Source organism: Halichoerus grypus, chromosome 3 (assembly GCF_964656455.1).
Source record: "Halichoerus grypus chromosome 3, mHalGry1.hap1.1, whole genome shotgun sequence".
NCBI classification, from domain to species: Eukaryota; Metazoa; Chordata; class Mammalia; order Carnivora; family Phocidae; genus Halichoerus; species Halichoerus grypus.
Genome location: NC_135714.1, coordinates 3220904 through 3289753, shown reverse-complemented (window position 1 = coordinate 3289753; position 68850 = coordinate 3220904). Strand labels below are relative to the sequence as shown.

General features: G+C 61.5%; 1 protein-coding gene across 5 annotated transcripts; it reads left to right on the top strand.

The window, feature by feature from the left end:
- The first annotated feature begins 11240 nt into the window (after positions 1-11240).
- Positions 11241-43158, top strand: SH3TC1 (SH3 domain and tetratricopeptide repeats 1). 5 transcript variants are annotated; one of them, XM_078068336.1, is made up of 18 exons: positions 11250-11444; positions 16163-16376; positions 17893-17967; positions 19820-19947; positions 21084-21189; positions 21983-22129; positions 22653-22923; positions 23829-23905; positions 24590-24785; positions 27190-27323; positions 29832-29873; positions 31506-33161; positions 35198-35378; positions 36383-36533; positions 37630-37752; positions 38453-38603; positions 39459-39655; positions 42029-43158. In XM_078068336.1, exons 2-18 carry the CDS (start codon positions 16211-16213, stop codon positions 42284-42286), a joined length of 4059 nt encoding a protein of 1352 aa, XP_077924462.1. In that variant the 5' UTR covers positions 11250-11444; positions 16163-16210; the 3' UTR covers positions 42287-43158. The 5 variants fall into 5 exon arrangements, with proteins under 5 accessions (XP_077924465.1, XP_077924462.1, XP_077924463.1 ...); XM_036102445.2 differs by having other exon boundaries at positions 11252-11444; positions 22713-22923; XM_078068337.1 differs by lacking the exon at positions 17893-17967.
- The last annotated feature ends 25692 nt before the right edge of the window (positions 43159-68850 follow it).

Genomic DNA, 68850 nt, shown 5'->3' with positions numbered 1-68850 from the left:
GAGGTTGGCTCATGCGTGGGTAACACGGTCCCCGTTGGGTCACACTGCTTCCATCCTGGTGTCCCCTGACCTCCTCCTGGGCACACTGTCGCATTCCTTGACAAACGCGTGACGTCATGCAGCCGCCGCCACGGCTCTCGTGACCGGTTCCCCACCCTGCAAGATGCCCATGCTGCACCTACTCAGCCCCCTGCTCGTTTACGGCCCTTCGTGAAGGCCAGCCAGTGTGGGCCCCCGGGTGCTGGCTGGAGCCTCAGGAGCTTGACAGCTGGGCTCCTTCCAAGGAGCTGCTGTTAGGAGGAGCTCCGACACCCTTGTGGCGCGGGCGGTCGTGTGCTCTGGAGGCGGGGCCGCGGGTCAAGGATGTGGTTTTCTAGGTGCTGGTGGCTCAGCTGCCCTCAGGTTGGCCCCTGCACCTGCCCTCCGCGGTCCACCACGAGTGTGCTGACCGATGCTGGGTGCTGCTGACCCGGGAGGTGACAGAGGCCCTGGGGATCATTCTGCACTTCTCGCTGGGGGGAGACTGAGCATGATTTCACCTCTTTTAAGACATCAGGCAGGTAGGAGCTACCTGCTCTGGGTCCTCACTCCTTCTCGGTAGAGTGCTGGGTCCTCTCTGGCACGGAGTAGGGCCAGCATTGACTGGGGCCAGCTTCTCAGGGGCCGTTCCACTAAAAACAGCCATGGGGAGGGGGCCGAGGCCCAGCGCAGCTCCGAGCCAAAACCAGCAATACATTTTGTTTGTTGAAAATTTGAAGGAAAAGGGGCTGGGGAAACACCAGACAAATCCCGACTGAAGAACGTTCTCCAAACACGGACCTGCCCGTCCTCCTCAAAAGTATGGTCCCCAAAACCAAGGACATTCAAATGAGGTGGTGCCCTCTGTGGCTCCGGGGACAGACAGGGCCTCAGGGAAACACGGACGCACTTGCAGGACGCGTGGACCTTGGTGAATAAGGACGGGTTGGTGTTGGCGCACGGTGACGCGTTCGTCTCCTCACCTGCCACCCCGGCCGCCCTCCCCGACCCGTTACACACTCGGTTTGTGTTTGTCTGATGCCTTTCTCGTGCGGACACCGGGTTTTAGTTTGGGGAGGAAGAGCACGGGGTGACGTGCTGCCCTCATCACATCCCGGCAGGGACAGGGCCTGTCCCTGCTGGCGTCCGCCTTGATCGCCGTGGTGTTTGTGGGGGCCCCATGGAGAGCAGTGCTTTCCTGCATTTCCACACGGCGCTCCGGGGGTGGGGGATTGTGTGCCCGGCCGGGGGACAGAGGGGCTACACGCATTAGCTGGAATTCTACCGCAGGGAATATCTGTGTCTTCTCCATTTCCTTAGGTATTCAATCACTTACTCACGTTAGTGTGGGCTTCTGGGTATTTCTTCTGTATTTCAGGTTACAACCTGATACTACTTTATTTTGGTGCTCCGAGGGTCTAGCTGTGGCCACTGGGAGCTCTTCACTGGCTCCTGTGTCCCGTCATTGTGGGGATCTATCCGTCTCTCTGTCCCTTGTCCATCCCTCTCTCCCTCCCCACCTCCTACAAGATGGCGCTACAAGGTGCTGGGCTTGGTGTTTATCCCAGAGGGGAGTGCATCTCACCTGCCGGGGCCTGGCTCGGAGCCTGGCTCGGAGCCCCTCCTCCAGGCAGCCTCCCCAGCTGTCTGCAGGCAGGATCCCCGCTGTCTGGTGGCCCCGGGCTCTCTGTGCGTCCTCTGTCACGCTGGCCCCAGCTGTGCCATCTGGTTTCCGTCCGTTTCCTGGGCTGTGCTTACTCCGGAGGGCAGGCCGTCTGACGCATCCGTGCCCCGGTGCCCCGGACTGGGCTGGGCGCAGGGCAGGGCTGGCAGGTTTGGGCTGGGCAATGCTGCCGGCCCCTGACCCCTGCCCGCATTGAACAGCAATGACAGTAGATGCTCTCCTTTGTGCAAGCCTCTCTGCACGCCAGGGGAGGCTAGAGCACCCGCATTTCGCTCTTCAGCACCCCTGCGCCATAGCACGTGGCCAGCATGGGAGCCCGCGGGACGGGCGTGCGGGGTGGCTGGGCCCCAGGGCTGCCCTCTGTGAACGCAGGAAGGCCCTGCCAGGGAGAGCGAGGTGGAGGCCGTGCCCATCGCGCAGCGAGTCAGGGGAGCACCTGGGCTGCTGCCAGAGCAGTGTCGCGGCCTGTGAGTCCTCGCTGCTGGCCTGGGAAGGGCGCGGGTGTGGCCGGTGAGGGGCAGCGGCTCGGGGGCATTGGGGGGCCGTGGGGAGGGGGCTGCGACCCTGACCCCACCTCTCTGACATGGGTCAGAGGGCAGGAGCGCTGCGTCCCGGCCCTGCCAGGCGCCTTCACACGCACATCGGGTCTCCGAGGCCGGGGAGCTCACTGGCACTCACGCCCAGCTCCAGGCCCGCGTGCTTCCCTCCGGCCCAGCGGCCTCCCGGGAGAGCCGGGAAGGAGGCCAGCCACTGGAGGGTGGGCGGCCGGCAAAGGTCAGCGTCTGTCCGACTTACCGCATCAGGTGGTAGGTGTTCCGTGTCCTGCGGGGCCTGGGCCCCCCCCGCCCCCTTTGCTGGTACTGTGTCTGTCATTTAATACACACACGCACGTAGGCCCTTCTGTGCCCGGAGGCGCTCCCGTCGTGGGTCCTTGTGTGCTAACCAAGTGACGGTGTATTCGGAGACCCCAGCTCCAGTGCTCACGGGCTCAGGGTGCTCCGGTGCTGGGGAAGGGCCGGCTTGTGCGGCGCGGTGGTGGGGGGTGGGGAGGCTGGAAGGAGGCAGTGCCTGAGGGAGACTGGGGAGTGGGGATCAGAGCCCGGCGGAGCAGGTGACCAGGAAGAGGGACGTGCAAGTGTGGCCGAGGCTGGAGGGTCCGTTGTCAACAGGAAGAGGGGGCTGGTGCTGCCGGTGGCTCAGGGGAAAGGTGGGGGAGGAGTGGGCAGCGGGGGGCAGGTGTCCAGTCCCCCACCAAGGGGAATGCCCTGCGGCCCCAGCTCCGCCCCCAGGTCCGAGATAGATGGTATCCTGGGCTGATGCGTGCAGACAGAAGGTTCTAGAAGTCCTGACCTGCAGGAGCTCACAGGGCCGGTGTAGATGGAGAGTGCGGGCAGAGGGACACCAGGAGGAGGGAGGAGGTGTTCAGAAGGGGCCTGAGGTCAGCTGGGCGGAGGAAACAGGGAGGAGAGGGCCACTGGAGGCAACACGAGGGAGCTGGTGTGGACGAGGCCGGTTTTGAGGGGTGGTGGGTGGGTGAGGAGGCTGAGGAGGGAATGAGGAGGTGTTGCCGGGAAGGGACCCGAGACAGGGGAAGCAGCCAAACACATGCCCTGAACCCCCTCAGTGACCTGGGGGCTGACAGTGTCCCCCTCACCCGTCCCAGCACAGCCCGAGGGGGACTTCTGGGAGTCCTGCGGAAATTCCCACCTTAGCCCTCCGCCCACCCGCCTGCCCTGACCTGGGCCTGGTTTCCAGGGAGATGGTCTTGGCTGGGAGGACTTCCCCGCCCTGGGAGGCTGGGGTTTGGTTAATGTTTGCATAAGCCTGGTTCCAGATCCAGCCCCTGGTGACTGGGCTGCAGAGAATGTCCAGAATTCCAGCCCAGAATTCCAGCCGGGGGCCCACCCAGAGTCAGGAATGTTGGTGCTCTGGGGAGTGAGCTTCGGTGGGATCGGGGTGTCTCTGGGGTCTCCTCTGTAAGCTGGGGTGACCGAGACCTCTCTACCCCTGTCTCTTCTGTGCTAACCCCTCTGGGTCACCCCATGGCTCACAGCCAAATGGTCCAGGGGGTTGGACGTGCCTGTCCCACAAAGGGAGAAACCACGGTGCTCCTGAGACTGGGCCACTCCTGGCTGGATGTCCCCTGAGGACCCCATCTGTCCTTTAGTAGAGGAGGGGGCTACTCAGAGCTGGCAGGCCCTGCAGGGCCCCCCTGCGATGTGACAGGAGGACATGCCCACAGGGCCTTGCTCCCCGAGAGGGCCATGAAAACAGCCTTTATGCATTTCTGACCAGCTTCCTCTGAGGACCCAAGGTGCCTTATTTGGGATGCTGAGAAGGGGCACCCCTCTTCTGAAAGCTCTGTTTCTGGCCAGGTCAGATGAAGGAGCACAGTTTGGAGCCTGCCCGGCAGATACGCCCGGGCACCTGGCCAGCTCTCGGGCCGGCCCTGCCAGGCCAAGGAGGAGCTGCTAGACCGCCGAGTCAGCGGGTCCCTGGCTTGAGGGCGCCGCCTGCCCTGACAGGGCCGGATGACCATGACCCAGGCCGCGGCGGGGGTGTGAGCGTCTTCAGTCCCGGCCGAGCTTGGGAAATGCTGACAGCTTCCTGCAACTCTGTGACCTGGCCCGGGGTGGCCATCCATCATCATAAGCCTGTTTGGTCCCAATATCCTTGTTTTGCAAAGAGCAGTTCCTGAAATCTCGGGGACTAGAGCTTTGCTCATCTTTTGATTGGGGTGGTTTCAGCCGCTAAGGCCAAAAATAACAAACGCAGGCCGAGCCTTGCTGAGCACAGCCCTGTTCTAGGCCTTTATGTGTGTCCCGGGGCAGCTGGGTGCCAGGCTCCAGGCTGGTGGCATCTCAGACCCGGGCATGCTGAGGACGGGCATCTCCAGCCCCACCTTCCCGGTTCCTCGGACCCAGGCGGGGCTCAGGAAAGTTCACGTGTGCCTTGGAAGGTCTGCGGTGGTCCTTTGCCCATTTGCCTGTCTGGGAAATGGCACTAGGCCGGGTCACATCTGCATCTTATACCAGGACAGACGATGGGGTGTTGCTTAGCGTGGACCATGCGAACACTGGGGACCCTCTTTCCTGCGACCCTGGGGGAGGGTCCCTCCCTTCCCGCGTTTTGGTTCCCTGTCCGTAAGCCTGTTACCCAATCACCTGTCTTTATGTGGCGCTCATCTCCCGAGCTGTAAGCGCTGGGTCCTGCGAATCCGTGACAGGTTACCTGTGTGTGCAGTGACTGTTGTAATCAGGGGTTGGAGGGAGGCCGGACACACTCCATGGATTCGATCCTGTGCCAGCTTCAAGCCTGGTCCTGTCCCCGGCGCCAGGGCCGGCCTCCACCCTCCGCTTGAACCTTTGTATATCCCAATCCATTGCGACAGGGAACGCCTTTGGGCGGGCTCCTTCCTGCTTGGGTGGGGGAACCCTGAGATGCTTTTCCACGAATCTCCACCCCACCCATCCTCTAGAGCAGGACCCACTCAAGGGCCAAATCCAGTCCGTTTCGTAAATAAGGTTTTACCAGCACACCGAGCACCTACTTGTTGACCATTTGTGTGACCGCCGCCTACTTGGGATCATCTGTTCACCATCTCCCGGCCCGGACCCACCGACGGCCCTTTGCAGGAAGCGTTGCTACCCCAGCTCTAGAATTGCCTGTGTGGCCCTGGCTTGTTTCTACTGCCCAGGGCGCCCGGTGAGTGGGGAGTAGTCACATACCCTACCCCACCCACCCCAGGGGCCTGCACATTCCTAAGATTCAGCGTTATGGCCTGTTGTGGATTAACCCTCAGGGCAAGAGTGTGACCCAGCCTCTCGAGCTTCCATAAAGCTGCATGCCTAGGGTTTTCTAGGTGGAGGCTGGGTTTAAGTCCCCTTCTGTCTGGGCCTGGCCCTGGGAAGACCTCTACACCCCCTCTTTGCCTAGGCCCTCTTCCTCTGAGACTCGGCCCAAGGGCCTCCACCTCTAGGAAGCCTTCCTTGATTTCATCCTCCTCTCCTTTCCATCCTAGGCTTCCCTTTGCCACTGCAAGGATCATCCCAGTCCATTTCTAAGTCTGTCTCCCCAACTTGTCTGTGAGCCCTGCACGGGTGGGGACCTGGAAGGCAGAGCTGAGACAGTGGGACCAAGATCGTGGGTGGCAGGGGGAGCTCCAAACCCCAGGAAGCAGAGCTATCTCAAGGTGGAGTATGGGATCCACCAAGAGGCTGAGCCATGTGCTAGGGAGGCTGCCGGGTGATCCCAGCTGGGCATGGGGGAGGCCTGGGTCATCATAGTCCCAGACACTCGGGGATGCTTTAAGACCACACGACAAATTCAAAATCGCCTTTTGTCTTCATTTGACTCCAATGGTTGCTATCTGCCCCCTGGGCTAAACAATAAAAAATAAGCAGAGGGTGGAGGGCAACCTTCAGCCCCTGCCTCCCGCCTCTGGATCGCAGCCTGGGGCTCCGTCCCCACTGAGCCAGGGTCAGGGTCCGAGCCAGGGTTCGGTCCAAGCCGGGGTCCAGGGTCCAGGTCTGAGCCGGGGTCCAGGTCTGAGCTGGGGTCCAGGTCCAAGCTGGGGTCTGGGTCTGAGCCCGGGTCCAGGTCTGAGTCCGGGTCCAGGTCTGAGCTGGGGTTAGGGTCTGGGCCCAAGCTGGGTCCGGGTCCATGTCTGTGATCCTAGGGTCTGGCAGGAGCTGCCTCAGGGCTCCGAGGATGGGAATCTCTGCCTGTCAGGGACTGGATTTAGGGAGGAAGAGGGGGCCCCCTGAACCTTTTGAGAATGCCCTAGAAGTTACAGCGGAAGGCTTGGCTGGGGGCTTCAGGGCTGCAGCTGGGCCCCCTCCGGAGGTGCAGACTTTCCCAAGGGAAGGACGCAGAACCGGTTTGGGGACTTCCCAGTGCTACCTGGGGCCACATTCATCTTGAAGGAAGCCTTTGACAGTCTTCCACACAAAGGACGCTGGGGAGACAGGGAGCGGCAGTGCGTGTTTAAGGGTGTGTGGAGTGTCAGGGCCCCCCCTTGAGGAGGCCCTGCCAGGGGTCCTTGTCCCTGTCGCTCTCCAAACCTCCGTTTCCTTGCATGACTCCCTGAGGCCGCAGGGAAGACACTGGCCGGGTCAGCCTCTCCCCGAGTGTGGGCTCCAGTGCCCGGTACGCGGCGGTCAGCCCCTGGCCCTCTGCACACGCACATGCTTTCCCGGGTGACGGTAGCCGTGCCCACGGCATCCACACTGGCTAGAAAATGTGTCTCTTGCATTTGTCCTGAGAAGCCATCCGTCTTCCTCAAATGTGCCTGCCACCAGGGAAAGCGCCTCCGTCGGGTGGTTTGGTCGGCTTCCTATGCAGCGCCCTCGGGGGGGAGAGAAAGGCTGGCCGGAGAGGTGGGCGTGAGGGGAGAGCGCTGAGGACGCGGAGCCTGGCTGTGGACGGCGGGGCAGCACCCGCCGACCCTTACCGTTCAGTGAAACATCCGCCGGTCCCTGTGATGGGAAAAGGGACGGAGGTGAACTCTTGCTCTCTGAATTGCCACCTGAAAATAATTAAAATCAGGGTTTGGTGCTGGAAGACACAAGGATCTGATTCCTGAGAAAACCCCAGACTCGGACAGGACGCGCCCTCCAGAGCTCCTGGGAGTCGGGCTGTGGTTTCCCTGGCTGCTTGTCTCACGCCTTAGGGAGTCAGGGCGTCTGCTCTGGCGCCGGGGACACCTGAGACCCCAGCTGGGTGCAGGTGCCGCTTGTCTGCAGGTGCCATGGGAGGGCGGACCTGAGCCCCCAGCTGGTGGCGCTGCCCTTGGGCTGGGTGACCCTGGACAGGTGCCACCTCCACGCCCATCTGCCTCTCGGTCCAGCAGATGGCCGTAATATTCATGCCAGGAGGGCTGTATCCCCTGGATCTAGCATCTTCTTGGCAAGTGGCGATTGGAATTTATTACAACAACCGTGTCAGGCGCCAGGGCTATTGCAGGTGTGTGGGGGGCACTTAGAGTCCCCCAAATCCGACTGCCGTCTGCACGGGGCAGAGCGAGGCCCAGGGAGTGACAGGCTCTCCCACAGGGCCTCAGGACTGGGCTGTGTGGGCCTGCCCCCTGCCCACCCTGTAGGAGGGACCCTTGTTTGGAAAGTCCCCTGACCTAGAAAGCTCATGTTCTTCCTCTGGAAGGCTCTTGGGGGTGCACTTGCAGAATTGGGGTACACTCTAGAGTTGGGGTGCACTGTGCAGAATTGGGCACTTGCGATAGAGGTGTGTTCTGTGGGGTCGGTGCAATGAGCAGAGTTGGGGTGCTCTGTGCAGTCGAGGCCCTGGATTGGGGTGTGCTGTGTGGACTTGGGGTACGTTCTGTGGGGTCAGTGTGTGATGTGCAGAGTCAGAGTGCTGGGCACAGTTGGGGAAGCCCTTGGAAACCGCCCCGGCCTCGGGCCAAGAGCACAGCTGCGGATACAAACAGGATACAGGGTCCGGGCCCCAGCGGGGGACAATGGCCAGGAGAGGAAATGTGTCCAGGCCCTTTTATGGATGTGGAGCCCATCTGGGGCCTCTTTCAGTACAATTTCCAGAAAAACAAAGCCACGCATCTCATGTTCTGCACATCGTGGGTTCTGGAACACGGGCTGAAGAGTTCGGGGTCCCAGCTCACAGACACAAGACGGAGGCCGAGAGGAGCAGGGGCCTGCAGTAGGTTGGAGAGGGTGGGCTCAGTGCCCGTGCCTGGCTTCCGCCTGCGGACACCCCCCCCCCCCACCGCCCCGAGCTGTGGCACAGCCAGCCCCGGGCTGCAGGGTGGGCGGCAGGGCCGGGGAGGGCGCTGGTGGAGGTGCTGACCTTCGGACGCGTCCCTCTTTCTCCGTTTGCCTGGTAGATGCGTCCCCTGCTGTCGTGGGCCTCGGCCACGGGAGAGGCCCAGACACTCAGCATTTGTAAAATGAACAAACATTCAGGTGTAGCTGTGGTAACGGGCTGCACGTGGCCTGCTAGAGACTTCTGCATCTAGTTTAATGCTCGTGAGGACCCAGAGCAAAACCACGGAAGAGCATCTGAGCCCCCCCGGGGCTTCTCTGAGAAACCAAAACACCCAGGTCGCGTGGCCAGCACGGCAGAGCTGACCTGCAAGGTGTGCTGTCCTTGGACGCAGGTGCCCACCTCCCACCCCGGGGGGCAGCCTGAGCTCTGCTCTCCGGTGAGCAGGCCGGAGGAGGCTGTGGGCCCATCTGTGGGCGTCCACAGGTCCCCGGTGCCAGTGCAAAGGGGGGGCTGGGGCGCTTGTGTCTGGATGGGGGAGGCAGGCTCGCCCAGGAGAGTGGCCACGGCAGGGGAGCACCCAGCCTACAGAGAAGGTGCAAGGAATCCAACTTCTGAGGTTCAGCGGGTCCTTGCGAGGGGTAGGGCATCACCATTTCCAGGGCTGTGAAGACAGGCACAGGGAGCTGGGCAAGGTTGGAGGCAGAACTGGGGCGGACAGAGGAGGGTGGAGAGATGGAGGGGCAAGTGTCTGCGAGGAAGGGGTGCTGAGGACTCGCACCCGGGAGGAGCTTCAGGACAGGGCACCTGGACCTCGTTTAGGGGCCCCCCTTGCCCCAGAGGTGGGCAGGAGGACAGGGCCTCGAAGGTCTGCAGGTCGCTGAGGCTGAGGGGAGCCACGGCGGGGAGCCACGGCGGGCAGGCAGGTGGGCACCCGCGTTCACTAACTGCCCTGTCCTCAGCCTGCTTCCCACTCCCCCGGGTGTCTAAGAGTATGGGGCGGGATGGTAGCCCCACAGGTGTATCTAGGGGAACCTCCAGACACGATCTTGTTTGGGAAAAGGGTCTCTGTAGGTATAATTAAGGTAAGGGTCTCGAGATGAGGTAGGCCCCAAATACAATACGAAAGGGAAGAGCCACACAGGGTGGCCAGGTGGTGACGGGTGACAGGAGCTGTGTGGCCAGGAGCCCGGGAGCTGGAAGAGATGGGAAGGACCCCCTGGAGGCTCCAGAGGGAGCGTGGCCCTGCCCACACCTTGATTTAGACTTCTGGCCTCCAGACGGGGAGGGAATAGGCCTCGGTCACTCTAAGGCACCCAGTCCACGGAGCTTTGTCCCCAAAGCCCCAGGACATTGGCACAGTGACCATCACAGCTGTCCTTCCAGAGAGACAGCTACTCCTACCCCACGGAGGGGACAGCCAGGCTTGGAGCGGCCACACCTCCCAGTGGGAAGCCAGAGCTGCTGTGGAAGCTGCCTCCCCTCTTGCTCTGCGGCCCCCCGGTCCCCTGGGACCCACCGAGTAGCTTCCAGTTGTCCCCGTTAATCGGCCTGCAGTCATGGGGACGGTGAAAACGTCCTCCCTGACCCGTGGCTCCGTCTGTGCGGTCTCCGTGCAGTGGGACCTGGCCGGGCCGGGCGTGGTGGGGGCCCGAGTGTCAGGCCTGGCTCTGCTGGTGACCTGCTGGGCCCCCCCACCTTCCGAGGTTGGAGGCAGCTCAGCCTGGAGCAGCAGTTCGGCCCGACGTCGCCGCCGGGTGACTCATGTCCGGAGAGGTGTTGGGTGGTCACGGCTGGGGGTACTGGCATCTAGCGGGCCGAGGCCAGGGGTGCGGCTGGAATCCCGAGCGTGCACAGCAGCCCTCCCCCGTGACAAAGAGCCGTCGCCCACGTGTCCGTGGTGGTGCCCTTAGTGCCCTGGCCTGGGGGCCTCAGTGTCTGTCAGACCCAGTTCTGGGCTCTTCTAGTCCTCACTGGCCTCGGGCATGTCCCACGACCTCTCTGACCTCAGTTTCACTGTCTGCAAAACAGTCCCATGACCGCCGAATTAGAGATTTTTCGTGGTGGTAATCCAGGCCTGCCCCACACAGGACGGAGGAGAGGGTCGCTGTCCTCCTGATCCCTGGGGCTGGGCCCCTGCCTCGGGGGGCGTGAGAGCACACGGAGGGCGGGGCTGCAACCCCAGCTCATTTCCTGCTTGTCCCTGCTCCCGGGGAGCCGAGTCCCAGGTGGGTCCCAGAGCCTGTGGAAGTCAGCGGTGGGGGGACCCGTGGCCCGAGCCCCATCTGTCCCTGGTGGGCCGGTGGGCGGGGGCAGCACTCGGCAAAGGGAAGGGGTGCACACATGTCTGTACGTGTGTGCGCACGCGTGCGTGTTGTGTGTGTGAGTGCATGTATGTGTGTATCTGTGTGCAAGATGTGTGTGTATCCTGTGTGTGCAAGTGTGATGTGGGCATCGTGTGTGATGTATCATGCGAGTGTGTGCGCGTACATGTATGTGTCACGTATGAATGTGCGTGTGCACATGTGTGCACGTGTGTGTCGTGTGAGTGTTGTGTGTGGCGTGTGTGTGTGCGTGCACCAAGCGGAAGAGGAGCAGAGCGGAGCAGAGGGTGGTGGGGCCGTGGGGCCGGCAGCTGGGGCACTTCCCCAATCCGGGGGGACTGGGCGGGAGCCTGGGTGTCTCCATCTTGGGCGGGCGCGTCCGGGCCTGGAGCCGGTCCAGGGAGGAGCTAATGACCAGCGTGAGGCGCACTGGGCCTGCCTCTCGCCACCGGGCCGGCCTGCGGCGCAGGGAGGAAGTGTGGCAGGAAGCAGGGGGTGGTGGCGGCCGCCGTGCAGTCAGCCGGACCGTGGGCGGCTGCCGCCTGTCCTGGCCAGCTGAGACGGCCCGCAGGGCCAGCCAGCGAGGAGCCGGGAGCGGCCACCTGGGGCCTGTCGTCCTGCTGCCCCCCACGCCGCCCCCCCATCCTCTGGGCTGGGAGTTGCCTCTGAGGAGCGGGACGCAGGTATGGGGTGCGGGGGGCGGGGGGAGCGCTGGGGCGGGCGGGACAAGGACTGGCCCAGCGGGCATGGTCCACGGAGCCGGGGCCTGCCGCCCACGGTGGGGTCTAAGACTAGTCTGTCAACTTTGACTTTCTTGAAGACTCCTCTGGCATCTTGGGATAGTGGGGAGCAGAGCTGAAGTCGGGGGAGTCCGGAGGGCTGTGGGGGCCCGTGAGGACACCACAGCAGCCGATGAAGCCCCTTGCTTCTGTGATCTTGGTTGACCCCCCTTCCCGTGGGCACTCAGCGAGCGCATGCCAGGGTCTGGATGGGGCGCGGAGCTGAGTCCGAGTCCGGGTGTCAGGGTCTCGAGTGGGCCCCCACACTGGGGGGGGAAGCCACATCGGACAGACACCACAAGGGACACCACAGGACAGCCCAGGGTGGCTCTGCAGCTCTGACCTGGCCACTCTGAGGTCACCATCTCTGGGCCTCTTTCCTATCCACTGGCTGGGGATGAGCGCCGTGACTAGGGGCACCAACCACACAGTTGTAGGGCAGGACGCGGACCCAGGACGTGTATTGCCAGGTCCGGCGCTGGGTCCGTGCTCCCAGCACACCACTGAGACCCTCTCCCGGCTTCCAGTGACCCCTCCGGGAGCCCCAGCTCCCCCCAGCTCTGTCTGTGGCAAAGCAACGTTGGTGGCAGTTAGTGGAGCTGGTGGTGCTGGGAGCCGTGGCCAGACTCCTGGTGGGAGGCGGGGTGCGTGCCGTTACGGGCAGGGGCTCCAGTGCTGGGCTCGGCCCCTGTGGGTTCGAATCCCATCTGTGCCCCCCGGCCGGGCCGAGTCCCCGCAGCAGCTCGCCCAGCCTGTGAAATGGGCACAGCGGCGCCCCCTCCCCCCGTCATCAGGAAGATTAGACGGGCGTGCTTGGTTAGCGCCTCAGGGTGGTGGCTGTTGGGTGGGGTGGTCAACAGCGCTGTTGGTGACAATGACACATCCTGTATGGGGCGCTGTGCACTGACTCACAGAGTGCCGTGATGGAGGTGAGGGGGACCCCGCCTCCCGGCAGAGAAGGAGAAGGTAGGGGGTTACAGATGGACAGGGTCCCGGGGCTCACAACGACGGGAACTGGCTGCAAGGGAGGCTCCTTCCCGCCTCTTCCAGCTCCCGGGGCTCCAGGCGCTCCCGGGCTCCTGGCCGCATCCCTTCCTCTGGCCTCTGTGGTCTCGTGGCCCCCGCCCCATGTCTGTCTGTGTCCCTCCTCTTACAAGACACCGTCACTGGATTAGGGCCCCCCATGCAGTGTGACCTCATCCTAAGGAGTCAGATCTGCAAAGACCCCATTTCCAAATAAGGCCACCTTCTGCGCTGCCAGGATCTGGGGGGACACCATTCACCCCTGTCCAGGGGTGACCAGGCAACTCCCCAGAGGTGCTTCTTGGTGAAGGGGACAAGGTCTCCATGGGCCCACAAGGTATTGGTTCTGTACGAGCCCCGTGAGTGCTCCGACCAAACCCCCCCAAACCTGTCCGGGGTTGGGAAGGTACCGCCTCTCCCTCTGTGGAACCCACATTTATTAAGCGCCAACTGTGATCGTGGAGCACCATCGGTTTGCTCCGTTGACCTCCTCGTGGGGCAGGGGTGTTTGCTCTCACCCTCCAGGAGGGCAGAGTGAGGCGTGGAGAGCTCTCCCAGCCCCCTGGGAGCTGCGTCTACAGCAGGACCCGGGGCCTGTGAGGCCAAGTGGGGCAGTTACAGGAACCCGCGGGGGGCGGGGAACTCTCCTGCACAGATTGGGCCCACTTCCTCATCTCCGCCTGGGACTAGGAAGCCCCGCGCTGAGATCGTCCCTGGCGGCCCCGCCTGCTCGGGCACATCCGTCACTGGGCAGGTGGGAGGGTCTTTGAGCCCAGGAAGCCTTCCCTTTCCTCAGGAAGCTGTCCCTGAGGCTGTGGGGAGCAGGCCGCGGGGGGCCCTGGACGCAGACAGGGATGGGCCAGTCCCGACCCGGGGGCGGAGGCCGGCAGGACGACAGGCTGCCACCAGACCCGGCAGGGTCCTGCGAGATGCCCAGCTGCAGGGGCCCCTGCTGGGGAGGACGTGCCGGGCGGGGAGGGAGGCTAACACCCCTGCGTGTCAGAGGGGAAGAGGAGAGAGATGGCAGGCTGGCCTGGCAGCCCTTGTGCATCCGGGTCCTGACACCCAGCTGCGGCTACCAGTGGTGCGGGAGCTGCGAGGGCAGGGATCCCAGGGGTGAAGCCAGAAGGGAAAGCACCATAGGCTTGGGCTCGGTGGGGGGCCGGCCAGGGCGGCCCCACACGGAGCTGTGTCCGGAAAAATGGCGGGGGTCTTCATGCTTTACGAGGATGGAGACAGCACGGGGCCCGGGGAGCAGGGAGTGCGGGGCCCCCGGGCCTGAATGACATGAGAGCCATTCGACAAGGCTGCGTGGAGAAGGTTCTGGGCATCTTCAGTTTAGCCGTGGCTTCTTCCCTGGAACAGGGAGCAGCGCCCGCCTGCCCCCTCCCTGCCCTCCCTGGGCCAAGCAGCTCTGCCAGAGAGGAGAGGGGCTGCCTGGCCGAGCGGGGGTCCCCTGCGTGCTCCTTGCCTCCTTGCCCCCACCGCCCAGGCTGTGCCCCTGCCCCTCCGAGGTGTTCAGGATGGGACTCAGGTCCCAGTTGGGAGTGGGGGGGTAGGGACTCCCGGAGGCATCGCTTCTGCAAGTCTTGCGGGCCTTGGGCTGCTGAGGGCCTGTGGGTCCCTCTGGAGGGGCAGACAGCCCGTTTCACCCCTGTTTCTCTGCAGTGAGGGGCTGTTTGGCCCCAAGGCCACGGGAGGGGCACCAGAGGAATTCCTGTCAGAAACACGGGGTGCTCTGCTTCTGCGACTCCCAGGTCCACTCCTACCTCTCTCTCTTTTCTTTTTCATTTGGATTGTGGGAGCAGTCCTGGCTTCTAATGGGCTGAAAAGCCGGCCTTGCCAGTCCCCAGCAGTGATGACTCTGGACATTTAAGGGTCCGAGGGGCAGCGGGCCGGGCAAAGCCCCTGTGGGCCAAGGCTCCCCGGAGTCCCTGTCCAGGGAACCCAGGAGGTGAGCTGGCTGCCTGGGACGCCTGCTGGGGTCCGGTGCACAAAGGCTTTGGGGACAGGAGGACACAGGGTGTCCGGCTGTCTCGGGTTCTGCCTCCCCCGCCCCACGCCCCGTGCTGTTGGCAGTGTGCATGGCCACCTGTCAGCCGCTCTGCAGGTGGTTCCCACCACCCCCAGGGGCCTTGCTGACTGCCCAGCCCCCTTCCCCGTCCTCCTGTGCTGCCCGTCACAGAACCCGCCCCCAGACTAGCAGGGGCGCATGCAGGTTCTGGGGACCTGGGTCCATGTCCAGTCCCCTGGGGTTCTGGAGGGAGATGGGACCAGGGGCTGGTGGGGCCGTCCAGGCTCTGAGCTCCACATGGCTGCCCCTGAACTCTGTCCGCCGCGGGGGCCCTGCTCCCCAACATCCGCCAGGAAAGGGGGTGGGCCAGGAGGAAGCCTGACTTGCTTCTCGGTTGGCATTGTTGGCCCCGGAGAGCGGGTGAAGGGGGTGCCTGCCTGTCCCTGCGTGCTCCGTGCAGAGGGAATTCCCACCGCCTGTCCTGGGTTTGGTTTGAAATCTCAGAGCTCAGCATCAGGGCTCAGGGAGGCCCGAAATGAGGGGGTTCCCTTGTTTGTGCGACCTAGCGGTGCTCTTGGCAACCTTCCGGGTGAGTGAGCAGGGCCATTCCTTGTCTCCTCTGTCCCTGAGGCTGCTCCCGTCCCTGTGGCCGCAGCGGGGGGTCTGGCCCCGCCTTCCCCAGCCCTGGCCCCCCTCTCGGCCCACCCATCACCCCACGTTCCCATCTGAAAGGGGACTCTGTGTTCTTCTTTGTCCCGATTGGTGACAAAGCCCCAACCCCAGGAGCACGGTCCGTCCATTTGTAACGGCCTCTCGTCTCTGACCCCAGGAAGTCGTGAGGCATAATGACCGCTCTTAGGGGGAGGCCCGAGGGCACCCCGGGGTGGGCAGCCATCGCCTGTTCTGCCTCGTCTGCCTTGCCACTTCCTCCTTCCCTGCCGTCCGCCACCTTCCCTCCCTGGGCGGCCTGGACCCTGGCCCACTTCTTGACCTGTGGGGTGGGACGGCGTTCCGGGGGCCCTGCTGGAGCCCAGGCCTCTTCCGGTGGGAGCAACAGATCTCCTGGGAACCCAAGACGGGATCACAGTGGAACTGGTGCTTGTGGGAAACGGAACTAGATGGGTGTCTCTGGGGGGCTCTGTTGTGGCCCTAGCTGGACAGGACGTGCGGTGGGCTTGCTCACGTCCAAGGCGCCAGGGTGTCCCCCGAGGACTTCTGCTCTGTTCCCCATGTTTGTCCGGCGTTGGCAGGAACGTTCGAGCAGCCACAACGTGTCAGGCTCTGAGCAGCTTCCTGGGGGTCGTGAGCTGGAGCGGGGTGCCCCCCTGCCCGCACGGCTTCCAGCCCACTCCACCGGGCCCGCGCTGGCCCATGTCTCGGGAAGAGCCTGCGGCGGGGGCTCGTCGTAGTGGGAGAAGCAGCGACAGACTGACTCACAAGCAAAGCTCTGAAGGATGTGCAGAGGCCCGCCTGGCAAACGGGAGGCCGTCTCTCCTCCCACCCCAACCCCGCGGCAGCGTCCTCAGGGAGCCTGTGTTCCCGGGGAGGCCTCCCTGCTGACCCGCAGCCTGTCCTCTTCCCCCAGCGGCCCGCGGGTATGCGGAGCCCCCGGCGCTGAGGCCGCCGCCCGGGCATGGAGGGCCCCGCGGAGGAGCCGGCCCCGAAGGGGAGAGGGCCCGCGGCGGCACCCTCGGGAGGCGGCGGTGGCGGCGGCCACAAGGCCCAGAGAGTGGTCATGAGCCCATCGGTCGTCTGGGAGCGAGCAGGGCCCGAGGAGGCCGAGGCGCTTGTCGGAGGTGGTGAGTACAGCGCGTGCCGTCCACCCCACTGTCCGGCTGCCCACGGCTGTCCCCCGATGAATTTACCGCTCTGTTACAAACCCTCATGCGCCCACAGTCCTGCTATGTCCTCAGGACAGAAAGCCCTGGAATTGCTCAGAAGGGGGCATCCCTCGCTCCCCTGGGAGGGCACCAGTGGCCAGGCCGCTTCCTGGTGGGAGGAGGATGAGCCCAGAGCCGTGGGCACATGAGGCCGAGCCCGGAAGCAAGGCTGGGATTCCTGATCGTCACTGGCCAATGCTTGACTGGGGCCTCAGTTTCCCCACTTGGAAACCTGAGGGGTGGGCTGGGCGATCTCATGGACCTTGGGCCCTGGAGGCGAGGGAAGGAGGGGGAAGACCCTCCCTGAGCCCGGGACAGCCTGTGGCTCCGGCCTCCCCCCAGACTCCCCTGTCCTCACATGTGCACCCTCCTCCAGGCCACCTGCCTAGCTGCCCGTGGGGTCTGGGGCTTGGCACACAGGACAAGCTCAGTAGATGCTTGAATGATCAGTGAACGACGGATGCACTGGGAGGATGGAAACAAAGCCTCACGAGGTGCATAGTGCGAGCTAGAGGCATTTCGTACCTGTTGCCTCAGGCCTTCTGGGTGTGAGGGAGACAGGAAGGGCCAGGGTGGCCCCCGTGGGTGCCGACTCACGATGGGGTGTGGGCCTGCAGTCGGACGCCTGCCTGGCCAGCAGAGGCCTGAGCTGCCACCCAGTTCCAGAGCCTGTCCTCCGCTCCGGCCCCCGGGGGCGCCCCCTCAGCTGGCCCCCTGCACTCTGGAGTGCCTCGCTAATCCTGCCAGGCTGTGAGCCGCACCCGAGACACCTCCCAAGGCCGAGAGGGCCCGTGTCCCCCTCGGTGAGTGACGTGCAGAAGGACCAGGACGCAGCCCTGTCTGCCCCAGACCCAGGGTTCCTTCTGGGCCGCCCCCTTCCCTCTGTGGTCAGTAGGACAGTGGCCCCCAAGCAAGTCCACATCCTAGTCCCCAGACGTGTAGCAAAAGTGATTTTGTGGATGGGGTTAAGAATCCTAAAATGGGAAGATAAGCCCAGGGTCAGAATCGGAGACGTTGATGGTGCCTGGCTTCCGGCTTGGAAGATGGAGGAAGATCCACAGGCCGAGGGCACGGGTGGACGCCTCTGGGAGCTGGAGACAGACTCTTCCCGTGGAGCCTCCTGGGGGCAGCAACTCTGCTGACCCTTGGTTTTAGCCAGTGAGACCTTTCCAGACTCCAGCCCAGCAACACAAGACCCTGGTGGTGTTTTCAGACGCCTCTAAGCTTGGGGTAGTCTGTTGGAGCACAGGGAGAACCTCACACCCCCTCCATCCTCCTTGGGCTTTTGTGACCTGGGGGCAGGGAATTCGAGGGGTCAGTGGTTTGTGTGGGTGTGGACACACCTCTTTTGTTCCAGAAATATCAGGGGCTTTGTGCCCGCACGGCTGAGAGTTGCCTGTTCTGACCTTGATCCCACAACCCTGCTTTATTACAGATGCCAGTCCTCCCCCTGGGGGCTCCGGGCCGGCTGCTGGGGCCCCTCCTGGCCAGATGGGCACGTACCCCACAGGTAGATGTCCGTGGGTACCCCAATGTGCAGCAGGGTTCAGTCTGGGAAGGGCTGTGAATGTGGGGTCCCTGGGCGTGCCCCCTTCCCTCCAGCCTCGACTGTGCCCTGGACTGCGGGTTCAGGAATGCCTGGTCCCCAGACCTCCCTCCTGGGGATCGCTGAGGGGAGGCTGGTAAAGTGCAGATGGCCAGGTCCTACACCCAGACTCTGACTCGGCCCCGCTGGGGTGCAGGGCCCAGGACTCTGCCTTTCTGCTTGGGGCCTGAAGGCCGGAGTTGACTGCCCTGGAGGCTGGGCCACATGTGGGGGAAGTGAGACTCTTGGGGAGGGGTCACAGGTGGGATGTGGTAAAACCAGACCAACCAGCCCACTGTGTTGTGGGGCCGCAGAGGGACCGGCATCTGGGGAGGGGGCTCCGCAGATCAGCAGGATTTCTGCAGGGCGCAGATGAGGGGAGGCAGCCCTGGGTGGTGGAGGGGGACGGGGCGGTAAGAAGTCCCCGACCCCTGAGACCCCACTCCCGGCCCCCGTGGTGGCGGCACAGAAACCCCAGCGTTGTTGGTGGTTCACTTTGCCTTGACACCCGCCTGTCCTCCGACGTTCCTTCCAGGGGGCCGGCGCTGCCTGTGGTCATCACGATGACCAGGGGGTGTTGAGCAAGCAGCAGATTATTTTGGGTCTGAAAACGCCACCCGCCCTCTTACGGGAATAGGAGGTGTCACATCTCAGAACCAGTTGTGAAATGTTGGGCATGCTTCCTGCTGGGGGAGTGAGCCTGATTCCAGATCCCAGTGGTCTCCATACTGCCCTCCCCTGCCTTCCCCTACCCCACACTCCCCTCCCCCCTTCTCTTTCTCCCCTCCCACCCCTTCTCTCTCCCTTCCCCCCTCTCTCTCCTCCTGCTTCCTCCCCCCTTCTCCCATGCCCCCTCCACCCCTTCAGAGCAGCTCATGCTTTGGGGCTCTCAGCACAGTTGGGAGGCCTCTTCAGGGGGCAGGGGTGAGGGCAGGCGGGGGCATTTGAGCAGAGATGTGAATTTTAGGCAGCCTGTCAGGCCAGGATTTGGTCTGGGAGAGACTGCTCCAGGTGGAGGATGTAGTGAGTGCAAAGGCCCTGGGGCAGGATGTGTGGGGGTGCTTTGATCTCCTAGGGCAGCAGAGAGGCCCCAGGCTAGAGGGGAGGGAGAGAAGAGGTGATGGGCGAGCAGAGCCAGAGGCTCGAGGCTGTGCTGGTGGGAAGGTGGAAAGGGCTTGTGTCTCAGTCTCCCTGAGAAGGAAAAGCCTGCAGCCGTCCTATCCAGTATTGGAGCCACACGGTTTTTGTTTCCGTTTAACTGAATTAAAATGAAAAATCTGGTTGCCACAGTTACACTGGCCGTATTTCCAGAACTCAAAGGGTCCACACGGCTGGAGGCGGCCTGGGAGGGTTGAGAGCGGGGGCGTGCAGCTCACTGTAAGGAGACCTCTGGCTCTCTGAGGACCGGAGGACTGCGTGGAGTTGGGGGGTGGGGCCTGGACAACCGCCCAGGGCAGACCTATGGGACCCGGGCCACGGGGAAAGGGGCCACGGAGGGTTCGGCTTGGTTTTGCAGTTCACCGGTGGACCCAGATGCTGTGTGGTGCAGGGAGGTGTCCTTGGTCTAAGCTGGGTGGGGGCTGGGAACCCTTTTGGAAATGGGAACGAGGGGGAGGGGGAGGGGTCAGTTTAGGCGAGAGGATGGTAAGTCCTGGGACACCTGTGGGTGATTTGCTGGAGCTTGAATGCCCCTGTCTGGAGCGGTGGGAGAGGTCGGGGCCGGAGGTCACAGTGACTGGTGACTTCGCTGAGTGCTGGCTCCCGCTGCCCCTCCCAGACCTGACCTTGCAGCTGCGGGCCGTGCGGAGGAAGACGGGGCTGCCGGACCCCAGCCTGCAGCAGACCGTGAGGAGCCGGCTCCGCCTGCTGGAAAATGACAGCCGGGAGGTGGCCCGTGCGCTGGGGGTGAGCCTGGCCTCTCCCGGGGGCCCGGGAGGCACAGGGGCTCCAAGCCTGAGAACGGACAGGGGACGGGGTAGACCTAGCAGGAGGGCCTTTGACGCCCAGGCCTCTGTCCCTGAGGGGCCAAGGCCACAGGTGGTGGCACCATGACTTGTCCCGGCTGTTCTCCTGGATGTCTGGGTCAGGGGGCCACCGATCACACCTGCAGTTCTAGCCACACGTGGCCCACGGTGCTCCCAGGTCCCCTCCCACTCTCTGTGCCCCCCACCCTGCTGATATTCTTAAAGTCCCTGTCATGGGGAGCAAGAAGGACTGGTGTGTGCTGATCTTACTCTGATGATGGAGCCAGGCCCCTGTTGGCCTCTGCACGGTGGCCGAGGAGTGGGCTGGGCAGGACGACCTCTCCATGACAGAGGTCCTGGGGCTTGGGGCTAGGCAGCCACCAGGTGACCTTGCAGCCAGCCCGCCTGACCTTGGCCTCTGTGAACCCAGCTCCCTCAGCCACCTGTCAGGGATGCTTACTTGTTACCCCACAGAGCCGAGGTGCGGATCCTGCAAACGGCACGGAAATACCAGCCCTGCCTGGTGTCGGGCAAGGGGCTGAACCCGGCCGTGCCATGTGCTGAGGGTCAGACCTTGGACAAGAAACGCGGCCTGTTTTCAGTCTGTCAAGCGGAGTGCAGAGCAGCACCCCCTTCCCCAGCGCACGCCCTGTGCCTTATAAGTGCTGGGGTGACGCTCCTGCCCGGTCACCACCTGGGGTGTTCATGGGATGGGAGTCAGAGGAGAGGGGGTGCCGGAGTGAGGACGCATCCCCCCGTCGGTGCTGCGGGAAGGGCTGGGAGGCAAGGCTGGGTTGCACAGGGCTGAGAGCCCAGCCTGCGGGGAGAACCTGCTGTCGCGGAGGGCAGGGGCTGGAGCACGGAGCCCGCAGGGGCTCTGGGAAGGAGCAGGCTTGGCAGAGATACTGGGGAGCCACGGCTGGCTTGAGAGCCCCAGCCTCGGGCCGTAGAGGAACCGGCTCTGTGCTTCCCCGCCTGCCTGGGTCACTTGAGCAAAACGCTTCTGTTGTGCGGCTCTGTCCTCCTGGCGGTCAGATGCCTGAAAGCCCCCCGCCCGGGACTGTTTCTTCCCCATAGGAGCTGTCGGCCAGGCTGCTGTCTATCCACAGTGACCAGGATCGGATCGTGGTGACCTTTAAGACTTTCGAGGAAATCTGGAAGTTCTCCACCTACCACGCTCTTGGTAAAGTGGGGGTCCCTCCCAGAGCTGGCTGTGGGGACCCCCCTTAGAGGACACTTGTCACACACTGCCGAGCACTTAATGTCATAAATCGGGCTTCAGCACGGCACCGCTCACAAGGGCCGGGGCAGCGGGCCGCGGGACTTAGTGCTCACCCGCTCTCGGGGAGAGATGGCGTGACAGGCGGGGCGCAGACACACAGGGTCTGTGCGGAGACCCGGGCCGCCTCCCGCGTCCCTGCCCGCGCTGCGCTGTGTGCGGAGCTTTGCGCGGCCAGACCCCGAGGGAGGCTGAGCTCAGACCCGCTGAGCACAGACCGGGTTATTTCCAGCCCGGACAGAGAGCTTGCTTTCTAAAGGACCCTCATCCGTTCAGAGGCGTCTGTGGGCCCGGCTGCGTCTCTGGGGAACCGTGCTCCGCCACCTCGGTCTCAGCCTGGGAGAGTGGAAAATAAGAGTGACAGCGTCTTGAGCATCTTGCGTGGGGCCTGTGCCAACTCCCGAGTGTACGCGCTCTCCCTGAATGCTCTGGTCCCGTCTCATGGATGAGGAGACTGAGGGTCATTCGAGTGACTTGTCCTCGTCTAAACTCGCCAGGGCACAGGGAAGTCCAGGGTGTTGCCCACGGTCATGGCCGGTCCACTCACAGCCCAGACGGTCAGACCTGGGGCCTGTCTGGGGTGTGGATGGTGCCGCGAGTCCCTGAAGCAGGACGGGGATCCCCCAGCACCGGGGCCCTGAAGGCTTCCCTGCCTCCCTTTGGAGCCCGCTGGTGAGCCAGCCTGTCTGGCCCCCAGGCTTCACTCATCACTGCCTGGAAAACCTACTCGTGGACCAGGCCTTCTGGCTGCTCTCACCCAGCAAGGACGAGGAGACAGCTGTCCAAGTCCATGTGGACCAGGAGGCCTTGAGGCTGACGCACGAGAGCCTCCTCGCCCAGGAAGGTGAGCACCGCGTGGTGACGGTGACACGGGCCGGCCCCACGCTGTGCTCGGGACGCCCGGGGGAGGAGGGCCTGGAGGCTCTGGCGTGCACGGGGAGACTTGACGGGGCCTCACGCAGGGGTACATGGGGGGACCCTGGCCGTGAAATGCCCGGGCCCTGTCACTTTGCTGTAAAGACCTGGTCAGGCCCCCCAAAAATAATAGTGAAAGTGTTTCTGCAAGCGGCACCCCCACCCCAAGGTCCTGACCCGATATTGCTTTGAGTGCCATGGTGGCCTCATCATGGGTGCAAGTCAGCAGCAAACGGAACCCAAAGCTGCCTGTCCTACCCTGGCCTCAGAGAAGAAGAGAGGGGTCCGGGCTCCCAGGGGTGGTCCCAGCAGACAGGACCCCTGGGATCACGGGTCAGGCCCCTCAGGGAAACTGAGGCCCTGAGGGTCTGAGGCTGGGTGAGGTCTGAGCAGAGCCTGGGGCCGGGGAGACCCTGCAGGGTTCCCTTCACACGTGTCACCTGGCAGGACAGGTGGGTCCCACCTGGCAGAGCGTCCAGCCACCCTGAAGGACACCGTCTGTCACTTTGAAGGTCCTGTCTTCGTCCTGTGTCCTGACCACCGTGTGCGAGTGAAGACCAGCCCCCGGGGTGCAGGGAGCGGCCCCCGGGCCCTCAGGCGAGCCTCGGCGGTTCCCCAGGGAGAGGCAGCCCCGGCAGTGGACTCTTCCGCTCCCAACCCCGGCACGTCCTCCGAGGAGGTGGCAGCGGCGGCCACTCCAGAAACTTTGATTCCATTTCATCAGTAGGTACCGAACTTTGTTTCTGTGCTTCCAGCCCGTCCCGTGCGTTGTCGGGCCTCACGGAGAACCCCCCAGGCCCCAGCCCATCCGCAGGGCAGAGGAGGTGGACAGGGGCCCCTAGCAGACCCTCGCGGGTCCCTCTTCCACTGCTTCTGGTGTGTGGCCGTGAGCTGCCACCTGCATGAGGACACTGACATTCCCCAGTAGGGCTGCCTGGGCAGGAGCGTGCAGCCCAGAACTCTTGCTTCGTGTTCTAGCTCGTTGTTATTTTTTTAAGTAGTCAGCTCCATGCCCAGCTTGGAGCCACACACGGGGCTTGAACTCACGACCCTGAGATCAAGCCCTGAGCCGAGATCAAGAGTCCGACGCTTAACCCTTCCGAGCCCCCCAGGCGCCCCTACTCTGGCTTGTTCTGGAAAGCTTTTGAGGGAGCTAGCTGCCAAATGTGTACCCATAGTAGGGAGGCACAAGGCAGATAAAGCCTGGGGAGGGCGAGGATGGGTCACATGTTAAGTTCCTGCTCACGTGCTGAATGTGGGGCGTTAACTGGGCTTGGAGCTTCCTGGCAGCCAAAGCAAAGAGAGAAACTCGATGACCTGATGTTCAGAAGCTGTGAACTAACAGGCAGTGGCTCAGCTTCTGTCCTGGGTGAATGGAGGGAGGTGTCCCAGAATGCCAGCCTGAGGCAGGGCAGGAGGCACCTGGGCTGGGCAGCACGGGGCTCTCTGCAGGCCATGCCGCACACCTGGGCCTAAAGGCCGCACACATCTGTGTGTGTGTGTGTGTGTGTGTGTGTGTAGTCGGGCAAGTGGTGGAATTCTCTTGGGTCCCTGGGGGCTGCTGACTTGCCCAGGTGACTCAGTTTGAACTTGCCACACACCTGAAATCCTCTCTCGTCCCACTCCAGATGGGCTCTTAGGGTCCCCTGGGACCCCATCGACGACTCCATGAATGGACCTGTGACATCGGACATCCCACTGATGGGTAAATGCTTCCACTGGCCTTCCTCCCCTGGGAAAGGGATGGGCAAAGTGGGGCAGGCACCAGCATTCTGGAAGCTTCTGTGCTCACCATGAATCCTCCCCAAGCCGGAGGAGGTAGCTAGAATCCTCTCCAGTTCAGTGTCACCTCACAGGCCATCCATCAGGCATGGCTTTCTCTCTGGCTTGCACATTCAACATGCCGGAGGGCCCTTGCACGGGTGGGCTAGGCTCCGGCTGAATTTGTACTAATGGAGGCTCTTGAGGCTTAGTTCTTAGGGCTTCTCTTGAAAAGACAGCGTGGGCCTTCGGCTTGGGCTCCTGGTCCAGTACTCCCTGCCCTGCTCCAAGCCGGCTGGTGCGGGGATGGCCTTGTGTACCTGCTCAGTGAACATAAGGCCCCATGGGAGAGGGACCTATGTTTACAGCTGCATCTGCCCCGGATGGGCCCTAGCCTGGCCTTGTGGGGGTGGGACAGAGGAGAAGTCCCTGGCCTTGGAGGTGGACAACCCTGGGCCTCAGTTTCTCCTCCTCAGTGTGGGGATCAAGCGCCCTCTCCAGGAACCACTAGAGGCCCAGCCCCTTGGGTGCAGTGGCCACGCCTCATTGCAACCCCCACCACTCATTCCCGGCAGAGGGCCCCTCTGAGTCTGCCCCCAGCGCTGACCGTGTGACCCCCCTCCTGCAGCCACGGGCCTGGCCACAGCAGTGGCAGACTACCAGGGCTCCGGGCCTGAAGAGATGACCTTCCGAGGCGGTGACATCATCGAGATCCTGGGCGCCCAGGTGCCCGGCCTGCCCTGGTGCCTGGGCCGGCACACGGCCTCGGGCCAGGTCGGGTTTGTGCGGACGAGTCTCGTCAGTGTGCAGGGCCAAGTGTCTGAGTGAGTGGCTGAGGCCCTGTCCCCTCCCGAGCCCGCACTTCCACCCCTGTGGGGATCCTGCCACCCTCGCCCTTGGCTGACGCCCAGGTGACAAACCTGGACGTGGTCCTGGACGGCGCTCCCTTCCCTGTCCCTCCCCCTGGCCACTGTCCAGGCCCGGTTCCCTTGTCCCCGGGGCTGGTTCAGCTTCCTGTCTGGACCCCCATGTCCTTCACCACGTGCAGCCGGGCAGGGGCTGTTCCCCAAACTCCAGCGTGGTCTGGGGGCTGCCTAGTGACAAAGCACCACCCGCCAGGGGCTGAGAACAGCAGAGGGCAATTCTGTCCCGGTTCTCAAGGCCACAAGTCCCAAATCAGGGGTCATGGAGCCACGCTTTCCCTGGAGGTGCCAGGGGAGGATCGTTCCTAGTTTCGTCCAGCTCCTGGCGGCTGCAACGTTCCTGGGCTTGGGGCCGCATCACCCCAATCTCTGCTCTGCCCTCATGTGCCCCCCCTTCCGCCCCCATGGGTCTGTGCATCCCTCTTACTAGAAGGACACCCGCTTTTGGATCAGGGCCCACCTACTCCAGTGTGACCTCGTCCTAACTAATTACACCTGCAAAAACCCTTTATTGAATAAGGTCACCTTCTGAGGTTCTAGGTGGACATGAATGAATTTTGAGGGACACTGTTCATCCTTGCGCACTGTGCCACTCCCTTTCACAAAGCCCTTCGCGGGCCCTGGGCCTGTCCTTCAAGGCCCCCTGTGACCCAGACCCTGGCGACCACCCGTGTCAAAGGCTGCTACTGCCATCAGAGCACTTTGAGTCCAGCTGTGCAGGTCTGTCCGCCTTCGAGAACGACTGTGTGGACATGTGCGCCCCTGAGGAGTCCAAGTCCCCTCTCCAGTGGCTCATCCTTGGGGACGTGCTCCTCTCCCTATGGGACCTCCCACACCTGCTGATGACGTGCCCACCCCATGTGGGGAATTCTGAGCGTCCCCACTGTGGCCCCGGGCAGCAGCACGGGCGTCCTGGGAGAGCGGTCCGCGAGCACAGCTATGCCCATCATATGGGGCCTTTCTGTTCCTCTGGCCTTGAGCTTCCATTGTGAAGACCTCAGTCGGGGAGCCCAGAGAAGGTGGGTGTATGGAAAGGCCTTCACTGGGTCTGTCCCCGGGCCCCTGGGCCTGGCCTCCCGCACACATCTGCAGGGGATCTTCTGGCCTCAACATCCGGGGTCATTCACAGACCAGCGCCTCCTGGACCAAATCTCGAGGGCCGCTTTGGCTTGGCGAACTTAAAAGTGTCTGTTGCACCTGCTCGTCAGGAGCGGCTCGAAGCTGGCTGGCCTGGAGCTGAGAGCCGCGGCTAGACCGGCGTTTCCCGAAGCGCGTTCCTCCCAGCGTTCCGTCACCAACTTGGCAGAGCTCCCGCGAGGTGGGGACGCCCCCGCGTGCCTGGCTGGCGGTCCGCACTAGGAAGGCGCTGCGAAGTCTGACCTTTCCCTGTTGGAATGTGTTTCTGCACTGACTTCACCTTCAGGACCCTCTCTCACAGCCCCAGCGGCTGGAGTTCCGCGGAACGCTGTCTGGGGACCCTCGGTCTAGACAAGTCCTGTCTCGTCCAGGGGAGGCCGCATCTCTGCGCAGACGGCTGGGCTTGCCTGAGCTGGGACGGCTGTTGGAGGAGCTCTTGCCAGTGTCCCAGGCATGCCCTCCAAACCCAGAGAAAGTTCCAGACCACGTGGCACCAGCCTCGCCTCCTGAGTCTGAGACAGTTCCTTCATCTCCTTGACCTTTGGGATGCCGTGTCCCTGAGGAACACAGGCCTGTTGTTTTGTCGGATGCTCCAGATGTCGCTCTGAGATTTTCTTCAATGTCTCCAAATAGCTCCTTCCAGTTTCCAAGTGCTTTTCAGAGTTTCCTATTAATGCTGCTAATTCAGTCCTACAGGCGCAAATCGCCTGTTCCTTCTCTCCCTGCTCTGCTTCCTGTTTTCCATCTCCCTGACCTGGCGCAGACTCACACCCGGTGTTTGTGTGGGGCACTGCGGGGAGCACTTGCAGGGGCCATACACGGAGCCGTGGGAGCTCAGGACCGAAGGGACTGTCTGCCTGCAGCTGTCACCACCTGCTTCGCAGGGGAAGGGGCATTTGAAGCGGGGCTTTGCAGGCTGCCTAGGAGCTCACCTTCTCTGGCTGCCATGACCTACTGGGTCCGTAGCCACCTCTCCTGCTCCTGGACGTCTGCCTCCAGCAGGATGAGGCAGCCTTGAGGGCAGATCTTTTTTGTTTCTGTCCCGTGTCTTCATCATTGGGCACAGAGCAGGTGTGAGGGGCCTGTCGCTCAAATGAGAGAGTGGAAATGCGTCTTACTTAGGAAACGTGCTGTCTTAAATAAAGCACCTTTTTTTTTTTTTTTCCAGGCTGGAAAATGTGATTTTTCTCAATGAAGAAGAAAGGTCATTCTTCAGCAATGAAGGACGCTTTTCGGAGGAGGATGCCAGGCAGCTACTGAGGAGGGCGTCTGGCGCGGACGTCTGCACGGTGTACAGCTTGGGTAGGTGTGGGGGTGCGGGCGGTGGGGCACTGCTCCTCCCGCGCCTCCCCCTGGCTGCAGGGACGTCACAGGACCTGCAGCTGGCCGCCCCCTCCAGCCGGGTGCTCCGGACGGTTTCTAGGGGCAGATTCGCAGAGGGACTGGAGGGTTTGGAAGCAGACCACTTTCCCGCAGGGCCGCATGGGCTGCTGGCCGCCAGCCCCGGGCCAGGACGTACTACTGTCCCCTCGGTGGAGCATGACTGTTTGGCTTCCGTGCACTGCTCACGGCAACCCCTGCCCCCCATCCCCCTTCCAGGAGGCCCGGCTTCCTGCGCCAAGCCCCGGGCACTTAAAAGTGACCAGCAGATGGTGCTACTCCTCTGGGACGTCTAGGGGCAGCGGGCCAGACGCAGAGGGGGGCACAGAGAAAGGGGCAGGGAGATGCCCCTGAGTGGCCCCGAGGCTCCCTGCTGCCCAGGAAGTGCTGGCCTAAGAGCCACAGTCCCCCGGGGCGGGGGTGGGGTGGCACACAGACCTGGGGCTGGCCCGCTGCCCACGTGCCGCCTCTCCCACGGTGTGTGTGGGAGTGACCATTCTCCCGTCACAACGTTGAGGGGCCTGGGCTCGTGCGGCTGTGGTCTGGCCGGGTTGCCTGATCGCTGGGGGGCCGGGGCTGGACCCCAGGGCTGCCACCCCCTAAAGACAATGCTGCTTTCGCCCCACCACCCTGTCCTCGGAAGGCAGGGCCACGGGTGAGGTGGGGAGCGTGTGAGTAGCAACAGAGGGAATGGTGCCGAGCAAGCTTGCTGGTCGACGGCCGTGGGCGCAACGTGCTAGCTGGTTCCGTCATCCCATCGGTGGAGGGGCATACAAGTGTGTACACACACACACACACTTACACATACGTGCACACGCATGCACGCACACACCACACATGACACACGTGTGCATGCACACAGGCACACACATCATGTGCACAACCGACACATCATGCATGCACACCCCAACGCACCACACAGGACACACGTGCGCACATACACATGGACACACCTACACATCACATGTGCACACACCTACACATCACACGTGCACACACCTACACACCACACGACACACATATGCACACACACCTACGCATCACGCATGCACACACATGCACACACCCCTACACATCACACATGCACACACATGTACACACCTACAAATACGTGCACACACCTATACATCATGCATGCACACACATGCACACACCTACACATCACACGTGCACACACATGCACACACCCTACACATCATGCATGCACACACATGCACACACACATCACATGTGCACACACCTACACATTGTGCATGTACACACATGCACACACACCTACACATCACATGTGCACACACATGCACACACACCTACACATCATGCATGCACACACATGCACACACCTACACATCATGCATGCACACACGTGCACACTCACATCACACGTGCACACACCTACACATCGTGCATGCACACATACCTACACATCACATGTGCACACACATGCACACACCTACACATCATGCATGCACACACATGCACACACCTATACATTGTGCATGCACACACATGCACACACATCGCACGTGCACACACATGCACACACACCTACACATCATGCATGCACACACGTGCACACACCTACACATCATGCATGCACACACATGCACACACATGCACACACATCACACGTGCACAGACCTACACATCGTGCATGCACACACATGCACACACACCTACACATCACATGTGCACACACATGCACACACCTACACATCACACGTGCGCGTGCGCACACACACATACACACATTGCTCGCGGTCTACGTGCTGATGCACACTGCGGGAGCTTCTCCACCAACAGCAGAGTTAAACTTTCTAGGTTCCCACAGATTGGTTTCTCTAAACAGGCAAACTTAGATTTCAGCTGAGCGTATAAGGCTTAAGCCAGCCTGGCATGCGATGTCTTCTGTTTTAGGAAGGCTGTCGGCACCCCTCAGTGCAGGGGGGGCGTTCTGGGGGTCCTCTTCCTCCAGGGGCCACAGAGCTTCCCACGAGCCTGCACGTTTGTCGTGGCTGACTTCACACCTCATACGACTTTTCCCAGCCAGCTGCTAGCGTCAGCCCACTTTCAGGAGGTGGAAAGCGAGGCTTAGGGAGGGCTGGCCCTGGCGAGAGGAGGGTGGGGGCGCAGTGGAGCTCCCCTCTGTTCCCGGGGACAGCCCGTGAGGCCGAGGGCTGCCCATGGTGGGCAGCGCACCCCAGTTCCCAGAGCAGTGGCTGCAGAAGCACGTGGCCTCTGGAGAGGGTGGGGTGGGGCAGAGCCTGCAAGATGGGGGTTCTCAGCCCCTCGACCGACCGGGGGATCCCCTAGCTCCACAGCCCCTCAGGCTGCCCGAGTGTTCCTGTCCTGGTGTCACCACCCCTTCCCGACATGGCCCCTCCCAGAGGTGCTGGCCGAGGGTGACGCTTCGCTTCTCCCCCATTTCAGACAGATTAGAAGAAGCCGAGTTTGACCAGCTGGAAGAACAAGGTAGGTTCTTTCCACAGGGCAGAGTTCCTATGGGGACGGGCGGGGCCTCGGGGGATGATGCCAGGCAGAGGCTGCAGAGCTGGGTAGAGATGGGGTGCTGGGCCGGGACCTCACACCTTCGTGGGGGAGGGCGGGCAGGTGGGGCGTCCGGCCCTGCAGGGGAGGTGGATGAGGTAAAGGTGAAGCCCCCCGCTGCTGTGGTAGTGGGTCCCCCGTGAACACGCCAGCCCTCCAGCTAAGGTGGGGGCGTCCTCTCCATTGCCTGAGCCCACGCCTGACCGTGGGTTCCTTTCTTGAAACCTAGACCAGCTGAAATTCTCTGCTTTGCGAGAGTGAAGGGGGTATAGGGCCTGTATTTGGAGCTTCGTGCTGCAGAAATCCCTCTAGGATCTGCCTCTTCTTCCCCCTTGGAGCTGGTTAAGGGAGACCCCCTCCTCCTTCCACACCACCATCTCATCCCCCCACAGAGGGTCTGCATCGGGGAGATCCTGGGGACTTGAATGCCCGAGGTCCCGTTGGGGTTCCTTGGGAATGGGTCCACCTAGACGCAAACAGGGAAGGGCCACTTTGGGTATTGGACAAGGAAGGTTCTGGATATTCCAGGGCTACTCCCGGGCCCTCCCTGCAGCCCGGGGCTTGCTGAGTGAGGGGAGGCAGGACCTGCCAGCGTTGGAGGGGGTGGGGGCACATTCACACCCACACATCAGGTAGTCAGGTCAGACATTTGCCCCTGAACCACACTGAATTCTTTTTTATTCCTAGCCTTTATAGACTAATAAAGAGAGTTCTGAACATATTGTTTGCATGTGAACTCAAAACACAAGAGTCTTTAGATGCTGGTTCTTTCCTTCCAAACACATTCCTCTTTAAGCTCATGTTTTCCCAACAGGAAGCTCAGCCCTGGATGTGCCTTCAGGCACTGGCTCTGTCCAAAGCCAACAGGCCGGTGGGCGGGCGCTTTGGGCAGTGGGCGTCCCCAGATTCTCCAGCACCTTGTCCCTTTAGTAGCTGTGGACCTCGGATTCTCAAACCAGCCAGGGGGAAGGTGGAGACCCGGGGTCTGGGAGCCATTCCTCATCTTTCTTACCAGGCATGGTCCCAGGCCAGAGCTGGAGAGAGGGACACAGACATCGCTGTCCTCCAGTGGTGCGGGTTTCGTCCGTTCTGTGGGTGGCTTGTGAGCACCTGCTGACCCATAGCTCTGATTGGCTCATAATGATTTTTCACGGGGGTCCTGCACCTGACAGGAGACCCCCAAGCACTGGGAAATCCCACGGAGGCGGTTGTAGCCGGGAACGTGGACACGTCTGTCCGTTAAGTGGCTTTAATTCTTTCTGGAGGGGAAAGGACTCCGAGTGATCGCAGAGCGGTGCTTTCAAACGGGAAGCATAGGAAGGGGTTACCGGGTGAAAAGCTTGGCCAAACCGATCCTTATTCTTGTAACCGTGTTTGAGCTCCCCCTGAGTGCCAGGTGCTGGGCTCTGGGCTCGGCGTTTCACGTGAATTTTGACGCTCAGGTAGGGGAGGCTCAGGCAGTACCTGACAGGGACACTGAGGCTCGGAGGGATGTCCCTACCCCGGCCTGGACCCCGATCAGACTCTAATCCATCCGGGGGGGTTGGTGCTTTGCAGAAATGCCTCAGCCTTGCCTGCACCCAGAGCCACGTGAGACCCTCCAGAAGGTGAAGAATGTTCTAGAACAATGCAAGTCCGGCCAGGGCTGCCCCGAGGAGCCAGTGTCCTGGGGTCTGTGCACGGCGGCCAGTGGTGCGAGCTCACGGGACAGCGAGGAGCCCTCCTTCTGCTTGGACGCGGGGGCCGACTGGGCCCACCCGGAGGCCCTGGGCTCGCTGCTGCTGTTCCTGGACGCGCCTGGGTACAAGGCCTGCTTCCGCGGCCTGTACGACCTCTCCCTGCCGGGGCTCAGCACCCTGTTCTGTGGCTTCAGCGACGAGAAGGAGCTGGCCGGGCACCTGGCACAGGCCCGGGCGGCGGCCAAGAAGGCCGGCTTCCCCATGGCCCTCGCCAGGCTCTGCTTCCTGCTGGGGCGGCTGTGCGTGCGCAGGCTCAAGCTGTCCCAGGCCCGCGTGTACTTCGAGGAGGCTCTGGGGGCGCTGGGGGGCCGCTTTGGCGACCTCTCCCTGGTGGTGGCCGTGTATGCCAACCTGGCCACCGTTCACCTGAAGCAGAAGAACAAGGACAGGTGTGCGCAGGTGCTGCCCAAGGCCTCGGCCCTGCTCCTGGGGACGCCCGGCCACGTCTGCAGCACCGAGGCCGAGGCGGAGCTCCTGAGGCACGCCCTGCGCCGGGCCATCCTCTGCCGGAGCCCCCAGGCCGAGGCCCGGGCCTGCTTCCTGCTGGCCAAGCACCACGCCCGCCTCAAGCAGCCCGAGGCGGCGCTGCCCTTCCTGGAGAGGCTGCTGCTGCTGCACGCGGCCTCGGGCTCCCCGGAGGCCTGGTGGCCCGCGGACGGCTACCTGCTCCTGGCGGACGTCTACAGCCGCCGGTGCCTGCCGCACCTGGTGCTCAGCTGCGTCAGGGCCGCCTCGCTGCGGGCCCGCGGCTCGCCGGGCAGCTCGCTCCGGAGCGCGGACCTGGTCCTCCGGAACTCGCCCCGGCGCCACCGGCCGCCCTCCCAGACGGCGCCCTACCTCCGGCAGGCGCTGGCCTCCGCGGCCTCGGGCCCCCTGCGCGGCCCCCTCTGCGCCAGCCTGGCCCAGCTGCACAGCCACCACGGGCAGCAGGCCACGGCCATCTGCTTCATGACGCAGGCCGTGGACGCGGCCGCGGGGGCGGGCGGCCGCCTGGCCGTGGACTACGTGGTGGCGCTGGCCTGGTTGTACGTGCTTCACGGGCAGAGCGCGGTGGCCCTGGACATGCTCGAGTCCGTCCTGGACGTGGCGGTGGCCAGTGTGGACCAGGAGGGCGTGATCGCCAACATGGCAGCCGTGGCCCTGAGGAGGACGGGCAGGACCCGGCAGGCGGCCGAGGGCTACTACCGCGCCCTGCGAGTGGCCAGGACCCGGGGCCAGCTGCGGAACCAAGCGGTAGTCCTGGCCAATTTCGGGGCCCTGTGCCTGCAGGCCGGCGCGGGGGGCCTGGCCCAGCACTACCACCTGGAGGCCGTGAAGCTCTTCTCGCGGCTGCCCGGCAGGGAGTGCGGCCAGGACTTCACCTGGGTGCTCTTGAGGCTGGGCCACTTGTACACCCGCAGGGCCCTCGCCCGACAGGGCAAGTGCTACTACGAGTGGGCCTTTCTGGTCGCCGTGGAGACGGACCACTTGGAGGGTAAGCGTCAGCCGCGCCCGCTTCCCGGCCCCACTCTTCCCCGGGTCGGGGTCCACACGCGGGCTTCCTGGGAGATAACGTGTTTTCTTTCCATTTCTGCCCAGAAACACGCCCGGGGTTTGCGACCCGGAGGCAAGCGGTGGTTTTCCCAGCATCCAGAGTGTTGGGTGGTGGAAACCTGCAGATACTTGCAGGTGCCCTTGAGGCTGGCTGGGGGTGGCTCTCGGAGCACGCCAGGCTCTGTGCAGCCTCCGCTGGTGGCCAAATGTGGGAAACTGATGCCCAGGTCACAGGAGGCACAAAAGGGGGTACTCCTCGTGATGATGGGAGGCTCCCGGCCCCGACTCATGGGACCTCAGGGTTGAGGAGGGTTTAGCCAAGCATGGGATGGAGGGCAGGCAGAAGGTGCAGCCCATGCAAAGGCTCTGGGGTGAGAGGCTGGGCCATGCAGGGAGATGCAGAGTTTGGGATGGGTGCATTGGGTGGTGGGTGGTGAAAACCCAAGCAGGGGCCAGGGAATCCAGACTGTGGGCTGGCATTTTCCCCGAGAGCACTGGGGAGCCACTGAGGGATATAGGACACTCACTGAGCCTGGAAGGGGACCCTCTGGACCCCTAGGAGGAACCAAGAGCCGGGTCCCTAGACGTGCCCTGCAGCCTCGGGCAGGTCCTGGCTGCGCTCACAAGGCCCGCTGTCCCCCTCCCCCCGTGCTAAACCTCAAGGACACTGAGGGTCGCTCCATCCTCTCTGAGCTGGTTTTGGTAGCTTGTGTCTCCCTAGGTTTGTCCGTTTTATCGAGGTTGACCTTTGTCAGCATAAATCGTTCATCCTCTTCTGTGCCTTTCGTTTCTGTCAGATTGGTGCTAATGCCCCCTCATTCACTGCAGATTCTGACAATTTTACAGCTTTTCTTCTGGTCTGGCTAAAGATGAGTCCGTTTTGCTCATCTTCCCAAAGATCCATCATTCAGTTTCATTCATTTTCTCTCTCGGTTTTTCTCTTCTCGATGTAACTATTTTATCTTTGCTCTTGAACCTTTGTTGTTCCTTCCTTTTGCTTGCTCTGGGTCTAGTTACCTCCTCTTTTTGGTGGAAGTTTAAATTTTTTATCTGAAATTTTTCTTTTTTAATGTAGGCATTTAGAGCTAGAAAGTCCCTCTAAATGCTGCAGTCCTGCATCCTGTAGGTTTGGGTACGTTGTGCTTTTATCTCCACTCATCTCCAAATACCGTCGAGTTCCCGTTGTGATGTCTTCCGTGAGCCGCGGGCTATTTAGGAGCACGTTTTTTGTACCCACATACCTGTGAATTTCCCGAACTTCCTTCCTACTGATTTCTGGTCTCGTTCCATGCTTTGTAAGACGCCCATCCCCTCACATGTACTGAGAATTGCTCTGGGACTCGGCACATGATCTGTCCCAGAGAACAGGACGTGTGAGGTCGCATGGGTCACGGGGTTGTTCTGATCGTCTGTGTCCTCCTTGATGTCTGGATAGGTTTAGTGGGGAAAGCTCTCGACCAACCTCAGCCCCCTGGTTCAGGCGAGGCAAGTAAGGCTGTGGGCTCGGAGCCTGGCTCCGTAAAGGAGCTGGAAGCTGGGTCTGAATCCCAGCCCCACCATGCGCTGTGTGCTCTAGACCCGGTACTCTGCTTCGGACTCAGCGTGCCCGCCTGGTGCCGTCTGCCGGTCAGTGTGGTGCGAAGGCAGCCCCTGTCTGGCCGGGAGGGGTCTTGGGAAGCAGAGGCAGGCTGCCCGGCGTGCTGGGAGGGGCTGGCCAGGACCCCCAGGCCTGGGAATCGTGGAAGTGGTCAGCAGCGTGTCTGTGACATGCCTTGCCTGGGCTCCCCACGGTGCGCTTCGGCTGCTCGACCTTGAGCAGGTGGCCTAGCCTGTCTGAGCTCAGTTTCCCCACCTGCCACGACCCCGGCTGGAGGCACGGAAGACGCAGGCACACAGCGGGGGCCTTTGAGCCCTGCAGATGTCCCATGTCACTGCAATGCACGATGGTGACGTGCTCCTCCTGTCCTCCCCGCCCAGGCCAGCTGCGAGCCGTCCAGCAGCTGTGTCACTTCTACAGCAGAGTCTTGCCCAGCAAGGCCCAGTGCGTCGTCTACCACGAGTTTCAGCTCTCGCTGGCCAGCAGGGTGGCCGACAAGGCGCTGGAGGGCCAGCTCCTGGAGACCATCAGCCAGCTCTACCTGTCGCTGGGCACTGAGCGGTAAGGACACCGGCCCCGATCCGGGGGCAACCTCTCCTCAGGGACTGTTTCATTCCTGGTGTCAGACAGGCTCTGAGCCGGCGGGCCTGGGGGTCATCCCAACCAGGGCTTGTGGGTCCCAGGACAGCTGTCCTCTGCCCACACACCTCCCAACCTCCCGGTGGAGGCAGCGTGTGCATTTCTGGGCCATTCTTCCTGTCCTGGTGGCTTTAGTAAGCTGACCTCTGCCTGCCCTGAGTCTCCTCTGGCCAGTCCAGCTCTGGGCCGGGCAGCCTGTCCCCAACTGTCCCCTCGGATGACACACACAGTGGCCACATGGACCTGAAGGATTCTCATCCACGGAGAGGTAGCTGGCTGTCCTGCCTGCTTCCTGTGGGCAGAGTTTCAGGGTCACCTGTCCGGGGTGATGCCCACACTGAGCATCCTGATCAGATGGGGTAACGGACGGCCCGGGAAGATCACTGATCACCTCCCCATCCAGCTGGGGACTCACTGAGAGGCAGGGAAGGAGCCATGGGCCCATCTCGGCCTCCACCCCACACCCTTGGGCCTCAGTTTCACAGCAGGACTAATGGACAGTGACCTTGATCGATGCTTCTCAAAGCAGGGTCCCTGGATCAGCGGCATCCACATCACCTGGGAGCCTCCTGGGAATGCACAGTCCCAGGCCCCACCCCAGACCTGCTGAGTCCAAAGCTCTGGGAGCAGGGCCCTACAATCATACCTGAGTTTGGGAACCGCTGGCCTACATTATCTGTAAATCTCTGCCCAGCGCTGATGTTCCGGGCTGTGGCTGGAGGGGTCGGGCGGGCCCGTGTCTGGGGCGTCGGGGTGGGGTGCGGAGAGGGTGGCCGGCTCCTCCTCCCCGTTCCCTCCAGAGAGCGTCTTCTACTGTTGCCGGATGCACAGAAGTCACCCGACAGGCACTGGGAAGAGCCTGGCATGCCTGCTTGCAGGCCGCCGGCCTGGGGACGCCCACTCTGACCAGCCCACTTGAATTCCAGGGCCTACAAGTCCGCGCTGGACTACACCAAGCGCAGTCTGGGGATCTTCATCGACCTCCAGAAGAAGGAGAAGGAGGCGCATGCCTGGCTGCAGGCAGGGAAGATCTACTACATCCTCCAGCAGAACGAGCTGGTGGATCTCTACATCCAGGTGCAAGGGCGTGGGGCGCGTGCGTGCACACTCCGCTCCCTGGCTCGCTCGCTCCCTCATCCCCAGCCCGCTGCGGGCACCTGCTGCTGGCCAGCTGCCCCTGCCACCCCCGCCCTGGATGCCCCGCCCCCCAGCATCTTCCACAACAATCCCAGCCCCCGGGCCCAGACGCCTGTGCCCCTCACCGCGCCCACCACTGTGTTGGTACACAGCAAGTGCTCAATAAACGTGCAGATGATGCGTTCACTCGACTGACACACAGAAGAATTTGCTTCAGCAGCATATGGCCTGTCTCCTTAAAAAACGCATTCATCACGGGAGCTCCATTTCCAGTTGAGTTCCCAAACGTGACATGATTTTGAGTAAATTGAGAGACTCATGAGGCTCATGAGTGTTTCCATTTTTGAGCACCTGCTGTGTACTTCCCTGGGCCAGGGGCTGAGATCCCAGAGCGGGAGCGGATGGCTGCGGGGGGCGGGGAGGGCAGTTCTGACAGCTCTGACTCGGGGCCGCCTCGGGGCTGCGGACAGGGGTGTGGTGGTGAAGGCCAGAGGTGCATGGGAGTGCGGCGGGTTCTGGATTGCCCGCGGGGCTAGCCCACTCCTGTCCACTCCTGGTGCTTGTTGAGCACCTGTTACGCGCCAGGCACCTTGCTGGGCCCTGGATGCATCGGAGAACCAACAGCCTTAGCATCTGGTGGGAGAGACAGGCAGGTGTTGCCAAGTGCCGCGGAGGAAAATAAATAGTAGAGGGGAAGCCGGAGGAGAGAACGCCAGGGTCCAGGAGTGGCCGGCAGGACTCAGAGCCCCCTCCGAGCTCTGTCCCAGAGTCCTCAGTGGCCCCTACCTGCCGACTCCCGGGGCCCCAGCTGGATGGGGCTCCCCCTGCTACGTAGTAGGAGCTGATGTCCCCAGCTGCACAGGGGCTGGAAACAGGCCAGTCCCTGCTGAGGGACGGAGGTGTGGAGAGGAAAGAGACACCCAGCGCACGTGTCGTGCATCCTCAGGGCCGCCTCAAGGGCCTGGGGGCGGCTGGGGAGGCTGTGAGCTCCCTCCAGAGCACTGTGGGTCTCATGAGAGTTCCGGCATGCCCACAGGTGGCACAGAATGCGGCCCTGTACACGGGGGACCCCAACCTGGGGCTGGAGCTGTTTGAGGCGGCTGGGGACATCTTCTTCAATGGGACCTGGGAGCGAGAGAAAGCAGTGTCCTTCTACCGGGTGAGCTGGGTGACGAGGGTGGGCCTCGAGGGCCGAGTCACAGGACTGGGCTGGCAGAGGCCTCCCACCTGGACTGGAGGGCTGCCCCATGCACTCGCTTCGTTTCTGGTTGGTTTCACCTGGGGTGATCTGGACCCCCACCCCCAACCTGGGAGGGAAGGAGAAAGGAGGGACTGTTTGAGGGACAGAGGCAGCTTCAGGCTTACAGGTCCTCAAACAGCTGGGAGGCGAGTCCTGCTCCGTCTTGCAGATGAGGAAGCTGAGGCTCAGAGAGACAGGACAGCACGTCAGTGGGGGGACTGGCACCGGGGCCCAGGGCTGTAGGAGCCTCCCAAGGAGGCCGGCTTCTCCCTGCCCGCCCGGCTCACGGCGTGCAGCTCAGCCCTGGGGTACAGAGAGACATGCATTTTTAGAGCGCGGAGGGGTGTTGGACCCTCCTGGTCAGGCTCTCATCGCCCGGGGTGTGGGGGGCGGTCTGAGGTTACTGAGATGGGCTGCAGGTCACACCCCAGCTTGCTCAAGGCCCAGTGGCCCTGGGACTGTCAGGGCCTCTCTGGGCTGACCTTGCCCTCGGGGGCCAGAGCTGAATACAGACGCAGGGGTGGAGGGGTGGAAGCTCCCTGTGTGTGTTCAGGGCCCTGGGGCGGTCCTGGGCCGGCCGGCCGCTGCGGGCGAGGCCTGACCACTGCCTGTGCGGCAGGATCGGGCGCTGCCGCTGGCCGTGACCACAGGGAACCAGGAGGTGGAGCTGCGCTTGTGCAACAAGCTGGTGGCGCTGCTGGCCGAGCTGGAGTCGCCCCGCGAGGGCCTGGAGTTCGCCCACGTGGCCCTGGCGCTGAGCATCACCCGGGGTGAGCCCTGCACACCGGCCCCCGCGGGGCCTCCGCCTCCGGCACCGGCAGGGTGGGCACAGGAGGCCGAAGCCCAGGACGCCTGCGGGGCTGCTCGGGGCTGCAGCTGCCCTCTCTCCTGCCGGGGGGCTGGGCTGAGCGGCCCCAAATCTGCCCGGGGGACGGGTCGGGGCCTCTCAGGAAGCGTCCCACTCGCTGCGTGTCCGCTCTGTGGCTTCCTCCGCCTCTCTCCCGGCTGACCGGGAGGCCGGCTGGTGGCCCTGCATTGTGGACACCCAGGCTTGTCTCCCGTCCCTGCACACATGCCATGCCTTACTGGTGCCCGTCACCGCACTCTGCCGGCCCCACTGTTCCTGGCTGGCCACACCCCGGTCCCCTCAATGCCGGGCACCCCCTGTCCCAGCACCCCAGAGAGACACACGCGCTGGGTGCACAGCAGGGCATGTGTGCAGGCCCCACGGGGAACCGGCAGGGACCTGGAGACAGCCGGGTCTGGCCACGCCCCGAGGGTGGGGGGAGGGGGCTCCTGCTAATACAGCAGGGAGGGGCCCTGTCGTGTCTGCAGGTTGGCCGGAGTCCCAGTGCTTGGCGATGCACAGACTGCCTGGCTCTGGGGCCTGCTGTCACCCCCTCCAGGCAGCCGTGTGCAGACACAGAGCTGGGATGTCCACCTTCCTGACGTGGACAGGGCGCAGGCAATACTGGGCCCGCTGTGCAGATGGGAAGACTGAGTCTTGGGACGGGAAGTGACTGGCTGGAGCTTTGAGACAGTGTGGGCGTGGGGGCCGGAGCTGGTCTGTGCCCCCCACCCCTGCAGCTGTAACCTCACGCGCGCCCCCTCCCCTGCGTCCCTAGGGGACCGGCTGAACGAGCGAGTGGCCTACCACCGGCTGGCGGCCCTGCACCAGCGGCTGGGCCACGGCGAGCTGGCGGAGCACTTCTACCTCAAGGCTCTGTCGCTCTGCAGCTCGCCCCTGCAGTTCGATGAGGAGACCCTGTACTACGTGAAAGTGTATCTGGTGCTCGGCGACATCATCTTCTACGATCTGAAGGTGGGTGGGGGCGGGGGGCAGGGCTCGGGGCACTTGGGGCCCTCTTGGCGTGGGATCGCACGCAGACCCCCAGGTCGGGGTCCCGCCCTCCTCCAGCGTTGGCCCCGGTGTCTGCCCCGCGGAGCTCCAGGCCAGGCCGTGAGGAGCAGGCGTGGTCAGCAGACACCGTCCCAGGCCCTGGCGCCGGGGCCTCTCCCCCATCCGCTCCCAGCCCCGCAGCAGACACAGACCAGAGCCTGGAGAGGTCTCCCTCGCTCCCCTACGCCCACCGATGCCCATCGTCCCACCCTAGGGATAGCATTGCACTGCACCGCGGCCCTGCGCCGTGTCGGCTGAAGGGGGTGCGCCCCAGCCCAGGGCTGACTTCTCCCCCTCCACCTCCCCCCTGAATGCCATCTAGGAGCGGGGGGGCACTGGAAGACCCCCACCCAGTTGGTGGCCCCCAGCTCCCTGCCTGGGGCAGCTTTGGCTGTGCACTAGTGACACCTGGTGGTTGGAGGTGGTCACTGCGGCCTCCTGCTATGTCAGAGTCTCACAGTGCTGGGGGAGCTTGTGGGCAGTGGTGGGTACTGCGGCTTAGCCTCACTGCATTCCAGTCTGTGTGATCCAGGCTCTGTGTGACCCAGGCTTTGTGATATCCAGGCTCTGTGATTCCAGGCTCTGTGCAATCTAGGCTCTGTGTGATCCAGGCCATGTGTCATCCAGTCTATGTGATCCAGGCTCTGCATGACCCAGGCTCTGTGATATCCAGACTCTGTGTGATCCAAGCTCTGTGTGATCTAGGCTCTGTGCCATCCAATCTCCTTGTGATCCAGGCTTTGTGTGATCCAAGCTCTGCACGACCTAGGTTCTATGTGATCCAGGCTCTGTGCCATCCAGGCTCTGTGTGATCTAGACTCTGTCTAGATCATGTGCCATGTGCCATCCAGGCTCTTATGATCCTAGCTCTGTGCCCTCCAGGCTCTTTGTGATCCAGGCTCTGTGTGACCCAGGCTTTTGATATCCAGGCTCTGTGATTCCAGGCTCTGTGCGATCTAGGCTCTGTGTGATCCAGGCCATGTGCCATCTAGACTCTGTGTGATCTAGGCTCTGTGTGACCCAGGCTCTGTGATATCCAGGCTCTGTGCAATCTAGACTCTGTGTGATCCAGGCTCTGTGACAACCAGGTTCTGTGTGATCCAAGCTCTGTGTGACCCAGGCTCTGTGATATCCAGGCTCTGTGCAATCTAGTAGCTGTGTGATCCAGGCTCTGTATGATCCAGGTTCTGTGTGATCCAGGCTCTGTGACAACCAGGTTCTGTGTGATCCAAGCTCTGTGTGATCCAAGCTCTGTGTGATCCAGGCTCTGTGATCCAGGCTGTATGTGACCCAGCCTCTGTGTGATCCCAGCTCTGTGTGGTTGGCTCTTCACATGCTTTATAGTTCTAGAAGAGAGGTGCCCCCACAGGACAGGGCAGAGACTGAGGCCGGGCATGGTCCGTTAATCAGAGTAGGGATTGGGAGCCGCATGGTGGGGATCCAGTGCCCGGGACCTCAGAACCCACGCCGTCTGACCCAGTGACCATGCTCCATGTCTGTGCCTGCTGTCCCAGGCTAGGCTCTGGACTGGGCCCTCCCCCGTGCAGGGGCCGTGGAGGCTGGGGTCGGGCAGGCCTGTGGCCCACCTCAGCTGTGCTCCTTATACCCAGAGCCCTCGGTCGTCTGTGACATAATGCTCCTGACCCCTGGGTCATCTGAGGATGGGGCCACATAGAGCTTAGAACCCCAGGTTCTATGAGATTGATGACTAAGCAGCTCTGCACAAGAAGGGGAAACTGAGGCTGGAGAGGTGAACACACTTGTCCAAGACAAGAGTCAGGGAGCCGGGCCCAGGGTACCTGACCTGATGCCCAGGCTCTGGGAACAGGACCTTATCTCTCCACGGTCTCATGGTGCAGGAAGGAAAGGTCCCTGGGCCCGGGAGGCTGGGGTCAAGGGGCCTCCCTGCCGTGACCGCCGTCAGCACCACGTCTGTCTTCACCACGAGGAGATCTTGGAATTCCATCAGGGGCCGCAGGCCTACTTCCTCCCCTCCGGCACACGCCCAGGAGGCAGAGAGGCTCCCTGTGGCCCCCGTACAGGACAGGCACACACACACAGATACACACCACCCCCCAAGCAAGCACCTGCTGTGGCCAGTTCCTTACTTGGGATGTCCTCTCCTCCAGGAAGCCCTCCCATTCCGAGCGGCGCAGGGAAGGGCAGGGTCTGAGTTTAGCGCTCCCTCAGGAGGGGCTGGGGGTGGGCAGGTCGGGGAGGCTGGGCACGGGCAAGCCCCCGCCCGCACCCAGGGGCATTAGCGCCGAGTCTGGCAAAACGCCATCTCCCCTTCAGGACCCCTTCGACGCGGCCGGGTACTACCAGCTGGCGCTGGCCGCGGCGGTGGACCTGGGCAACAAGAAGGCCCAGATGAAGATCTACACGCGCCTGGCCACCATCTACCACAACTTCCTCCTGGACCGCGAGAAGTCCCTCTTCTTCTACCAGAAGGCCAGGACCTTTGCCACTGAGCTCAACATCCGCAGGGTCAACCTGGCCCCAGAGCGGTGCTGGGGGCGGGCACCCTGGCTGGCCCCCAGCGCCCCGCCCTGAGGACCGCTGTCCCCACCTCTCCTAGTGTCTCTGCGAGGCTCATTTTCTGGGAAACGGAGGCACGGAGGTGGGGGGCACATAGCAATATGTGATTTTGCAGGAGTCTGCTCGAACCTGCAAGGCCCCGTCCCCCACTCTGCCTCCAGGGGGGTGCCCAAGGCCCAGGCCCCGACCTCGGGGACCACCCTATGGCTGCACTTCGTCTGCGGCGATGAGCTGGAAGGACTGGCCCCCCTGCCGGCCCCCCACACCCAGTTCCCCCACGTCAGAGTGAAGGTGGCCGTGAGGTTCCCTGGGCATCTTCTTTCTCCCTTGCCCATGCCCTCGCTGTGTGTCCGACTCTGGCCCTGCCTATAGCCCTCAAACTGCCCTCACGAGGCCTGCAAGTTGGGGCTGGTACTGTCTTCATTCCAGTGGAGGAGATGGAGGCACAGAGAGGGTAGGTGCCCGGCCCACCATCACACAGCAGGCAGGCGGGGCCGAGCGTACCCCCTGCCCGCCTGCCCCAAGGGATGCTCTGCCGTAGGACCCAAGGGCGGGTCCGAGAAGAGGGTGTTAGCATGTCAGTGTCCCGAAGGCAACAGAGACAGGGCGAGGGGAAGGTGGCCCCAGTGCTCCCCGACCTGAGTGTCCTGTGGCCCAGCCCCACCGGGCCTGTGTGCGGAGCCCGCTGCCGAGCGTGTTTAAAGGCGCATCGGGGCCGCCAAGCGCCGGGGACCCTCAATTTACCGGCAGGGACACTGAGGCCCAGCGAGGCCGTGGGTCTCCTGGCTGGCTCTCACCCACACGGCGTTATTTCAATCTCCTCTTTTTCTTTAATTTATTTTGTTAAATACGGTGAAATCCACATAAAATTAACCATTTAAAGTGGACCATTCAGTGGCATTTTGTGTATTTACGGTGATGTGTAAGCACCGCCTCCACCTAGCTGGAAAACATCTTCATCTCGTGGACACCTGTGCCCCGAAAACATCACTTCTCGTTTCCCCTCGTCTGAGACCCTCCTTTAGCAGAAGGGGAAACCGAGGCCGGCAGAGGGACTGGCCGGTGGGCAGAGCTCTGGGTTTGGCTCCGCGCCCAGGAGAGGCGGCAGAGCCCGGAAGGCCCCGAGGAAGGGAGGCAGGGGATCTCCACCATCCTTACTGTCCCTGGGGTCCAGGGGAGCCCCCAGCCCCTGCCCGGCTCAGAGGTGGCCTGCAGGCCCCGTCCTGGCCGCTCCCACCAGGGGGCAGCAGAGAGACAGCTGAACCTTCCAACCTTGACCCCAAACTGCCTTCTCCGGGCTGGGCGTGGAAAGTGGGAGGAGGCCGCAACGAAATTGAAAACAGGACGACCTGATGACCCGCACTGGTGCGGCAGGCCACGGCCGGCACAGTGACCCCAGCCCAGATCTCCGAGGTCACTGACCGCTGGGCAGCGCCTGGGCCTGGGCCTGCAGCCACCCGGCGAAGGGTGGGACCCGCGGCTGGGTCACTCAGGGGCCCAGCACCTGCCTGGGAATCTGCGCCTTCCCTGACCTTCCTCGCCCTGTCGCCCCCACCCAGGGTCCCAGCCCCCCACCCCACCCGTCGGGCCCCCAGGTCTCCAGGGCAGCAGACAGTTCCGAGGGGCGCTTCGGTCGTCCAACCCCTGGGTTCCCATCCCAGCCCCCTACTTAGAGGCTGGGGATTTGGCGTGAGTTCATTTCTCTGAGCCCCAGTTTGGTCAAAGCTAAAATGAGCCTGATGATCCCGGTGTGAGGAGTCAAGTGAGGATTCACGGAGCAGAGGGTTCGGCGCCAGATCCGGGGCTGAGAGTCTCCTGTTTGCTTTCGACGATACTTAACACCGCAGGAAGAGCGCCAACAACCACAGGCTACGGAACTCTGAACCGAAGGCTGAGTCATCTGGTCAAGTCTCTCAGCTTCTCAGACCCTCCTCCTTCATCTGTAACCAGAAACAAACCCTGCCTCAGGGTCCTGAGGAGGAGGAGCGAAAACGCGCCAGGCACAGAGGGGCTCGCAGCATCGGGCGGCCGGTCCCTACGTTTCGGCTGAGGCAAGGAGGGGGTGGGCCGAGCCCCAGACAGCAGCATGAGTGCAGGATGGGCCTGTGCCTGGCACCTGTGCCCTGAACGGGTGCCCAGCCCAGGAGCCCCGCTGCCCCCGCCGTAGCAGAAGGTGTCCCCGCTGGGTCTGTCGGGTAACCCGGCCACGCAGGTGCACGGGGCCCTCCTGTGCACAGGCCCCGTTAACTACTACAGACCCTGTTCAGGGCTGAGCGTGTGGGCATGAGGGGGTAGAGATGGCCCCTCCAGCACGAGCCCCTGGGCTGGGATAGAGTCACTCCTTGCCAGGTGTCCCTGGAGACTCTCCCACCCACCTCCCCAAACAGAGAAGGAAAGCGACCTGCCCAGGGTCACACAGCCCCACTTCCTAACTGCAAGGTGCTGGAGCTCCTCCCCAGCATGGCTTGTCTCCAGCCTCCTTGCAGACCATGTCTTTCCCCGCACTGGCTTCATCCGAGTGACGAATGTCCACGCAAGTCCAGGTTGGCCTCCAGCTTTGGTTGAGGAAACGCTGAGCGAGGGATGGTGACCGCCCCAAGGACGCACAGCGTCTGTCCTCCTCATCACCGCATGGAGTGGCAGACAGCAGCCCCGTGGCCTCTGAAAAGGGGCGGGCAGGGGCGGCAGGAGGTGGGTGTGCCTGGCGCGAAGCTGGACTCTCTCCCGGGCCGGCCTCTCGGCGCACCTCAGCGAGAGCTAGACGCCCGTCGGCAGAGGGCCTCCCTCCCTTGTGAAGGGAAAGGCCTGTCTGTGGGGGCCAAGAGGGTGCCCCTCGGGCTCCGGTCTGCCTCATCCATCCTGTGTTTTGGGGGAGTCGGCCTGTGCTTCCTGGGGCCCCCAGGGCCTGGCCTGGGCAAGGGGCTGCCGGCCACAGGCTGGGGTCTGTGCAAGTCCAGGCTCTGCCTCTCTCTGTCCCTGTGTGACCTGGAGCGCCCCGCAAAGACCCCCTGCCCGTGCCACTGTGCCTTGTCCCCCGTGCGGTCGGTGTCCTGGTGTGTGAAGGGCGTCAGGAGGTGTCCCGTGCCAGGCTGTTGGGGAGACTCACCGCAGCACATCAAACACTAGTGTTTTAACAAACCGGGGTTCATGAAGGTCACCAGGTTGACGTGAAATTGCCAAAGAAGACGGACACCTGTGCACCTGCCCACCTGGCCACGCCCTCCAGGCTCCACTAGTCGTGTGAGGCCTTGCACCAGGAACTGAGGGAGGAGGGAGAGAGGGAAGGCCGGGCGTCGGGAGCCCAGGCTCTCAGCCAGCCTCCCGCACAGCTGCGGGTGTCCCTTCCCCGAGCAGAGGGCAGTCTCCTGGCCGGGCCCGCGTCGCTGGGCACGGAGCTCTGCAGAGCCTCGCTCCCTCCCCGGGGCAGCCGTCTCTAACTGTAGGCACGGCCCTCGTCCGTCCACTGCTGGGCTCGGCTGGCCCTCACCTCCAGCCAGAACCAAAAACATTTCACAGCCTCTGCGGCTTTGGGTGGCGTCCGCACAGCATCCCGGGAAGAGGGAACGTGGGGCTAGGGCCGTCTCCGGGAAACAGGGGCGTCTCTTCCAGAACACACAGGGTGGGCTCCGCGTCTGTGACGGCTCAGGCCTGCCTGTCTGCAGGGTGGGGGGACCTCTGGGGACCTATCAGTTTGGGAAGGTGGTGAGGCTAGGGGAGGACAGGGCTGGGTTTCCAGAGAAATCCAAGGGAGGGATATGCAGCTGTGTCAGGCTCGGGAAAGGGCCCCACCCCTGGGGGAGGAAGGCAGGGGTGGCAGATCCCTTACCAGGACGGGCCAGGTCGGGAGCAGGCCCCTCTCCTCACATTCTACCCTGCCCCTGCCCCGTGGGGCAGCTCCCGTGTGCATCCGCTCTGAGCCGGCTCCTACCCGCGCTCGAGGCCCGCGGGCCAGCAAGGAGGACCCCACAGGGTATGATCACGACGGGCGTACCCCAGGCTTCTCTGTCCAGCACGGCAGACACACCCGTTCCCGACCCAGCCTAGATCTTGGAGCCGAGTTCGAGGTTGGACGGGCCCTGACCGAAGGGACATCTGCTTTCCAGGACACGGCCCAGAGGGTCATCCCCCACCTCTGCCTGGTCCTGGGGCACAGCCCTCCCTGTGCAGGAAGGGACCTGCTGGGAGGCCAGACTGCTGTGAGCTCAGCGGCTCACCTACCTGCACCCCGATCTCAGCTAACACCGTGGGGCAGACCGAAGAGAACCCCAGGGCCCACTGAGTAGATGCAGGGAGGCATTCTGCGCCCTCCGACCCCACCCGGGATAAATACCCTCAGCAAGTGAGGAACAGACCCACCTCAGTGGGCGAGGGCTTTCTGCCCACTGTGGAGCCGGAGCAGGTTCCCAGTGAGTCCGAGGTGGGGGCCAGGTGGTGCCCCCCACTTCCCATCCACATGATTCTGAAGGTCCCAGAAAACCAGCAAACCAAGGAAAAGAGACAGGTTCAAAGGGCTGATAAAGAAGAAAGGAGTGGACATTGTCCACAGAGGGTACGATCGCTTGCACAGAAAACCCCAGTCTCCGCCAGCCTCTGGGAAGAACAGGAGGGTTTCCCAGGGAACCAAGTAGGCTCTGATCCTACAGACCCGCAGCACTGAGCTGGGAAATGCAGTTTTAAAAACCATACAGTTCAGAGTATCAAGAATGTATACAAATATCTGGGAATAAGCCTGACCCAGTATTTCCTGTGTTCCTAAGTGGGAAAAGTCAGTGTGGTAAAGATGTCCGGAGCTTCGTGACGACCGCAAAATAAAAAATCCCACAGGGTTGATGTAAACCTTCGCGAACGGACTCTGGAACGAAAGGATGAATAAATGCCAGGATGGCTCATCGCAGCTCCCCTGGAGAAGAGGACACATTTCAGGAGGGGGCCCTTTCCCTATTAGATCTGATGGTTTATTATAAAATTGCTTCATGACTACAGGGCACTGTCAGGATGGGGTAAATAAATAAATAAGAAAAAATGGAAATTCCTAGAATTGAGTTCTCAGACAGGTGGACCTGACACCCGGCGTGCCAACCCGTGGCCTGGCAGCTCGGGGGCTGCTTGGGCGCCCCTGCCGGTCCGCGTGAGGTGTGGGAACCCCACCGCTCGGCTCCCCAAACCCCCACGCCTGTCGGATTGAGAGCCAAAGCTGCGGCGAGCAGGAATGGTGTGACTTCTGGGAAAAGAAGCATCTTTTCACCAGGCAGAGTGGGGACGGACGCCTCCCACGAGACAAGCAGCACAAGAGGGAAAGATCACTGAGCTGGACCGCAATCCAGTTATCCACCATCCTGCACGGAAGACAGCGCGGGCACAGTGGAGAGACAAGCCCCAGGCTCAGAGGGGACGTCTGCGTGTGTCCCAGGCAGGTATATGCGTGTGCATAGGATATAACCACACGCGTGCACATGCACGGTTGGTGAATTATTTAAAATAAAGGGACAAGAACGGCAGCAGACCAGTTATGGAAGTGGAAAGGAAAACGGCCAATGTGCCCGCAGAGCAGCCCGGCCGCACTGTCCGTTAGGATGACGCGGGTCCAGCCTTGGCGAGATGCCAGCTCAGCCCCGCACACGGGACGCGGACTCGGGAGCTCCCGGGTGCTGCTGGCCAGAGCTGACCCCACTTTAGAGAGCAGTCACCCAGCATTATCTTGCGTCATCTAGAAAACCCAGAAGTGAATTCCCCTTCCTGTGCACAGGCGTCCACGTGTGCACACCTCCGTCCACAGCGAGCCTCACGCACGAGCCCCGGAGATGTGCAGGATGGCACGGAAGCCCCCTTTGGGATGGCAAGCGTGGCAGAAGGTAGATGGACACGGTTCTTCCCTGGAGAGGTGGCGTCCCCTCCCCTCATGCGTGGCTCTGGCTGATGGACATTAGAGCACGGGACACGGGTGGAAGCCTGGAAAGCGTGGCCGCACGGGGCTCGGCTGCCTCCCGTGTGCTGGGAGCCCTGAGCCTCTGTGAGAGCCAGCTCCACCTCCTGGAGAACATGAGGCCGCGGCAGGAGAAGCCAGGTGTCCCCGATGGCTGCTAGTCACGTGAGCGCAGCCATGCCGGGTCACGCGGTCACTCGGGCACCAGCCGGGCACCTGCACACAAGACAGCTCGGTGGCCACCGGCCACACTGGCCCAGGGACTGGCAAGCTTCATCAAAGGGCTGCTGTTTAGCCCCACTAAGTGTTGGGGTGGTTGGCACATGACTAAGGGGAAAGAGCCAGGCAGCGGAAAAGGCTGTAGGAGTCCCTCTACAGCACATTCTAGAAAAGGCAGAACAGTGGGGACAGCAAGGGGGCTGGGTTGGGGGAGGGAGGAACAGGTGGAGCACAAGGGTGTTTAGGGCAGCGAAGCTACTCTGTGTGATACCATGAGGGTGGACCCCTCTCATGACGCACTTGTCCAAACCCACGGTGTGCGTGACACCGCCCGTGACCTGGACGTGAACCGTGGACTTGGGGAGATTGCATACCCACACAAGTTCATCAGTCTTAACAAAGGTAACCTCTGGTGCAGGATGTTGGTAATAGGGGAAGCTCTGCATGAAGGGGGAGGGCTTTGCCTAGAAAGGGACCCTTCTGCTCTGGGAATTGGATCAGGGAGAGAGAAGAATGTCATCTGACATGATTCCGGTGGTAGAGCCCACGGCTGAGGGCAATGGCCAGAGTCCCCGCCCCCAGTTTGGGGGCCAAGGAAGTGTCGGGAGGCCTCTGGGAAGCACGAGGCATGGAGTCCCCTTGAGGACAGTGCGAGCAGATGGCCCTCATGGTGGGAGACCCCCACCACCAGCACGGTGGCACCGTGACCCCGAGGCCCCGTGGCCACCAGCCGTGGGTGCCTCACTCAGTGACGTCCAGGACTGGGGGTGTCTCCTCGGCAGCTGAGTGCACCCCCCTGACACCAGAACCCACTGTTAGCCCCTGAGAACTGAAGAAAAGGGGGAGGAGCATCTCGCGTTGGCCAAGTTCAAATCCTCAGGAGCCACATTTAAAACCAAAGTGACCGAGTCACTATGAGTGGGAAGCACAAGGTTTCTGCGATCACCGGAGCCCCGAGTGTCTTGTTAATTGGTCCCAGGCGGATCCAGATGACTCTGTGAGCAGCCATTGGGAGCCCCAATCTTGTGGACCATCTGGGGCAACGCCCCCCACATGGTGGGGACGCAGAAACGGGAGGCCCCCTCGTCTGACCCTTTCAGCCACACGGCTTTTCCAGCGCTGGCGGGCTCCTCGGGGCTTGGTCCCAGCACGCCCGCTCCCCCGCAGGCTCCAGGCTCTGGGTGGATCCTTCTGGAAACGGGCAGGGGCCAGAGAAACACATCAGGTGGATGCGGGGGGTCCGGACTGTGTGCGAGTCAGTATTTCAGGGTGTTTTTTTAACTTGTTATTCGTTTATTCAAGTACAAGACTGTACTCGCGTCCTGCAGCAGCTGCGACAAATGTAACACACACAGCGGTGGGGGCGGGGGCGGGGGCGTAAAAGGACAGAAACCATCCCCCACAGTCTGAAGTCAAGGTGCCGGCAGGCTCCCCTCCCTCTGGGGCTCCGGGGAGAATGGCCTCCTCCTTTTCCAGCTTGGGGGCTGCAACCTTCAAGGCCGCGTCCTGGAAACCTCCCCGTCTCACACCCCTGTCTGTGTGGACACTTGTGAACTTGTGAACTCAGGTCGCCCCCCACCCCCAGGTAGCCCGGGCTAGCTCCCCATCTCAATATCCTTAATGCAACCTCATCTCCAAAATCCTTTCTCTGCCATGTAAGGTTGCATTCACAGGATCCAAGGTTAGGGTGTGGACCTTTGCGGGGTCATCATGCTGCTGCTCACCCCTGTCAAGGGCAATTCAAGCCCCATCCGTTGCCCTATAGAGAGCATCGTGAGGGAGATGGGGCTGCAGGTGCAATTTTAGAAGGACCCGTGGCTGTGTGCCTCCCCCACCAGACAGAGGTGGGCAGGGGGTGGTCCCCTCCCCATCAGCAGCCTGGGTCTCCTGGAGAGAGGGACAGGGGGTGGTCTGGAGCCTGGGAAGGAGACTGGCCCCCTGGGAAGGCTGGTCCGTGTGAGCTCTGGGGCCCTGCAGGAGGCAGGATCCCAGATGGGAGCTGGCGGTTTCCTCCGGGAAAGCTGGAGGCTCAGGGCCTCCACGGTGTGTGTGACTCCCTCTGTCCTTCAGAGCTCCTTTGTTCTGGGTCTGGGGCCTGGATCCTGAGAGCTGGGTGTCCTTTCCCCTTGGAGTCTTGGTTTCCGCCTCTGTAAAATGGGGATGATGATGTTGCTTTGTGAGAGCGTGTGTTGAAAGCACAAGCCCTCACCAAATGGTGCCATTACTGTTCTCTTTCTACTGGGAAAGGTCTTCACAGGGATGACCACATGCCTTGGGCAAAAATCTACCTACCACACCCCCCTTGCTCATGCTCCCTCCTCCGCCTGGTGGGCTCCTACTCAGCCGGCAGGACCCACTGTGAAAGGCCCCTTCTATAAAGCCTTCCCTCTCTACCTGCCCATGCGGCTTGCATCACACTGGGTTGTTGCCCCCCACTCACCTGTGCTCCCTGCTCACTGTGAGCCCCACAGGCCTGCGGTGGGTCTCATGCACCATCTCTACCACGACCAGTGCTGGGCTCGGCAGCTCGGCAGCTGTCTGTCGAGCGAATGAACACCTGAAGCGAGAGCGTGCGTGTGAGACGTCGTGAACAAAGGTGGCTCCGGAGGAGTGAGGAGCCCTCCCTGGAGATGCAGATGCTGGCATTGGGGAGGGTCCCCGCCTCCCTGGGACATGGTGGGGCAGGTGAGTCCTGCCAGGTTGGGAAAGAGCTCTGAAATCATGCGGTGGAAGAAGGGAATTTCTGCACTGAACCAAATGATCTTTTCTTTTCTCAAAAATCTCTTAAGCGCCTCTTTCCAAGGCCCTATTATTTGCAATGAGTTATTGTCGTATATTTTTTCCACTGAGGATGGGCCAAGTGAGCATCTGTTGGATTTCTGCTGCAGAGAACTTTGCTTGGATGCTTTTGTCAGCTGCGTGTTGGACAGACGCATGCCATCGAAACCCTGCTCTGAACCGCCGCTCACATTCCGGTGTGGAGGAGGCCAAGACGTGCGTCTGGTCATGGTTGGAACTCAGAGGTGCGCGTGTTTGTTGCTTGCCTTCCAAACTCTGATGCCCTCTGGCTCAAAGCCCAGCCTCGCCCACCCCCGAGGGCACCTAGCCCAGCGCCCCGCACAGTGTCGCAGTCTCCTACAGCGGCGGGATGTGGGAGGGCACTCTGGCCTAACTCCAGGCTGACGGGACACCTGTGAGGTGTGGGAGGGGGTGTTGGATCATGTTTCAGAGCACACGGGAAGCGAGGGGGCTCCAAACAGTGCCCCCGTGAGATCTTCACCCAGACCCCGGTTCATGGAGCACGCTCCAAGGTGCGGGGCAGAGGCAGATGTTCCCTGCCCTCCTGCTGTCACATGAGCAGACAGAAGAGAGGGAGTAGACACAGAGAAGGGGCAGAAATGCCACCCAGGGACTGGGCAGGGCAGGGACCAAGGGAGGCCGTTCATGGGGCCACCGCTGTGTGACAGTCAGCACCCCCTCCCCAACCACGCTCAGCTCTCTGGGGATCGTCCACGCTTCCCGGACTTGGGCTTGACCCAGGAGCTCTGGGCCGTGTGTGGATGGGTGAGAGGCGAAGGAGGCGGCAGGGGAGGGGGGGGACGGGGATTCCAGGCAGAGTGGCTGGCAGGTGAGCCCCGGAGCGGGCAGATGTGGGCTCCGGCGGGCTGCCAGGTGGGACGGTTGGAGCGTGAGCAGCTGCGGGCCGGACCCAGGTGTCCTCCCGGAGCCCAGAGGGTGTATGGGCCTTCCGTCCTCATGTCCTCCCTGTGGCCTCTGTGTGTGCCCCTCAGAGGACACCTGTCTAGCAGCAGGGGCCGGGCCGCGTGGGTGGCCAAAGGTATTTCGAAGCTCATAGTCCATGATGGCGAGGCGCACCAAGACAGGCCCTCCTCCTGCGGGAGGAAGGAGCCCCACGGACCTTTCTAGAAAGCAAGGTGGTTCTCTGTGTCGTCCTAAAAGAGTGGGTATCCTTTGACCCCGCGACCACTCCCGTAGGACTACATCCCCAAGAAGCCGCCCCGGGTGCCCACAGCCCCTCGCCCCCGCGCGACCAATAAATGCACTGACCGAGGATTGCAGTGCGCACGCCGAGCAGGCGCTCCACGGCCCTGAAAGCACGGTTCTGGAAAATGCTGGACGCAGGCGGTGACTCTGGGAGGCGAGTCAGACAAGCTGAGGGCACAACGCTGATGTGAGCCCCCGCGACGCACGCCCTGCGGCATTGGCCCCGGCTCTCGAACCGTGCCCTGGCTTCCCCGCTCTGCCGCGCCTCGAGCCTCGGGGAGAGCAGCTCTCCCGGGGCAGCTGGCTTCCAGCCGGGCTCAGCCGGGGGGCGAGCGGCAGGGGGGAGGCAGCAGGGCGCTGGCGTTTCTCCGCTGGGCGAGCTCCGCTCCGGCCAGGGGACCCCAGGGCCCCGGAAACCCCCACATCCCCCCTCCCGCCCCTGGGGTGGCCGTGGCTCCCCGCTGCTGTGGCATTTCTGCGTCCCCCTCGCCCGCCGGTGGGACAGGTGCCAGCTTCGGTGACCGGTTTGAAACGCCTAGAGCGGTTTCTGTTTCTCAGCGGGACTGGTCTTCATTTATTTTGAAAGAAGCAGAGGCAGCAGGGAGGCCCTGTGAACCCTTCCCCGGGTTCCCCCAGGGACTGCGTCTCGTCTAACGGCAGCCCGACGCTGCACCGGGCTTCCGCCCCCGGCTCAGTGAGTGTGCACGGTCCCCGTCCTTTATCCGTGTGTGGATTCACGGAGGCACGGCTGCAGTGAAGACAGCTCCCTGACGCGAGTCACACCCCCTCGCCGCCCCGACCGCCACAGCCACGAACTGTTGCTCCGTCCCCACGATGCCACCACCCCCCGAAGGTTCCATAAATGGCATCATGCAGGACGTGCCGAGGCCGAGCTTCCTTGCTCCGCCGCCTGCCCTGGGATCCAGGCCACTGTGCGTTATCACTGGTTTCTCCTCGCCTTGGACCAGGCGACACAGGTGCACCGCGGTGGTTCTAACCACTCGCCTCGCGCACTTGGCTGCTCTCAGGCGGGGGCTCTTAGGGAAAAAGTTGCTGGAACAATTAACACACAGGCTGTTGTGGGGACATGAGTCTTCGCTGCCCTGGGAGGCATGCCCAGGACCTCCACAGCCGGGTCCCGTGCTTTCCGTTAGTTCAGTGCTTTAAAGCGAGTGCCAGATTGTGTCCTGACAGCGTCCTGACGGACAGACATGCCTAGAAGAAGGACACAAGCGATTGCTAGCCTGGGTCGGCAGGGTCAACCGTGATTGCTCTTCCTTCCGTGCACGTATCTTCCCGATTTTACGGAATTTTGTAAGACATAGTTTGTGATCAGAAAAAAAGTAAGTTCTGTAAGGATTATTTGATAAAATGAGAAAATTCTCATGAGATCATGTTTTTATTTTTTAAATTCTTTAAAAAAGATTTTATTTATTCATTTAGAGAGAGAGGGCCCGTGCACGTGAGCAGGAGGAGGGGTGGAGGGAGAGGGAGAGAGAGAATCTCAAGCAGACTCTGTGCTGAGCGCGGAGCCTGATGCGGGGCTCGATCCCATGACCCTGAGATCATAACCTGAGCCGAAACCAAGAGTCGGACACTTAACTGACTGAGCCACCCAGCCGCCCCCGAAATCATGTTTTTTAGAGTGAAGATACTGTAAGGTGTATCGGCACGACCTTAGGTATGTACCGTGAACACACACATCCTCAGGCACACGCACGTGCACGCTCGTGTACCCACACGCCCAGGACTCACGACCGGAGGACAGTAACCGGGTCGTCCGTGGGACGGCCCTGACTGCTGGGGTCAAGGTCAGTATTCGGTTCCAGGGGGCTGCCGTCACAAATCACCACGAATGTCCGAATGTCGGGAATCCAAATCAAGGTGTGGGTGGGGCTCCCTCCGGAGCTGCAGGGGGGCCTCCTTCCCGCCTCTTCCAGCTCCTGGGGCTCCAGGCGCTCCCGGGCTCCTGGCTGCACCCCTCCATCTGGCCTCTGTGCTCACGTGGCCTCCACCTCCTTCTCTGTGTGTCTTTGATAAGGACACTTGTCGTTGGATTTAGGGCCCACCCGGGGAATCCAGGATGAGCGCACATTGAGATCCTTCACTTAATCACATCTGCAAAGAAATATTTTATAAATATGTTCACGTTCACAAGTTCCGGTGGGAAGGAGGTGCACAAACCGTTCAACCTACATTGAGGGGATGGCGTTAAAAAATTTCTGCGTGCTCTTTGCTACTTTCTGAATTATCCACAACGAGAATGGGTAGCTTTTATTGTTAGATGCAATCAACAATGATAATAATAATGGGTTACCTAAAAATAATCGTTATTTTTCCCCACTTGAAAGAGAGCCAGGAGTAGGACAGGAGAGACGGTTGACAAGCAGGTTGACTGACAGAGGGGACTGGACCCCCTGGGAGCGCGGAGGTGCCCGAGAGCTGGGGGCTGGGTCGGAGTGAGGGTGACACCATCACACACGCATGTCCCCAGCATGGGGGACTGGCCGGGGTCCTGTGGCCCCCGGGAGGACGGGCACAGGGATGGGGCAGTGCGGCCGCTGGGGAACAGCAGATGGGGGGCCGTGCGTGTTGTTCCCTGGGTACCGGGCAGGCAGCATGGTGCAGTCCCCTTGCCCGTCACTCGGGACCTCACTGCTGAGGTCGGCGCCATCACCTCTACTTTACGGATGAGGAAACGGCATCTCAGACAGTCGGACCATTTGCTCAAGGCTCACAGCTGGTGCGTGACGGGTGTGACTCGGACAGGGCCGTGTGGTCTCCAGAGCACTTGGAAACACTTGGCTGAAGGTAGACTGGAAATCACGCCCCTTTGTTGGTCCTGGCTGTATGCAGTGGTGCTCACTCAGTGCTCCTGGACCCCGTCTCCCTGAGGGCAGGGCTCACGTCTGCTTGGTTCTGCGTGGCCAGCATTCAGTCCCAAGGAGGAAGGACCCCAGAGGCAGGGTGGGGTGGTGGCGACCCTCTGAGTCCAGGAGTCCGTGCCCCACGGTGCTGCTCACTTGCTCTGTGATTCAGGCATGTTTCACGCTCTCCCTGGGCCTCAGTTTCCCCATCTGTACAATAGAGGCGGATGCTTCTCAGGCCCTGCCAGGCTCTGAGCTCTGGTCCGCAGCGGCAAATGGGAAAGTAAGTGTTCTTCCCCAAGGCTTGTTGGCGGCCCCGGCCTTCCGCCTTCCGCCTTCCGGGAGCCGGGGGTCAGCGCTGAGCTCTGAGCGTCCCAGGCCCCTGCCTGCCCCCCGCGGGAGGCGGCGAGCCCCCCCCGCCCTCCAGAAAGAGTCCCAGGACCGCCAGTCTGGGAAGAACTGTCATCCCGGCCCCGGGAAGGGCCCTGGGGACCAGGACTGTCTGCGGACAACACGTGCTTGCAGTGTAGACACCACACACCCACACGGCGCCACACTCACGGCGCGCACACATACACAGGTGCACACGTGAACGCACGCACACTCGTGCCCATGCGGCACGCGCAGACACACGCACACACGCGTGCACGCACGTGCACATGGCTCTAGAATGACTATGAACATCTCTACCCTCCATACGTATCGATGCAGAGAAAGGCGACCAGTAAAGGAAAAATCCCCCAGTGTCCACCAGCCTGAGGCACCTCTTGGAGAATTTCCTTCCAGAGCTTGATAGAAGGGACGGGCAGGCGTCTATCCTTTCTAATTTTTACAACAATGGCCTCATACAGCCCTTCCGGGTGGTGACCTCTCCAGCCCCCGAGGCCCTGGGACACCTTTCATGTAGACTGCTGAGGAGGCTTCGTGCCCCGAGGGACGCTGCTTCCTCAGACAGCCCCCCGGGCGGCATGCAAAGCATCCGGATTGCTCCACATCCTGAGAGCACCGTGGGAAGTGTCCATGGCTAAACATTTGTGTGAAACCTTGACTCTTCCCTCAGGATAAGCTCCTGGGAGCTGCGGGGCCAGTGGTGAGCTGCCTGTCTTTGCAGGAGAATCTGTCCCTGTCTGTCTGTCCTGCTCTCCCTGCCGCTGCCACGAAAGGTGCCCAGCACAGGGGCACACCCCAGAGCCGGCCATGGCCAGGGGTGAGCAGGCAGGGACCTTCCCTGAAGCCCCATGTGGTTTGGTTCAAGAGATCACATGGCTCTCCTTGCACGGTGCCCACCCTGACGCACTGCACATGACTCTCCTCGCATGGTGCCCACCCTGAACCACCATCACTTGTGTTTGAGGCAGGTGCAGGTCCCCAGGGTGTGAAGGGTGCTCTGCTGGGGAGCAGCCCCTGAGGGCTGTGTTCATGGAAACGTGGGCTTACAGCTTCTTCCATCCAGTGGACTCTGGCTGCAGATGAACACAGAACACAGAACATAGCTCTGGGTGCCTGACAAAGTTGAGACCCTCCTGGTGTCACCCCTCCCAGGGAACACGTGAGGACATGGGGAGAACATGGTTGTCTACACACGAAGGAGGGAGGTCTCAGGAGAACCAACCTGCCCGCACCCGGATCCCAGACCTGCAGCCTCCAGAATGTGGGAGAAGAAATGTCTGATGTTGAAGCCTTGCCTGTGGTCGCAGGGTCTGAGGCCCCTCTGCGATCCGTGGGCTTCCTGTCTTCCCCGTCTATACTGCATCCCTGGGCAGCTTCCGTCAGTCCCATGGATTCAAACACCACCTCTGCACCTGGGATTCCTCGTGGCACGCCCTGCTCCAAAATGTCCCCAACCCCAGACCCACCTGCCGCCTGGGTGACTCAGCTCCTCCACCTGGATGCGCACAGGCTTCTGGAGCCGGACGCCTGAGCTTCGCACCCGAGCCCCAACGCGGCCCCTGCAGTCTCTCTCAGGAACAGCTGCTCGAGGCTTCTGGCGCTTGGGCACAGAATCTCGTGGTCAGCCTGGGCCCCGTGCATTCTCTGTCACCCCACAGCTTCAGAGCAGACCCAGAGCCCCACCACCTGTCAGCCCCCTGGCCACTTCCACCTGCCTAAGACCTGCCCCCTCTCTCCTGTGTTACTGCGACCACCCTTACCTGGCCTCCTGGCCTCTGCCTCGACCTCCCTCCTACATACAATGTCAGTCCCCTGCTCAGACCCCTCGGGGGCCCCCAACTCCCACACGGCCCTGAGACCCCTGTGACCCTACCATCGTCCTTCTCCCATCTCATTCCAATAGCTGTCCCCTCACTTGCTGGGTTCCAGAGCACCCCAAACAACCCCCTGCCTCAGGGCCTTTGCACATGTTCTTCCTACTGCCTGGCACCCTTCTCTTCACAAACCCACAGGGCCCCCCCTCCTTCACTTCCTTCAATCAGGGCTGAATGTTCCCATCCCAGCGAGGCCTTCCTGGCTGCCTCAACATCCCGCTCAGCCAGCTCATGCCCCCCAGGGCCGTCAGAGCGCCAGACACCTGTTATGCTAACTCCTTCGTTCTCTGCCTCCTCTGTTTGACGCCAGCCCCGCAGAGCAGGGACCTCGCTCTGCCCACTGCAGGTCTGTGATGTTTATTATTTACTGAATGAATAAATTGTAAAGCTTTGCCCTTAGAAATAATGTTGACACTTGTGATTTTGTAAGCGACGCATAATTACTCAGCCCGACTCTGTGATTGACCACCTTCAAATCTGCCAGTCCTCCATGCCACAACCTCCTGATGGTTTGACAGATGATGTGAATCCCCTTTGTTCATCTCTAAGGGGTCTTTCTCAGGGAGAGTAGAGGGGAACACATTTTCTGAGCTCCCGATGATCTAAAAACACCTGCATGCTTCTTTCACAAACCAAGAGAAACTTGATTGGAATGAAATTCTTGGGGGAGGCGATGCTTTTCCTTCAAAATTCTACACGTTGTCCTGTTGCCTGCCAAGATTTGGAACCACAGAGCCCCGGCCTACAGAGCCCTGGTCCAGCCTCACAGAGCAGGTCAGAGAAGGTGACTGCAGAACCCTGGTGTGCAGAACCCCAGTGTGCAGAGCCCTGTGTGCAGAGCCTCCAACTGCAGAGTCCTGGCCCAGCCTCACGGAGCAGGTCAGAGAAGGTGACTGCAGAACCCTGGTGTGCAGAGCCCTGTGTGCAGAGCCCTGTGTGCAGAGCCTCCAACTGCAGAGTCCTGGCCCAGCCTCACGGAGCAGGACAGAGAAGGTGACTGCAGAACCCTGGTGTGCAGAACCCCCGTGTGCAGAGCCCTGTGTGCAGAGCCTCCAACTGCAGAGTCCTGGCCCAGCCTCACAGAGCAGGTCAGAGAAGGTGACTGCAGAACCCTGGTGTGCAGAACCCCAGTGTGCAGAGCCCTGTGTGCAGAGCCTCCAACTGCAGAGTCCTGGCCCAGCCTCACGGAGCAGGTCAGAGAAGGTGACTGCAGAACCCTGGTGTGCAGAGCCCTGTGTGCAGAGCCTCCAACTGCAGAGTCCTGGCCCAGCCTCATGGAGCAGGTCAGAGAAGGTGACTGCAGAACCCTGGTGTGCAGAACCCCCGTGTGCAGAGCCCTGTGTGCAGAGCCTCCAACTGCAGAGTCCTGGCCCAGCCTCATGGAGCAGGTCAGAGAAGGTGACTGCAGAACCCTGGTGTGCAGAACCCCCGTGTGCAGAGCCCTGTGTGCAGAGCCTCCAACTGCAGAGTCCTGGCCCAGCCTCATGGAGCAGGTCAGAGAAGGTGACTGCAGAACCCTGGTGTGCAGAACCCCGGTGTGCAGAGCCCTGTGTGCAGAGCCTCCAACTGCGAAGTCCTGGCCCAGCCTCACAGAGCAGGTCAGAGAAAGTGACTGCAGAACCCTGGTGTGCAGAGCCCCGGTGTGTAGTGACCCACCTGCAAAGCCCTGGCCCAGCCTCACAGAGCAGGTCAGAGAAGGTGTATGCACAGCAGAGAATTATTTACCAAGCAGCATATGCCATGCTTTTGGCTGCTGAGCATCCGTGCACATTCGAGCTTCCTATGAAAACAAAGCCCCTGTGTTTCCACCTGACAAGATGACATGAAGAGGAAAATGTGAAAGCCATCCCCAAAATGAAAGGTAGCCTACGGAGTGGAAGAAGATATTTTCCAACCACTTATCTGGTAAGACTTTATATCCAACATAGAAAAGGAACTCATACAACTTCCAAAGAAGACATACAAATGACCAAACGGGCACGTGAAAAGATGCTCAACATCATTCTTCATCAGGAAGTACAAGTCAGAAGCACACTGAGCTCTCACCTCACCCCTGTCAGAATGGCTCGTATCAAAGACAAGAAGCAGCAGGTGCTGGTGAGGATGCGGAGGAAAGCGCCCCTTGAGCACCGCTGGTGGGAGTGCAAGCTGGTGCGGCCACTCTGGAGGACAGGATGGGGGTTCCTCAGAAAATGAAAGATAGAACTGCCCTATGATCCCAGGCCTGGGTGTAGATGCAAAGGGCGGGCAAACAGGATCTGGAGGAGTCGTGTGCGCCCCCACGTTCGCGGCAGCATCTTCCCAACAGCCGACACAGGGAAACACCCCAAGTGTCCACCGAGGGAGGAGTGGCTGAAGAAGATGAGGTGCGTGCAGACAGCGAGTATTCTTCAGCCACGAGAAAGAACAAAATCCTGCCACTCGCAACAACACTGATGGGCCTGGGGGGCGTCAGGCGGACTGAAGTGAGTCAGACACTGACGAAACTGCCTGATCTCACTCCCATGCGGGATCTGAAACAGCCGAGCTCCCAGAAACAGAGACCAGAGCAGAGGCGGCCAGGGCTGGGAGGGCGGTGCGTGCGGAGATGCTGGTCGGAGGACAGGGACCTCGGCTAGGAGATGAATGGTGGCTGAGGATGACAGCACAGTCCCACACACGTGCAAGCTGCAGAGAGCAGATCTGAAAGGTCCTCACCGCAGAAACACGAAAGGAGAGGTGACTGTGTGTCACGAGGGAGGTGGGAGTCCCCCCCCGCTCCTCCTGCATGTCCTCACCTCTGGGACGGCCACCCAGTCCTCCAGGAGCGAGGAGACACAGACCCTGAGCCCTGGGCTTCAGTCTCGGCTTTGTCCTGTGGCCTCAGGGGAGACAGGTGGCAGGGTGTCAGTCCCCAGGCCTCCAGACATGTCCTCCGAGTTAGCTTCAGCAAAATACAGATTCGGGTTCACTGACCATGGGCTAGTTTTCAGGCCCTGCTGCGGCAGCTGGGAAAATGCAGGTGACGTTGCCACCCGTCTGCAAAGAAGAGCGGAAAGTGCGTCCTAGGGGGACAGTCGCAAGAGCAAGGCCTGGAGACAGGAGGAGATGGAAATGTCTGTGCAGGGAGCCCGGCGAGGCTGGGGATAGAGACAGGGGGCCGTGGGGGGAGCCCTGCACAGGCCGGCCAGCAGGGGTGCGGCAGGGGTGCGGCAGGGAACGTGCCCCGGGGGTGAGGTCACCGAGGCTGGCTGTGGGGGGGCAGGCGCGGAAGTGCCGCTTCTGCACAAAGCCACGGCTGGGCTGGGGGGACACGGCCGGGCGTCCTGGGGCAGGGAACCGTGGCGGCGGGCGGCTGAGCCCTCCTGCCCGCGGTGCAGGATAATTACAGGGCCCCTGCCGCACGCTGGCTGGGAACGTGCCGCGGGCTCCTTCCTTCACGGGCCGCCTCCTGGGACATGCCTGGAGGGGTTTTCGGGGAGCACATCCGTGTGGGAGGAGTGAAGGCTGAAGGGGCATCGTACCGGCAACCCCAAGGGCCACAGAGGCTCTGCGCCCACGGTGGACACTGTCCTCTCCCGGCTCCAGCCTCGCCATCCCTTACCCACAGCCAGTGCCAAGCTTATGGACACACAGCTCGCTTGCCAGCCCCACAGTGGCCCCATCACACTTAGAATCAAATCCGAGCCCCCCACCAGGGCCTGGCATCCTTGGTCTGAACCCACCCACTTTTCCCTGAATGTCTCCCGCCTACACTCCAGCCACCGAGAGTCACCCTCGGCTGCTCCCTCCTGGCCAGTCCCTAAGTCCCCATTCCCAGGAGTGGGACATTCTGGATACACTGTGGGCTGGCAGCTGGGGCAGTGCCCTCTGGCTGGGAAAAGAACCCCACTCTGGACCTACATCCCGTCCAGGGCAGCACCTCTCTCCGTCTCTGTAAGCCTCGAATGCAGAGCCGACGGCGAGCCGGCCTCCTCCGTGGTGGCCGCAGCCTCAGAAAGGCCGGATGTTTCCTGGTCTCCTAGCTCCTTCCTGGGCTGGGTTCCAGCCTGACCTCAGGCTCTCAGGCCGGGCACTCAATTTGTCTCGCCCCATCTTGGTTGGGTTCCCCTGAAGCAGAGCTGAGTCTGACTTTGGTCATTGTGCTGTGGATCTGTAAGGGGACATGCCTGCCAAGGAATTTAGGGGTAAAGGGACAATGTGTCTGCAACTCAAACAGTTCAGAAGAAAATGTGCATGAGGGAGAGAAGCGGAAACACTGGGGGAATCTGGGGCAGGTATATGGTATTTTGGGGTTATTCTTACAACTTTTCTTCAAGTCTATAATAATCTTCAAATAAGAAGCTCATACATATGGAAGAAGGTGGCATTGCTGGGGAGAAATGCAGTGGGAGAAGGGCCTTGGCTTGGAGCTGGGGACCCCTGCTTGGTGGCTGGAGTGGGGGGGGATGTCCCCATGCAGGTGAGTGCAGCAAGACCCCTACCTCATGCCACACACAGAAATGACCCAGAAGGGGTCGCAGACCCAAAAGGAAGAGCTAAAGCCAAAAGCTCTTAGGGGAAAATGCAGGAGTAAATCTTTATGACCTTGGGTTAGGCGAGGCCTTCTCAGGTATGACACCGAAAAACACAGGCAGCAAACACAGACACAGACACATTGGACTTCATCAAAATTAGATTCTTGTGCTTCAAAGGACACCAGTTAACAGACTACCCGCAGAATGGGAGAAAAATATTCGCAAATCATATATTTGATGAAGGGGCTTTTATCCAGAATACACCAATAACTCTTGCAACTCAGTATTTTTAACAAGACAACCCAATTGAAGGATGGGCAAAGGATTGGAACAGACGTTTCTCCAAGGAAGACATGCAAATGGCCAAAGAGCACATGGAAACATGCTCCATGTCATTGGTCCTCAGGGAAATGCAAATTGAAGCCACAAAGAGTTGCCACCTCATATGTATTAGGACGACTGTATTAACTTTTTTAAGGGTGGAAATAACAAGAGTTGGCAAGGATGCAGAGAAACGGGAGTCTCGTATGTCCGCTGCTGGTGGGAAGGTAAGACTCCGCAGTCACCTCGGCAGACAGTATATCGGTTCCTCCAACGGTTGAACTCAGAGGCACCACATGGCCCAGCAATTCCGCTCCTAGGTCTGTGCTCTGGAGAATTGTGAGCCTACGTCCACATACAGCTTGTACATAAATGTTCCTAGCATTTTTCATAATAGCTGAAAAGTGGAAACCACCCAAACGTTCGCCAGCGGACGGTTGGGTAAACAGTGTGGTGCGTCCGTGCAGTGGGATGTTACTCAGCTGTAGAAAGGAACAAAGCACTGGCAGGTGCCACCGTGTGGATGAGCCTTGAAAGCATCATACTGAGTGGAAGAAGCCAGTCACGGAAGGCCACCTCTGTAGGATTCCATTTGCACGAAATGTCCGGATCGGGCAGACGTATAGAGACAGAAAGCACATTATTGGTTTCCGGGGCTGGGAGAAGGGGGAAAGGAGAGTGACTGCTAACGGGTATAGGGTTTGCTTGGGGGCGACACAAAACGTTCTAAAATGAATTGTGGTGATGGTTGCACATCTTTGAATTTACTAAAAACCATGGAATCATATGCTTTGTCGGGTGGATTGTATGGCATGTGAAGTATATGTCAGTGAAGCTGTTAATCGTTTTCAAAACTGAGTGGGGGGTCAGTTGTTGGAGACTGAGATTTTGGAAGTGTAGTCCTTTCTGGGGATGCCAGCCCTGGGCATGGAGCCAGAACCGAGGAGGGATGGAGAAGGAAGTCCCTGCAGTGAGGGTCCTGGGGACAGGGACACCGAATGTGCCGGCCAGGACTTGCAGGGGCAGGGGCGTGGGGCAGGGGTGGATGAGAGCCAAAGGGCGAGCAGATGGGGGAAGGGCAGAGACCATCGTCCGGGAAGGTGGGTGGTGTGGGGTGCATCTGCCCTCAGGAGGGCAGCGCTCAGGCTGAGAGTGGTAGGGGGCCTCGGTTCTCTACCGCCTGGTCAGCTGGTCCTGTCAGCTGCTGGGAGAGGAGCAGGGCACAAGAGGGCGGGAGCCAAGTGTGTCCACCTTAAGGAGGAGAGACGGCTCTGACGGTCACATGGCAAGATGTGGCTCGGGGTCGTGGAGCCGGCTCGTGGTGGTGTCATGGGCTCCCCCTGAGCATCAGGCATCAGCCATGCCCAGGCCTCCCACCTGCAGCCAGATGCTCCCCAGCTACAGGTGTCCAGGGAGGCCAGGCTCTGGGCTCCAGGCGGGTGCAGCGCTGGGGAGGGGCTGCCTGGAGAGAGAGAACCCCACAGGCTCTGGGTGAGTCACACCAGAGCTCAAATCCCAGCCGTGGGAGAGCCACGTCACTGCTCTCAGCCTCAGGTCCTCACCCGTAAAGTGGGGACCTTGTGTGGGCATACAGGACACAGCGCCCAGCCCATTACAGTAGGTGCATAATCCCCACCCCTGGGCTGAGTGCTCCTCATCTATGTTTACTGTCAGGTCCTGGCTGAGGACGGCCTCTGTACAACAATCTAAGCTGCAGGCAACCACAGGAAACCCAGCCCTGCTGATTTCAACGTCATAGGAGTTTACTGGCTTAATCCACTAAGAACAGAGTACAGCTTCAGGCATGGCATGATCCAGGCTCCAGACCGGCTTGTTTTCTCTCCTTCTCTCAGTTCCACTTTTCGTGTGGCTTCATTGAAAAGCAGACACTCCCCTCAAGGTCATCAGATGCTGCTGGTCACAGCATTTCCTGATTCTTACACCCAAGGAAAGAAAAAGACTGGGCTGGAGGAAAAAAATGTCTCTTCCCCATAGCGCCAGCAAACGAGTCCTTACATGGAATTGACTCTCCTTGGTTACAGGACCCACCCCTGAACCAATCACCGTGGAAGGGGACGGGATATGCCGATGGGCTGGGCCTATCAGAGCGTACCCTCAAATGGCGCTTGGTTCAGTTCCACGGGAGCTTCAAGATGAAGGCCGTGAACTTGGTGCCTGTTGGTTGGAAAAATGGGGGTCAGTTCCAGGAAGACAGCGGGATCTGTGTCCAGAGCCTGACACCGATGCAGGGTGGGCACTGGGAGGTCTGCCCGGGGTCCAGCCTGAGAGGTCCGGGTGGCTGTGGGAGCCGAGCCTGGCAGAGGCCACGTGGGGTGTGGGGCGCTGCCCACAGAGGGGATGCTGGAGGAAGGAAGCAGGCGGGCTCTGCTGGTGGGTGTGTGACAGGGGCTCCCCTCCCCGAAGGTGTGCAAGCCCATTGGGGCACACCTGGTGGGCTTCTAGCTCTGGCTCCTTGTGACCGTGTGACCCCAGCCTCCAACTGGACACCGTCCACGTTCCCAGCCCACACCACCCCCAAACCAAGGCCCGCTGTGTGACCTTGGGCGAGTCACTTCACCTCTCTGAACCTCAGTGTTCCTCCCTGTGATGCGGGGGTGGTAAGAGATCTTCCACAGGGACACGTGAGGACTAAAACTACAGGGCACATGGTAGGTGCCCAGACATGGCTTGGCGCTGGGACCATTTGGGGGAGGGCAGGCCTGGGGGCCCCTGTGTTCTGTCACAGCGTGAAGGCTTTGAGGGGAGCCCCAGATGGCCGTCAGCGCCCTCCTCACCCTCAGATCTGAGGCACAGCAGTCCCCTGGGACCCTGAGGACACAGCTCGGGGGACCCGAAGAACAGCTTGGCCCAGGGGCAAGGAGAAAGGGGCTCCAGACCCCTGCCCATCGTTCCTGACAAGCTGGCCCATGCCTAACACCTCTGGATGGCCAAAGCGACGTTTTGGGGGCATTGACCAGCCCCCCAGCTCCTATGAGAATGAGGCCTCAGGGACTGAGGGACTGGCCGCTCCTCCGAGCTGTGCCGCCAGCTGAGTGGGTGGAGCTGGCCATCCTGAGACGGAGCGGACAGGATGTGCCCTCCCAGGAGAGGGGTCAGGTCCACTCCCCCTGTTGGGGATAGGGTGGGGTGTGGTGATTTCCAAGAAGAGCCCAGGCTGCAGACAGTCAACGCTGAGGATTGTTGTCTTAAAAAAAAAGAGACCAAGCCCCTGCTGTCCGGGCAGTCGTGATCTCATCGTTTCAGTCAGCCGGACCCCTCCCCTGCCCGCCTTGTGTCCGCTCTCCTGACCGAGGCTCCCCATCAGCTAGTCCCAAACCAGCTTTTGCATAGGATGCACAAGTCCCGCTGCCTGGGTCTAATCCTGATTCTGTGGCTCGCTTGCTGAGTGACCTTGGCCAAGTCACTGAACCTCTCTGTGCCCTGCTTTCTAAATGTGTGAAATGAGCATGTCAGTAATAGCAGCTTCTTTGGAGGATCCGGTAAGGGTTTGTGCTGTCACGTCGTAGAAGCTCAGTCACGGTGACCTTTTGTCCGTGAGCCTGGTTGTCTCAGCAACCCATCTGCCCTTCCTGGGCCTCAGTTATATAGTGCTGAGGACAGAACATGGATTTTGGGGTCAGATCCAACTGTTTTCTAGTCCTGGATCCATCCAGTGGCTTAGGGGCCTTGGGAAAGCCACTCAAACTTTCCTAGTTCAGTTTCCTGCATCCACGAAATGGGTATAACCAGCACCCCTTGTGGCGTTGTTCCCAGAATTTAAGGAAATGCCCCGAGAGAGGGCAGAGCTGGGTGAGCGGCTCAACCCACGCTGACTGCAGTGGGACCCCTCCCCTTCTCCAGGCCTCACCCTCACCCTTGCTGGGCCATTGCCCTGCCTCCCCCGACTCACTCCCCCTGTGCCCTTGTTACCATATGCTCACTCAGCCCTCACCCCGTGTTGGTTTTCTGTGCCATGTCACAAATGGTCCCAAACCCAGTGGCTTAAAGCAACACCCATTTAGTGTCTCATTGTCTCTGTGGGTCAAGGGGTAGCACATTTTGGCCAGTCCTCATGCAGAGTGTGCGCCGGCGGCACCCGTGACTGGAGGTTCAGCGAGGGAGTTGTCTTCAGGTCCTTTGCGGATGTTGGCAGAATTCACTTCCTTGTGGGTGTAGGACTGAGGTTCCCATTTCCTTGCTGACTGTCAGCTGGGGGCCGCTCAGCTCTGAGACATCGCCCTGGATCCTTGCCCCATGGCCCCCTTCATGGGCCCCTCACACTTCCATGCTCTGTACACTTCAAGCCTCTGACTTCAGGAACGGACTAGTCTCTTTTAAGGGCTCACCTGATTAGGTCAGGCCCACCCACACTCAAGGGGAAAGGAATTATGTGTGGTGTGCATACCGAATTATATGTGGTGTGCAGGAATCTTGGGGGACATCCTAGCACCCTGCCTGCCTCCTCCTTTGGCCCTTGGGAGCCCCAGGAGGAAGGCTCCTCCTTCTCACCCTCCAGTAGATAGGAAACTGAGGTCCCAGGTCACACAGCAAATGCCTAGAGAAGAAACAACTGGGGACCAGCTTCAGATGTGTACAGCCTTCTTCTGTAGATGAGCGGACTGATGTATTCTCTATAGCCTTCTGGGGTCTAGCAGAGTCCAAAGGCGAGAGTTACAGAAGCAGAATTTAACTCAAAGGAAGAACATTCTAGCAACTGAAGGGATTAAGTTGATGGGTAGTGAGCTCCCCGTCATTAGAGGTGTATGAGCAGAGGCTGGCTAGCCCATCAGGAAGCCTGTGAAGGGGATGCCCAGGTCTGCTGCTGCCAGTCACTGTGTGGCTTCTTCCAGCTCAGTCTCTGAGACATACCGTCCAGCCATATCATCCTGCTGGAAAATGCGGAGCCCAGCAGGTGATCAGCACTAGCACAGAGGCAGCTCCTGACTCCGTTGGCTCCGTGACCGGGTCTGGGATGGACGTGAGAACCACCGGGGCCAATAAGATGCGCTGAGCCTTTTGCCAGGCTGCTGGAGAAAGCCGCCCTAGAGGGGGGCGCCTGGTTCTGCTGTGCCCAAGGTCACACTGGGAGCACAGTCCACACAGGCCAGAGGACGTCGGGAGTCCCTGGATCAGGCCACACCTGATGCCAGATCACTGTGCGTCAGTCAGGAAGGTAAGCTCTCTGTTGCTGAGGCCGGTTTGAGCTGGGCTTTCTGTTGCTTGCCCCGAAGGACCTGGCCCTGAGGCACCGTCTTGCATCTGAATGCCTACAGCAGCCCCTCGGGGTCCCCCGTCTTCTGTGCACCCCCTTCCAGCCAGCCCGAGCCTTCATGTAGCCAGCACGAGCTGTCTCAGAACAGCTGACCACATCCGCTGGAGAGAAGTCTTCCCTCCTTTGCCTGGCTGGGCCCGTTTGCACCCCTGTACCGTGTCCTTGGGCTCTCTGACTTCCGCTCTGCCCCACAAACCCTTCTCTAGCTGTCAGAGCACCTCTTGAACGCCACCCATGCGGGAAGGTGCTCTGTTCCCCTGGGTCCTGGAGCGGCCCCCGCCAGGCGCCCAGGCTCCCTTCTGTCCCAGCACCGTCCGGGCGTCGTGGTGTGGCCACGGGCATGTGCTCTGGAGCCAGCCTGGGTCCAAATCTTGGCTCTGCCTCGGGCAAGCTGTGTGACCTTGACCACGGTACCCCACCTCTCTGTGCCCTGGCTGCTGCACCTGCCAAAGGGGATCCTAATGGCGCCAATGTCACAGGGTCCCCGAGGGCAGTACTGAGTGCCGGCCGCTGCTGCCCTTGCCCCCTCCCCCATCGAGGCCAGGGGGCCCCGCGTGGCACAGGAGGAGGAAGGAAGTCGGGTAGGGGTGAGGAGGGAAGTCTCCCCCTCGGAGGGACTCACAGCCTCAAAGTGTGGTGGATGCCAAGGGGAGGGGCCTGCAGACAGATATGGCCCGTGTCACGGCCCCTCACACCGCACCCTCTGAGTCACCCACTGATGTGGGCTGATGAGTCTTATCACAGGCCAAGGTGTGGCCAGGGATGGTCTTTGAGGTCCCCAAGTGACATCAGTCATGACCTCATCCGATGGGAAGCCCAGGGCCTGGACAAGGGTCAGGTGACAACGTAGAGGCTGCCCGGAGTTCGGACAGCTCGGCCTGAGGACCAGGGCCCAGTGCCGCCGTCCAGCTCCCTGCAGAGGTGGAGGTGCGGGATGGGGGTGCCCAGGGAGAGGCAGACCCCGGTCCAGCCCAGGTCCGGCCTGGGTGCACTCAATTCCATTCTGATCAGTGTAGGTAACACTGTCCGACGCCCAGTGTGCGCCAGCCCTGGGGAAAGGAGACCCTGTCCCCTCTCGGCAAGGGGCTGCCATCTGGAGCTGGATCAGACATGACCTAGATGGTGGTCAGATTATACCCCGGAGCAAGGGCACTGTTCACAGCCAGAGCCCCCACCCACAGGCACAGGACCCGGAGTCCCACAGAAAGTATC

What these genes read in the sequence shown, in the direction of transcription:
- SH3TC1 (XM_078068336.1), top strand. Translation starts at nt 16,211, where the DNA reads ATGGAGGGCCCCGCGGAGGAGCCGGCCCCGAAGGGGAGAGGGCCCGCG. An exon ending in CGAGGCGCTTGTCGGAGGTG is followed by an intron (nt 16,377 to 17,892) that starts GTGAGTACAGCG and finishes GCTTTATTACAG; the next exon opens with ATGCCAGTCCTCCCCCTGGG. An exon ending in CTCCACCTACCACGCTCTTG is followed by an intron (nt 21,190 to 21,982) that starts GTAAAGTGGGGG and finishes TCTGGCCCCCAG; the next exon opens with GCTTCACTCATCACTGCCTG.